At 41.0% G+C, this 72,089-nt stretch overlaps 1 protein-coding gene across 1 annotated transcript; it reads right to left on the bottom strand.

Annotated features, from left to right (window-relative positions):
- Window positions 1–12,509: 12,509 nt before the first annotated feature.
- Window positions 12,510–44,989, bottom strand: Fam241a (family with sequence similarity 241 member A). Its single transcript, XM_032897348.1, has 2 exons — window positions 44,708–44,989; window positions 12,510–13,876 (listed from the first exon to the last, which is right to left on the bottom strand). The coding sequence occupies exons 1-2, from the start codon at window positions 44,849–44,851 to the stop codon at window positions 13,631–13,633; spliced, it is 390 nt and encodes a 129-aa protein (XP_032753239.1). The 5' UTR covers window positions 44,852–44,989; the 3' UTR covers window positions 12,510–13,630.
- Between the last annotated feature and the right edge of the window lie 27,100 nt (window positions 44,990–72,089).

Raw genomic sequence — 72,089 nt, 5'->3', positions numbered from 1 at the left:
ACCCAGGACACAGCAAGGATCATCTGAGGAGGAGAGCCAAGCATTTTGAGTATTATAGAAGGAGGTATTAAATTAATAAATGAGTTTTGGCCAGATGTTTATCTAGTCAAATTAAGACAGGCACTATTAAGAACTTGAAGGAAAAACACAAGAGAGCTGAGCATACACCGCAAAGGGCTTCTCTTGGCCCCCACTTAGGTCTGTTTCCCATTTCCTGGCACTCTGCTATGGTGATGGAAGAGAAGCAAAGGCAGGGAACTTTCTGAATATATGTTCAGGGATTCCAGAATTACGCTTTCATTACTGACCTCCAGTTTTTTTCACTGACCCCTGATGGCAAACAGCTGTGTGAATAATTTTAAAAATTTAGTTAAGGGGATGGGAAGTGGTGAATTCCCACCTTCAAGAGCTTCAGCATCGTGCCTGATATTTCTATGCCTTTAAACTTGCCTTCCCCACAGACAGTGGTGACACAGCCTTTGAACCCCAACAGACCAAGAGCAAGAACCAGCTTGGCCTCTGAGCCTGTAATGCTCTGCCATCACCCAGGCATCACCGGCTTCCACTCTTTGATCAGGCTTGACCAAGCATGTAGTTGTTACTGTGGAGAATAAAAATACTTTGGAAATTTCCGTCTTGAAGGCCAGCCCTTTGCGGAAAACTTTGAGAAGAATTTTATTTACTAAAAGAAAACTCAGTGTATTTTTGTGGTACTTAAAAAGACAATATAGATTTTTTTTCTTTTTTTTTTTTTTTTTTTTTTTTGGTTTTTTTTTTCGGGGTTGGGGCCCGAACCCGGGGCCTTGCGCTTCCTAGGCAAGCGCCTACCACTGAGCTAAATCCCCAACCCTCTTTTTTTTTTTTTAAGAAAAGAGAAAGAAACCATTTGTTGGGCAGTAAACAAGAGACAAGAGGTAGAGTAGAACATCTATGTGCATAAATGATCACACATAAAAACATTTGAAACATATCCAGCAATATTTTGCCTCTTGGAGAGCTGTTTGTTGGTAGTTACAAGTAGGGAAACTAAGACACAAGCAACTTCTAGATGTGCTGTTCCTCTTGCTCTGTTCCTTCACATGTTTGTCGATCATCACTGGAGACCCAGGCAGCTGACCAACAACAAAGAGAGTGGAGATCCTCAGGCAGAACTGCTTTTAAGTTCTTGGGAGCTGGAGGATCTCCTAATGAGAGGAAACAGGTGGTGCTGTCAGAAGAGCTTGTCAGGCCATGGAAAACCTTATACTCCAGAGGGGACTCAGCACCTGCTATTTCCTCCAAGGAGGGACTCTGGGTGATATGCTGAAGTTCTGAAGATACTCTGTGGCTAAGAGGAATTAAAGGGAGATTGCCAGGCTGCTGCCATGCTCACAGCCTTCCTCCAGGACCCTTAAGGCTTTGCTGTTCAGATCATACAGCTAGTTGATTATTGAGAGGTCTTTCAATGGTCTCTTCAATCTACTCCCCCTCCAGTGTGTGTGGGGATGGGGTGCGATGGGGAGAGAGAGGGAGGGGAAAAGGAGAGGAAGAGGGGGAGAAGGATAAAGAGAATAGGGGAGAGGGAGAGGGAGAATAGGGAGTGTGGGAGAGAAGAGAGTTTCATGTGACTCAGCCCTTCTCTACATGGGCAGTGGAAGTTATTTCAGGCTCCTGTTGTATGCTCCCTGCCTAGCAATGAAATCAGCCATTTCTCCAGGGAATCTGGGCTCCTTTTATCGGAGAACAGTCTTAGAAACAAAGACTTCTTCTGGTATGTTGGTTGCTATTGTTATGGTGCTGCTTCCAAGCGCTCTAGTCCTGGAAAAGAAAGAGGATATGCTAACTTCTTGTCTTAGATTATTTCCTCTCGCTGTGATAAAATACAACTTATGGTAGAAAGGGTATATTTGTCTTACAATTCAGAAAGATATAGTCTACCATGGTGAGGAAGACAGGGCAGCAAGATAAGAAAGCGTGCTTGAGAGGAGCAGAAGGCTGGCTGCATCTAACACTCAGGAAGTAGAAAGTAAACAAATAACGGGCCCAATTATAAAACCTCATGGCCTGTGAGCCACTTTCTCTAGGAAGGCTCCACCTCCAAAAAGTTTCACAACCGTCCCTTAAAGTGTCACCAGCTGAGACCCTAATGTTCAGCCATGTGAAGAACTGATGGGGGTCGGGGGATGGTTTGAATGAGAGTGGCCCCCAGAGGCTCATATATTTGAATGCTTAGTCATCAGTTAGTGGAACTGTTTGGGAAGGATTAGGAGGTGTGACCTTGTTGAAGTAGGTGTGGTCTGGTTGGAAGAGGTGTGTCAGGGAGTGAGCCTGTGTCTGGTGCTGGAGATGCAGATGTAAAGCTCTTGCTCAGCTACCTCCAACACTATGCCTGTCTTTCCCACCGTGATAACCATGGACTAACATTCTAAAATGCCAGCAAGCACCCCTGCTTAAATGCTCTAGTTTATAAGAATTTCCTTGATCATGATGTTTCTTCACAGCAATTGGATAAGACCTAAGACAGAAGTCAATGGGAAACTACAACAATCCAATCCTGGCAGGATGACAAACAGCACAGATCCTTCAGGAATTAGGTATGGGTCCCTCCTCCAGGAAAAGAACCAAGATTGTCAAGGTGCTTGCTGAGGGTGGAGGAAATACAGAAATAGTAGTAGAAGATAGTTATAAATACCAGTTTGTCATATAACCTGTTGCAAAACACAAGGATTATAATTGACGGGAGTCTTTTGGTTATATTTTGCTAAGATGTGTTTGTGTAGATATTTCTGTTATTTTTTTGATTTATCATGCAATATAACATCAGTGAGAGAATACCAATGATTATTATATTTATGATTGAAATTCTAAAAGAATTTTCCTTAAGGAACAGTACCACTTATTCTAAAATATGACATGTGTTTGCTATAGTACAGGAGATAGTTATATCAATTTAGGCATAATTATGACTTGGTAATTGTTTTCATTTGGAAGCTAAGCATGACTTAAGGAGATATAATTATGCATCAAGTAGACAAGGGGTGGGGTTGTGATTGATATTCTTGGCTGTCAACTTGACTACACCTGGAATTAACTAAAATCCAAGCAGTTGTGTACACCCGTGAGGGTTTTTTCCTAATTAAATCATTTGAAGTGGGAAGACCTACCCCAATCCAGATCATTTGAGGTAGGTACATCCACTTTAAATATGTGTCACACCTTTTCGTGGCAGCCATAAAAAGGGCATTGAAGGAGGAAGCTTCTGTTCTTTGCCTGCTTGCCCTCCCTCTTACTGACAACTCTAATCCTTCACTGGCATTAGCGCCTACTTCTTCAGGATTCCTGTGTATATTGAAGACCAGCTGAGACGTCCAGCCTTGTAGATGGAACACTGCTAGATTTTTGGACTTTCCGTTAGAATATGGGCAATGTTAGACTAGCCTAAACCACATATATGTGAACCCTGAATTATATAGGTGGTATTTCACATTTAAGCTACAATACCCTTAGGATATTTACTCACTTCTGAACTTATTTCTATATTCATTTGTAACTACATTAAACTGTAGGTCAATTGATATCGATGTCCTTTGCTTGATTCAAAGGCAACAATGGCAGATGGTGTCTCACAGTAAATTCTATTTCGGTTTCGCTATGACTGAATGTTCAAATTACTCAAAAGGCAACTTCTTAAATTTTTTCTTTAGGCTACCTCTAAGAATTAGATTGTAGTAAAACCATAGTTCTGGGAGCAGGACCCTGCATAGATATTACGAGACAAGCAAGCTGGTCATGAAGTATATTCATGCTGCTCTCTGATTAGCAAAGGTGACAGGCCTAGGACAGGCCTATACCCTGAGGACTTAGCAGTCCTGCGTTTCTGGTTTGAGCATTCTGGCAGTCACAGACAGAGACATGACTCATTTGAAGGATAGTGGTTTCAGGAGTTGTTTTACTCAACTTCCAGAGATCATAGAACACTGTCACTATCAGGAAATGGTGCTAGGAAAGCCCCTGTAATTGTAAACAAGACTTAAAGTCTAGGTCTCTCCCTCCCTCCCTGCCCCCCTCTCTTCCTCCTCCTCCTCCTTCTCCTCTTCTTCCTCCTCTATTGCCTCCCCCCTCTAGGTATTTCGGTCGTTTTTAAAAGCTGTCTTTTGTAACCCAAAGGCTTTTGCAGGCCAGGTTGATGGGAGGAGAAAGCCTATGTCACAGACCCACTATGACATATTGCGTCAGCAATGTGGTATGGGAGGAAAAAAATGCAGTGTTTCCATTGCAGAAACAATTCCGACCAAATGGCGAGGCACAAAGCTCCCAAGAAATGACTTTTACAGCTTGAAAATGAAATGCCTGAGGAGCACTGAGAAGCTTGGCCAAGCCTAGCTCTATCTGAACATCTCATAAATGTCCCACAAGCATAGCCTGACAGCAAAGAAAATGTAGGAGAACCAGTTCTGCAATGCAGTGAGATGGAATAAAGTAAAGCTCAGGCTCGGCTGTTCACCAGAGTTCACAAGCCTGAGCATCCAATGCAAGAAACTACTGTTCTGGAGCACAGACGTGTGTGTGTGTGTGTGTGTGTGTGTGTGTGTGTGTGTGTGTGTGTGTGTGTGCGCGCGCGCACGCATGCGTGCAGGAAAAAAATAGGAAGGGTGGGCCAGATGGAAAATACTGATGGGTGGGTCCAGATAGAACACTTAATGGCAGAGTAGGCTCGATTGAACAGACAAGTCAAAGAAATATCACATTGCATACGTGACATGCTTTTGTAGAAAATTAATTAATAATTTTGTAAAAAATTAAGAAGTATGAAAATAAAACCAACGGTTTATCACATTGCTTGGCTTCTACTTGTCTACAGACTGTATCCATGGACATTGGTATGAGAGGGATTTTTTTTAAATGTGAGAATACTTTCTTGAGAGGGGAGGACACCCAGTGTAACGATGTTTAGCTGGTGGAGCATCTCATACACCGGTGGATTAGGTTTGTCACTTACTTTGATGACAAAGTGTTACAGGTTCTCTGTGGTCCTGTAACATACCATATTTTTGGCATATGTCACACAGTAGAAGCTAGAAGTGTTTTCAGGATCACTTTTATTTTGTAAATGTTCAAATTCACAGCAGAATTGTGGGTACATGTGGCTGTTAAGAAAGGGAGCAACAGGAACGGTGTGGGACTGTGGTTAAATGTTTCAAGCAAGCACAGCTAAAGAAGACACTGCGTTCTGCTCTGAATCAGCTCTGTGGGGCCCTCATTTTACTTTGTGAAGCAGTAATGGTTCACAAGGATTTAAATTATTTAGACCTGAAAATAAGTTTTCTTTTGTAGAATTATATTTACTTTTCCTCCAGCAACAGAATGAGCTTCAATGGCCATCTCTTCCACACTAACAGTTGTACTTAGTAATGGTAACATTGAACATTTGCTATATTAAATCGCTTAATTTATATTAATTTTGCCACCTCACAGGTAGGGATTTGAAGTTTAAAAAGATGTAGCTTTGTTGTTGTTGTAGCAGAGCCTACTCTTAAATTCAAATCTGCCATAAAGAAATCTTTTGATCTGAGAGTTTGTTTGAACATAGTTCTAATACTTTCCTGTAAGCAAAGGGAAAAGTTATGGCTAAACACTGTTACAGCTTTGGTATATAACTGGCTGTGGGTCACTGTCTTTACTTGGTCTTGGTCTATGACTGAGATTCCAGGGGTAAAAATAGAAGCTAAAAGTCCTTGTGAGTGCCCTACAATATTCTGGACTAGGACTGAAGAAAGCTGTTTTGTGCGTGCCTGCTGAACTACCAAATCTGGATGCAACGATCCCTTGTGCTAAAAATAAGTAGGAAAACCATGATTAAAGCCAAGTCCCAAATCAGTTGCTATTGCATGCTAGGGTGGCGGTGGTGCACGCGGCATGGGTTCCTCAGAGATGAGTTCTTCTCTGCCACTGACACATCGTATTTCAAACAAGCTCTGAAAATCTTTTTACTCAGACTTCTTTGAGAATTGGAACAGAGCCAGAAAGCTCAAACCAGAGTTTTAGAAACATCTATAACTACTCTGGAAACTTCCAGCTAGAAGAGAAGCTTTGAAGACAATCGGCCCCACCTGGAGGATTGGGTGACTGAGATATTGATCTAAGCAGTTTATGTGCACAAAATGGATTTCCTATTACCTTAAATAATGGCATTTACATTTTCACCCATTCCTAATACCGTTAGGAGGTCTTTGTTGAACATACTGTTTATAGTCCATGAAAGCTTTACTGCATTCAATATCTGACTTATTAGAGAAACTAGGTAACACAACCAAATCCCCGCTAGCCACCTGACGAATGAACGTACAATGTGATGGTTTGCACAGCACTGAGAACAGGTGGCCTCAAACGCAGACATCTGCCTGCTTTGGCCTCCTGAGTGCAGGGGTTAAAGAGGAGCACTGCTATACCCAGCCCAGAACAGAACTAGGAAGGACTCAGGTACTACGGGAGGTGAAGTAAGAAAAGAATGGGATCTGGAATAGCTGCTGTACTGTGTGGCTCTAATCTTCTGCTTGAGACTAAAGACGCTACATCTATCTGCTAGCTGACAACCTCCAGTCCTCAAACATGTCTGAAGATTTGGTTTTGGCCAAAAAGCACAGCCTTCTGCCAGTGTGTGGAGTGCTGAAGAGCCATGATGGTTTTGGAGCACTCTGTAGGACTACCTAGGCCTGTTCTGACTGTATGCTTGACTCCGTAGGACTACCTAGGCCTGTTCTGACTGTATGCTTGATTCTCTGCTTGCTTCCTTTACAGCTCTCAGGTGCTGATCCCAGATCCCAGGGGCCTCCCTGATGTTCCCGAGTGCTAATTGCTTCTGAGCCAACTTCCCAGGGAACTTGACCTAAAGTAAATACCATAGCAGCCTTACTCTTACTGTTTATTTGCACAGAGTATCCCTGACAAATATGGTTTGATTTACTAGTTTTTAACTTTATAATGGTGTGAAAACAACACCATTTAGTATAAGACTATACTTCAAATTTTGATTTTGATCAATTCCCAGGTTAGTGATGTGCAGGAAGGCAGTCTCATGAAATATGCCAATGAGCCACAGCTCTCAAATCATTCATAGGATCATAAGCATAAATAATTAACACTCTCCTGTACCAACTTGCTAAACTGTAATATTCCTACATATTAAGAGTACAAAATGTATTTCTGACGTGTGGAAGATAATCATATTCCAATAATGCATACTGGAATTATCAGAACATAACCACAGTTTAGAGGCCTCTTATATATGGAAAACTCATGTAGGATTTTATTGAAAGCAAATCAAACTGGTTTCACACTTAAATGCTTTACCCGGTAAGGAAAATTATCACTTTGGTTTTATATGCAAGACTAATTTATGGTTCATCTTTCAAACTAACATCAAGGGAGTGTTGTTCCTTTTTTCTTCTTAGCCTTCGTTTTTATGTTGCATTTATATGCAGACTCTTATGCCTTAGAGCAGAAAATATATTAGCTAATAGGATGTGTCATGACTATTTTTAATGTTACATACCTAACACCAAGAATGCTCATTAGTAAAAGTGACTAACAAGTCAGAGAAGGGCTTTCAGTAGATGATGTATAATCTCAAGTAAGGGTAGCATTTTTACATATTACTCTATAGAAGAATAATTTAGATTTTCTTAAGTCAACTTATGGTGTTAATAAATTCATTTATATAGACTTTTCATCTCTTCATCAAAAAATCACATCAAAATATAATAATATATATAATATGTAATAATAATTCCTGCATAATGTGGCAGGAAAGACTCACACTCACGTTAAGTCACTCTACTCTAATATTCTGGGAAATTTGAAAGACATTGTATAAGTAGTGATAGACAGCTCAGATTTGCTAAGCACATTAATGCCTGTTCTGGATCTGAGATCATTCTAGAATCTTCATTTATGCAACAGCCAAAGCAACAGAAACAATCCAGTCAACTTGGAGGTAAAGGGTTAGCTTCACCTTGGTTTTCCTACTTCTCAACTTAAAGGCCACACACATAGATGGTGGGCTCTGGTTTTCTGTTCCAGCTACAGGGAGGAGTAGACAAATTCTACTCTACCTCAGGGATGCTGTTGCTGGGGCAATTTCCAAACCGATGTGCATCAATTACCTAAGGAGAAGCACATGGGAGGCAGAAGAGACGCTGGGTCTGAAAAGGATGCTTGCTACTTAATATACAACATTTGGGCTACTGGGCTAAGTGGGAAAAACAACTTGTTCTAGAGTTTAAAATATCAAGAGCAGATATTTGAAAATTCTTGCTTTAAAGTTGTTTTTTTAAAAAAAATTAAAATTTAGCAGACAAAGCCCAATTGAAAAATGCTGGTAGAGTGAAAGTTTAGTACGGGAGAAAGTTACTCAACCACACATGGCATCAAAAATACATTGTCTCTAAAAAACGTGAACGGTGTGGTAGCAATGCCGTACGTGTACATTAACAGCAACAGGGGTCAAGTGACTAAATATTATTGTAATGTACACATGCAACCCCTCTCTTTACAAACAATTACTATTTTTGGAACCAAAGAATTCTGATGTGTGTTAGCATTCCTCCCAACAGTTAACCTGGCAACAAGCCAGGTAGGCTGGCTTCCTATAAAACGGGCTGCTTGGCCATTCCTCTCTCTCTTACTCTGTCTTTTCTCTCCCAGACCCCTTCCCCTCTCTCCCTCTCTTCCCTTCCTCCTCCTCCTCCATCTCTCTCCACCTGTTCCAGGCCTCCTCTCCTCCTCCTTTTCCTCCTCCCCCTCCTCCTCCTCTCTTGTCTTTCATCCTTTCTCAGTCTCTACTCCCTTCTCAACTCCTCTTCCCATGTCCTAAATAAACTCTATTCTACACTATACCCATCATATGGATGGTACCTCAGGGGAAAGGGATGCCTCAGCATGGGCCCACTGAGGCACCCCCCACACCTCACCATACCCAGGTCTACAAAACATATCCTGGTGTCTCTCTCTCTCTCTCTCTCTCTCTCTCTCTCTCTCTCTCTCTCTCTCTCTTATAAAACACAACAATATGCAACCATCTGTAGGTCTTTGTCCTTCTCTGTTTTCCTTCTCAATGCCCGGGAAGGAACCTGGGGCTTTGACCATGCATGGCAAACATTCTACCACAGAGACGCGAGCCACCATCCCTGTGCTGCTTTGCTAATGAGGATAAGGAGAATGAGAATTTGTGAAGTTGATGATCTCATTTGACAATTATTTTGAGAACCTATTACATGCCAGCTCTCCTGGTAGGCACTGGCAATGTAACTATAGACACAATAGAAATGTTCTCTGATCACGTGGCTGTAAGATTCAAACTTTAAGGACAAAGGCTGTCTTAGGGAAATACCCGGTGGCTGGGACCAACATGTTGTCCAAAGAATTTAGGATAACACCTTGTTCCAGGAAATGAGCTCACCACCCTTAGCAGTCCCCCATCCCTGTGAATGAGCTAACTGCGAAAAGGGAAGGGCCCTTAGCAGTCCTCATCCGCGTGCCAAAAATATCTCACCATTGATGAATGTAAGGGTCAAGGCTGTCCACCACAAGTGTATAAAAAAATGTGTGCTTTTGTCATTTGGGGTCACCTCTGTCTCGATTACAGAGCCACCCTAGTGCACTGGATCATTAAACCTCTTGCTTATTGCATTGAGCTTATTGCATCTGTATCTGTGTCTCTATGAGTGAGACATCCCGGACGTAGGGCTAGGGGTGGGGGTGGGGGCTTCTCGAGTCTTACATGGTGACCATGTGACCATCCACTGTTGATGGATGTCTACATTAAAAAGGGAACGAAGCACACTGTGCGCCCAAACTGAATTTAAAGGGAAGTTTGATGATGTTGAAGTTGAGTACCCCATGTAGTTGGCCAATCTGGTTGGGCCAGGCGCTGGGACTAAAGAAGGTAAGGCACATACAAAGTGCTTGAAGAAAGTGTGTCTCTTTCAAGACACTGATAGAAGCATTCCGTGTAGCTGAGTCTGGAGAGGGTAGTGGTACAGAAAGATTGGTCTGGAAGACTGGATCACGAAAGGAGACGTGACTATTATAAGATTGTAGGCTTTGCCAGAACAGCAACAAGAAGCCATTCAAAAGATTAAAGTCAAGGAGACCAAAGTCAAACTTTAGAGATTTTACTTAACTCCAGAGTGAGCAATGGAAGTAGGGAGGCTGATTGAGATTGTCACAGGGGAGAATCATACCAGGTGAGAAGACAGCTGCACAGACTGTGAGTGACGCTAGGAAAGAAGACAAGTAGAAAGATTAAAGACGTCATTAGAAACAAAACAGGTAGGACTCAGTAACTGGTTTTCATGGGAGAGACAGGCACTAAGGATTGTCCTTATGATTCCCACTCCTCAAACTGAAGGGAGTGGAATGCAAAGAGAAGGCTTTAGAGAAAGATAAGATCTTTGAGGAATTTTGTGAGCAAGCAGTTAAGCTGAGGGCTCGTTAGCCTGCCCAGTGCCCTCAACTGGAGATGCAGATGGAGCTGTTAGTATGCAAATAGCAACGTGTAGGGGTGTGGAGGGACCTGAAACCAGGATGCTGGTCTGATGCAGGTAACTTCAGACTAAATCCACCAATAATGCCTTAACTTGAGTATTCTTCTTTAATTTGTATATTCTTCCTGGCCAAGTATTTACTAGAGTTTTAACAGGTTTACAAGTATAATTTGATGTTTTTCTTTTGTTTTCTTTTTAAAGCCCAAAGCTGATAATGAAAGTAGTTTCCATGATCTGGAATGAACAGACATTTGTGAAACTTGAATAGAAGCTATAAGTCATAGACCTCTGGATTTCTCAATGCCTAGATTTGACTATTTTTAAGATTATAAATTTCAACTGGTCTTAAGCCAAAAGTTGTGGCTCTCTCTTCCTCATCTCCTGCCTCATCTTTTGTGGATTTGCAGCTCACTGGCAACCCAGAAAGATGGTCTCTCATGAAAACGTTCAGTCAGACACATACTTCAAAGACAACCGTGGTCCAGCCTCCACATGGGAAAGAGCTGGTTCTGGGTGGGAACGTGGGTGCATGCTGCACGCACGTGCCTCTCTTGTTTCATAACGTGTTGTCTTCTTTGCTTTGAAGACTGTGGTAGCCATGGAAATGTGGCCTCCAGGGTGGCTGATTGGGAATACGCTGAGGTCTTTTTCAAACTGGCTCTTCAGAAAAAATAGCCCTTCTTTGTAGTGCACGCCAGTTTTTATGACGTAAATATTCTCACCACAGCCAATTTAATCTACCAATTTGATGTCACCAAAGGCAGGAAAACATATAGTATAGGCTCTTGTGAGCCAGTTCATGTGGCTTCTGTGGACAAATGCACTCTGTTCTCACAAGAATGGCAGCTTAACAGGAAAATGAGCTGCACGAAATACTGTTCAGTTCAAAGAGAACGGATCACTTATGTGTGGTCAAGTTGGTTTTAGTTCCTGACTTTGTCTTTGAATACAAGGCTGACAGTACCGATCCTGTGCCCACCAGCAGTCTGATGACCTTAGCACTGTAACTGCTATTTTCTAGCTTGTAAGGAATCTTTTTACTTACATTTAAAACTAAAATAATTGAGAACTATTTTGAATCTATTTTTATACTGCGAACCAAAGAAACTATGCTGTACTTCAAGATAACAGTATAATCTGCATTTTAATGTGTTAAATAAAGAGAAAATATTTCATATTAAGTTTTTTCTATTTTAAGCATAATTTTTGATGGCATACTATATTAATCCATAATGTATGTGGAGGTAAAAAAAAATAAATCAAAGGCCTATTTTTTATTATATACCCATTGACACCAGTGTGCACATGCACAGTGTTGATGGGGTATTATATAATATATTCTAGGACTTCTTTTAAAGCACGTATGACAAGCAACACAGGTAGAACCAGAGCTGCTGTTATGTGCACTTGTCTTATTTTGCATTCCAAAAGGAAGCTGGCTGTCCTGGTAGCACTAGGGAAGAATGTCCTTATTAGCATTTTGTGCACATAGGCAAAACCTCATAGATTCTGTTGGAACCTTGCAATCCTACTGTATACAAAGGGGACTGTTTTCCAAACACCTGACACTGATATTCAGTTTGGAAAGGTAGGTGATCGCAAAAATATAATAAACACAATAAAAAAAACCCAATGATATAGTACAAACTTTGGTTTTTCAAAAGCCAAATTTAAAAGACTATGTTTACATACAATATAGAGATGCACAATATAGTCTGTGCTCCTGACTTCTTATTCTTTTGTGCACTATTACTGATTTCAGAAAGTCAAGTTAAATGTTCTCACAATTTTCTGCTTCAGAATTTCTTGCATAATAATATTTAAAACTTCAGGAGTGAGAACTTTACCAAGTGGCCCAGTAAACAGACTTTAACTAAATTAACTAAGCAGGGCTTTAGTTAATGCCCTGTCAAACAACAGAGCCTCACCACCACACTTTTGTATTTAAATTTCTTTGTTCAAATAGAAGACTCTTAGACAAAAGTATAAAGTTTTAGGTTCTTTTACAAAATGGAAAGTAGCAAGTCATTTTTCATTTTCAAACTGTATTTAAAGAGATGCTTGTTTAGTGTAATAAAACCCCATACTATACATTAGAAACATGGCTAGCCAATTGGCTTTAATCCTACAAAATTACAATTGGCTACTGAGTTCTAGATTTAAGCATGTGATTTTATTCTGTCCTTTCGTACTCTCCAATACAGATATCAAAAAAATTATTTGATTTTTTTCTTAAATAAGATAGAAATCACTTTTTTGGGAGGAAAACTCCATGCTGTGACAGAAAATGAATTGTTTTACATCTTGGAGTAATTGTTAGAAAAGAACTATAAAATTATGAACTTTTAGGAAAAAAATGCACTGAAAATGTCTCTAGAAAAGACATGCACGTGGCTAGGCTAGGGACCAGATGGCAGGCACTGCCAGGCACCCAGCTATAGAAATTCACAAAAAGAAGTTAGCACCGGAATCATCTCTAACTTTACAATCTCGTAGAGGCCTAAGTATAACATATAAAAACTTACATTTAACCCAAAAGCATTACCAACAACAAGTACATTATTCTCAGTGTGAAGGAAGTAGCATCATCGCTTGCACAGCACCGAAGCAGTGCGTGCGCTTATCACTCACTTTGTTTTAGACTACGCAGAGGTAACACAGACAAACATATCCCCCAAATGGGATTTCTCAACGGAGTTGCAAGTGGAACAGTTTCCCAATTAAAACTTATTCTTAGCCACATTTCCCCTTTTTCTCTCCACATGTTTTCACTGGAACTTCACAAGAACTCCAGCGTTTCAGTGAACTTCATGTCCTGCTAATCCCGCTGCTGTCTCCTGGCGTTCAGATGTGGCATGGGGCAGGGGTATCTAAAGGTAGGTACAGATCACAGGAGTGGAAAAGAGTTTGAGTACGTCACTATATAGTCAAAAATATATATTCATCCTTGTTATAACAAAGAGTTGAGTTTTAAAGAACACTCATTTATAATTTAAATTACAAATAGCCAGGACACAATATGAAATATGTCAAACTACTTTGGCTTTCAAAAAGCCCAAGTAGATAGCTCTATCGGTTACACACATGGCTACCAAATGTCCAGTGTTTTACTGCTGTACATAAATAATGACAAGGCAAAGAACAGCAACCAGTCCAAGGGCTTGCAGGCCCAGGAACCATAGCATAAGCCAAAAGAAAATGACCACGACTGGTTCCACAATCCGCTCTCCAAAATACATCCTCGTGAAGCCCATGTTGAGGAGGTTTTTGTTCAGTTCACCAAAAAGCGTTCCCATCTTTTTGTAGTCATCTCCAATGGGTTCGCCAGAGTGGTTTTGTGGTTCTTCAGCATCCTTAAAAAAAAAAAAAGACACCAAGATATGGACATAAGAAACATGTAAATACCTCCAATAACAATGATCTCACAACATCTTCTCCAAATAGCCGGGCACACACTTCTGGCAATCACTTAGTAAACACTAATGAAGACGTCCACAATCCATGAGTACATAACGTCCCATGGCAGAGGTAGTTTGCAGACAAGTAAGGCGGTGATTCTGAGAAGGGGCTACCCCGAACTACCCCATGGACTGATCTAACACAAGAACCTTTATAATAGACACTGGTAAGATGCTGTGTTCCTGGTTGGAAGATGGAGGGAGGAGCCATGAGCAGTGACTACAGGCAGTCTGTGACACAGGAGAAGGAAAAGAACAGATCTAGTATCTCTGAAAGGAGCATATCCTTGTGATCTAGAGTCCTGATCTCCAAGAATATAATAAATATGTGTCACAGAACAAATTCCCATTGTTCAGACAATGGGAATATTCCTTTGGATTGACACATTGTCTACCCCTCCTTTCAGGAACAGAAAAAGCACTCATCAGTTTCTTATAGACTTAGCTCTGACTAAATCCCCAACTAGATCATTGATTTGTAAGATGTAGGCACTCCTCCACCTCCATTCAGTCTCCAGATTCCTGGAGTTGCACCAAGGTACCTATGTGAATGAAGAATGTTTTCCTCTCTCTCCTCTGAGAGCCTGGTTGCAGAGTCCTCTTTCTGCTCCTCTCCTGTTTCACAAAGCAGGCTTCCTGGTCACTCTAACTTGGTGAACACATGTCTGTGACTCAAGCTGTAACAATTCAAGCTCAGCTGGCTGGGACTGACTAGTTACTGTTCTCAGCCATGGCTGTTCTGATCTCTCATTTGAAGCCTCTGCTAGCTATGCAGGCTTATGTGGGGCTCTTGCATAGCTTCCTGTCAAAACACTACTAAGACTGTAAATGCTTCCTGTTAATCTCATCAGGGGAAACAAAGTTTTGAATTAGGATTAATTTTATAAACAAGCAAAAGTCTAGAGAACTCAGAGCCCCAGAAAATTTCCACATATACCCAACTGTATATTCCAAGAGTATTGTTATTGCCCAATCTTTCTACAATTCAGAACATTATGCTAGTTCTTAATGTTTCCAACCCACTTCTGTGGTTTTAATATTTATCTCTTCAAAGGTTTATTTGTTGAGGGTGTGGTCTTTAGTATGATATCAGGAGGTTAAAGCTTTAATAGGTGGAACTTAGTGGGAGGTTATGCCAAATGAGAATTTGTTTTAAAAATCGATTATTACTTCTTGAAGAGAACTGTTAGGGAAGGCTTGGACCTTGTTTTGACCAAGCTTTGCATTCCTGTCCCACCATGTAGCTGTTGCTCCTAAGACTGCATTCTACCTTGAGGTAAGGCAGCCGCGGTGGAACGTTAACCTGCCTGTATCAGTTCATTAGGATTTGTAAGATCCAAAACCATTCGCTAAATAAAACACGTTTTCTTTTTAGCCTGTCTCTGGTATTTCATGACAGTAATGAAAAATTGACTAATAGTATAATCCTGTGGAATATTGTAAACATTTCTGGTTCCTACTAGGTTATAACAATAGAAAGACCAGAGAGACACCAAACAGATGAAAAGAGAAGGTAATTTGCTTGGATTAATCTTATGCTTATTAGTTCCTCATTCTTTATGTGTTCCATGATACTTAATACTACATTAAAACATACAAGTTTGTGCTTGTCTGATGGTAAGCCATTTCCTCCCACAGCAGCATCTGAAGAATCTTTGATTTAGTTTGCAATTGTTCTGTGTCAACGTCTTGATTTCTTTACTGTTTAATAATGTTGATAGTATTTTGGTTTATTTTTAAAGTTATTTTAAAAAAACCCTTTAGAATCTATTGTTGTCTACGTATTCATTGTACTTTGGGTTTTGGGAAGTTCTTGAAAGTTTCTAAGTTTTTTTTTCCCCTGTATTTTGAGGGTTTAATATGAACGAAGTGTCCAGATCAGATAGAACAGGTATTTATCTTAATGTCCTTGTAAAATGAACTAAGTCTATGCATGTGCCTGGGGTTTTCAGAGGGAGCTGTTGCAGCTCTTAACTCCAGCAGGGAGTGAGTTAACTGTAAGTCTGGGTGCAGTGACAGCAGACAGCAAGGATCCTGTAGGAGCTGCCTTGAGCTGCCACTGAGATAGCAAGGTAGTACAAGTAAATTTGGGCAAGCTGTAGTTATTGCAGCCTGAATCTATTTATATAGCATATATTACATTATATTATATTAGATATAAATATTACACATATACATAAATATATAAATAGAATATATTAAAATTCAATATTTTCAAACCAATATAAATGTATATATTTTTCAAATATATACACACTAGAGAAAATAAGTACAATGAACAAATACATACATATTGACAAAATTTAATGATTACTAAATTTTACCACCCCACTAGTGTGGCCAACTAAGAAGAGGTTACTAGGAAAATGCCCCCCAAAAATGTGTAGGCACAAGTACAGTTCTATGAAAACATCAGATTCCTACAACGAACTGAACAGAGGTTCAAACAACTCAAGGATGACACTTGCAAGCACGGGGAGGAAATGGGCCATGCTGCTAAACTAGCAAGGTCCAGTGGACCCCAGGGCGAGCTCTCTATCTACAGAGAAGTTTTGGGGTCCTCGTATATTTCTAAGGTTGTTACCTCCAGGGTAACCATGATGTCTGTAGCACTATTAATGATGTAGCAGAGTGGAGACACGGAGGACGTACCATGGACCAGTCACGGCACTACCTTGATTACTTCCATCACGATCTCTAGTCAGAGGTCAGGAAGCTGCCAGTGCTGACTTACACTCAGCACAGGTGTGTAGGGCCACACCCTCATCCCCATAAACAGCTGCTTTCTAATTAGTGATGAATGCCTCAGTTTTCAGATACCTTTTATATATTTCATCTCTGAAAAACAAAGGCTATGGTAATATTTTGTTTTACAGAAGAACATTTAACTCGTTAACCAAGCAAACTAAACATCAGTATGAGTCTTATATTTTTGGTTGTGAGCCTAGCCTTTAACGGCTGAGTCATCTCTCCAGCCGAATTCTCTCCAGGTGAATTTACTCCAGAATCAGTATGATTCTTTACATCTTTTCTCTCAGTTTTATTTTGTTCAAACTTATTTTTATCTTGTGCAAAAATTTAAATGAGGTAAAGCTATCTGTAGACTTGTACAGTTTCATAGCTTATAGTGATTGGAATCTACATTAAAATGTCAAAACATAGAGAGGAAAGAAAGGAAGAAAGAAAGAAAGAAAGAAAGAAAGAAAGAAAGAAAGAAAGGAAAGGAGGAAAGAAAGAAAGACAGACAGACAGACCCCAAGCCTTCCACCAAGCATGAAGAAAATCCACCTTGTCAGGACTGGAATAAGAAAATCTACTTCACACACAAACAGTAAACTGAAGCAGAAATCAGAAGGAGCTCTCCTTGCTCTGACATTCATCATCTGTGTTTCTGATGTGAGACTGTGTGAGACTCCAATGAAGACCATTTGTCAAACGGATGGCTCCTTTTAGTTACACAGGACTTTTAGAGAGTGTTCTCAGCGAGGCACTGACAGCCCTTGTTTGTTCATGATTGAAGACATACACAGAAAAAATATAAGAGTAACCCAACTGATTCAAAATCCTTTTAAAATTTTTCGTTTGTTACATGTGAGTGTGTGAGTGTGTGTGTGCGCAGAGGGTGTAGATGTGTGACTAATGTTTGTAAGGGCATACACAGCACCACATGTGTGGTGGTCAGAGAATGATTTTGTGTAGCTGGTCCTCTCCTTTCACCTTTTTCAGTTCTGGGGACTGAATTTATGCCACCAGGCTTGTGTAACAGGCAGGCAGATTTACTGGTTGAGCCATCTTGCTACCCTCAAAATCCCTAATGATAACAAATTAAGGGTAACCTTAATTACATCACTTTCATACTTTAGAAACCATGAATAAAAAGGTCAGGTTCCATAAGCCTACTAATAAAAAGAAGACACCGTTTTAAAATACTGCATACGAATATGCAGATAAACCATGGCTGTAATATCAGAGGACACAGATGGCTACAGCAGTAAACACTAAGACTGGATTTATCTTTGGTCACATGAACCCATGGAAGTCATAATGAAGAAGGTGAATTTACTCAAGTACACATGCCAGGATGTACACCAAATAAAAGAGAAATGCTTTTGAACAGTGCGGTAGCTTGTGAATTGAGCTTTACTAATTGAAGGTGAAGTGTTTCAGCTTCACTGGCTTGCTAGTCTCCTGGCCTCTGATCCCTCTCAGCCAGTCTCTTACTTACCTGATGACTCTTATCAATCAGCTATTACTTCCACTAAGCTAAGTGGTCAGTTGTTTTTCTCCAGTTGCTTTCAGGGATTTCTAACTTTCAACACATTTTATCTCCTCAAGTTTAAAGAGTACGCAGATTTGCCTAATAATGTATATACCTTAAATTTTTTCATTGAGTTGTAGAAGTTTTATTTTAAATATTTTGTCTTCTGAAGTGGAAATTTTTGGTCTCTAATTCTTTGGAGACTCAGCTGTGTCATGTGATGTTCTGTTCTGGAAACTGTCTCATGAGGGGATGTTTTTGCTGAGGCAGACACATGAGACGATGTTTTCCTGAGAACAGACACGTGGTGTTTTTCTGGAAGTAGCCTGGAAAAAGGGCATTCAATGTTTTGCTAGAGAAGATGCTTGAAAGAACAGGTGATGTTTGTAAAGGGTATAAGGATAACCCAGCAGACAGTGGCATTGGTTCACCTTATCCCTCTTTTGTTGGTCGTCGCTGGTCCTCACTGATGACACTAACCTTGCCGTTCTTTGATGGTCAATGTTTGCTGTGACTTCATGGAGTGAGAAATGCACCAAAAAAAAAAAAAAAAAAAAAAAAAACTTCTGGTGGTGTTCTGGCAGCTACTTGCTGCTTCCACAGACTCAGGGCAATTGGCAGAGACTGGTGGTTTCTTCTGGATTGGTCTGCCATTGCTGACTCATGAATGGTGTTTGCCAGTATATTGAGCTGCTGCTGCTGATTCACATGAACTGAACTGGTCATAGCCTGGTTACACGGATTGGGTTTTCTCCAAAGAACTATTTCTAAACAGGCCCACATCCTTCTTTGCTCTATTAACCTTTCCTTTCCACTACCTCTGGGAGGTGGGCTGAAAAATAGCCTAAAGGAACCTTTATTAAAGGTAGGTTTTGAGAAATCTACGCCTACATACTATCTTGTCTTTCTCAATATCCCCATTACCTATTTGTTGATGTGACTGAAGTTACCTGCGGCAGAACCTTCCCCTATTCAATAAAGATTTCAAGGAGCCAATCACTAGGCGAGTAGGCGGGACTTCCAGGTTGGAAAGGAGAAGAAGGGAAGCAGGAGAAAAGATAGTTTTTGGACAGGAGAGATGATGTAGGACAAAATGTGAGAATGTTTATTATTTTTAATATCAGAGGATGATCAAATTTTGGGGATAAATATTTGACTTTTGAGAACCCATGTAGTCAGATGGCTCTTAGTTCTTCTATTAGCACTTTAAATACGGTCCTCAAAGGTTCCTCTTCTCTCCTTGTTATTTCTCACATATGCTATTTTTCTTAATGTTTATTTTATGCATATGAGTACTCAGTCTTCATGCACATAGGGAGAGGGCATCAGATCCGATTACAAATGCTGATGAGTCACCAAGTGGTAGCTTGAATTGAACTCAGGACCTCTGGAGGAGCAGCCAGTGCTCTTCATCGCTGAGTCATCGCTCCAGCCCCTCACACATATACTATTAAATGGACGACATTACCATTTCTGCTCTGCAGTTTTACCACGTTCTTTAGCTTTCATTACGTTTAAGGAAAGTTAGTAGGAATCAAATCTCCAAACAATTTACTTTTTCTTAGTTGTGCTTAATAGTTTAAATTTTACACGAAGTTTGTTTCTTTAAAAATTCAGAGGTGTCAGAATTAAACTAAGAATGTTCTGTGTCAAAATGATCTCTTCTGTTTCTACATGACAAAAACAAACATATAAACAGACAAGTGAAAACAAGGCTACCTTCAGCACAACCTTTGTCATCTCATCGCTTTCAAAAAGGTGTTTGTCCAATAAAATCAATTCAACAAGATTTCCCTGGTGGCAATAATGTATTAATTAAATGACTATACTGTTAACTTCAAGAGACTAGCAATAGAAGTTAGTATTAAGTAAGAATATTTTTTGACCAAAATGTGATATTTTAAAAGTTACAAAGTGCTTTTGTATTTTGGCTTAAGTTGAATAAAAATCAATTTTGAGAGGAGCCGGCAAAATCTTAATATTAAAATATTTAGGTTTATATCTTTAAAGGGGAGGTGTTTAACTATCTTTACATTATATCATAAACTGTGGTTGAAAAAAAAGAAAAAACCACAAACAAACAAACAAACCCTAACTGAAAGGACTTTAGAACAACTTGCAATTTCAACTTGCCAGATGGTGTGGTACACGGGCTTCTTTTGAAAAGCCAATGTTGTCCTGTCAAAGAGAGACTATTATCCTATCTATCCCTTCTCCGGGGCTGATCAATTTATTTGTGGAACAGAAAACCTCCACCATGTAATCCTGTTTAAGAAAAATCAAATTCTCCAAGGTCATGCTCCTTTATTTAGTTGGACAACATATCTTTCTTTTGGAGAAGAAAATAAAGAAACAACCCTTGACAAACAGACAAAATAACAACAACCTTTCCTTCAATATGTAATTGCTTGTAAGGATTAATTTCTTCGATTTTATTTTTCTTTATCTCAAAAATGAAATACAGTGCTAATCTTGAAAACCAACAAATAGATGAAGTTTTAACTGATTTTATAATGGTCATTAATAAAATGACCATTAATTAATATGTATTAAATAGCGCATGCTAGCGGGCCAATGTTTTAATTATACTGATATTCAAAGAGTAAAGGAGCAGAGGGGAAGAGACTACATAACTTAGTGACAATCGCCTTATCGCTGGTGGAGGGACGCTGCATTTGGCAGCATGGGTGTAATAACCATTCCTAAGCCCTGTGCTAACTGGCATTTGCTTTATCACTATAAAACCAACTGTGTGGTTGTTCATATTCTACTGGCCTTAATATATTAGTTTTTATAGCAGTTTAAATAGTTATATGTATCTTCATCCATTTGATTTAATAAAAAAATTTAAATTTGTCTTATATGAGGTTGCCTATCATACTGTACCTACACTCAACTGTAATACTTATGACTTGTTGGGATTTAAATTTTCCTTAAAAAGCAAACAAACCAACAACAACAAAAAGCCAAAACAAAATCCAAACCATTCTCTAACCTTAATCCTATCCTTGTCTGTCAGAAGAAATCAGAAGCAAGAGAAGTTGGCAGAGTCCAAGCATGTATAGGAGTGAGGGCCCAGGTCTGAAATCCCGGCGACTCAGGAGGACCTCCAGTTCTAAGGTCTTTGAGGGCAACTGAATGAGACATGTCTCAAAATAATAAAGCAAGAAGCAAGTACCCTAAGCTCAACCCAACTGCCACCAAAATAAGAATCAACAGAAAAGACTAGAAACAGAAGAGACATCAGAAGCTGATAATATTCCACTTTCTAACTATATACAGTAAAGAGAGAAATGTATTTCAATCAACCAGAAATAACCACCATCTCTTCCCTACCAAACTTTTTTGACTTTGTAGTAATACACTGAATAATAGCTCAGAGCAAAGAACTTCTGCAGAGTGAGCTCCAGGGACCATGGTGAGGCTGCCTACAGACATCATAGGTTTGCTTTGTTTTGTTTTTAATCCATTAAATTACACAGAGATTAAAAAAAAAAAGAGCAAGAAAAATGAGGGAAAAAAAAACCAAACCCTGGGAGTTACTTGCTAAGGCCTTCTGTACTTAGGTCTTCTCTTTTTCCACTCAATCCACTCAATTATTCAACTCAACCTATCAAAAGAAAGGTTGCTTTGAAAAATGTCTTGTTTCGTTTTTTGGTTTTATAGATAAGGGGACACCTGACTATCTTACTAAGGAGTTATGAATTTTGAAAGCCTCTGAATTACTTGGATGTTTGGTTCTTTTGGCTTATATTTACTCCTTGCAATCTAGAACCATAGTCTACCATTACAATTATGAGTTTAGCCCCTGCTCTTCCTCATTCCTCTCCCAGGACTCCCAATCTCCCTGTTCTGTGTTGATGGTAAACACTGTGCCCAGGCGCCTTGTTATAAGATCATGTCTCATGGTTCCTAGTACTTTTCCCACATTCCTGAATCCTTTCAGTAACCTCTCATTAACTGCATCCAATTTCTCATGTGAAATGACCCATATCTTTCCACTCTTATATTCTCCTTCCTAAATATACTATTTCTGTTTAAGATTCAATTTACTATCCTGTCTTCCTATTATGTATTTATGCTTTGTTGTATGTCTGTCTATGTATTTGTATGTGTAAGTGTGCATGTGTTCACGGCATGAACATGGGGGTCAGAGGATAGCTTCAAGTTTCTCTCATGGCCTTGTTTAAGACAGGGTCTCTGTTGTTATTCACTGCTGCATACCCCAGGCTAACTGGTTCCCAGTCTGGCCATTCTTCTGTCTCAGCTGCCCATCTCCCAGGAGGGCCATGCTAAGATAACAGCTATATATGCTACTGTAGTTTTTTAGAATGCGAGTTCTAGGGTAGCCAAATACAGGTTATCAGACTTGTACACCAAGTGCTTTGGCCACTAAGCTATCTCTTTAAGTTAACTCATAGATTTTATACCATAACATATACTTTTTATTCCTATAGTAAAAAAAGAAAAATAGAAGATCTTGATTTGATGACTATTAGACAAGTTACACTTTCCTTTAGAGTATTGACAGAACATTTTACCTAGACAAAGACTAACTCTTAAAAGTACTGATGCTGCTGTCTGAACATAATATAGTGAAAAATGTTTTAAAATTTATGCTTTGTAAATAATTTTTTGTTGAGGTTTAGAATAGAGTTTTCCAGTTTGTACCTAGACCACAAAAATACAGTTTACAGGTATTTATAAGCTCTGTTTCTCACAGTTTAGAATATGCTGGGACATTTGTAAGAAACATTCAAGTATAAATGGTCGTTGCTAGAACTAAGTTCCTTTAAAATTCATCTCTTTTCTAAGGCCTATAATATTATTTGTTTAATCAAAGTCAATAGTACTTAAAAGTCTGATAATTTTTGAAAACTTACACAAATACTATTTATACAGTGATGTTTGGAACTGTTCATTACATCATTTATAATAAAGGTTTCTTGAACTGATCTTTCTGCCAAGTCTAGTGACTTGTTTGATTCTTTTCTTTGTTGTTCTGAAATAACCACTGTGCAATTCTTATTAAGAAAAATGTCTCAGTTATGAATCATTCGACTAAGTGGGAGAAACTGGTTTTAATAGCTTTCCATTCTTTATAGCTCTAAGGGATCTGCAGGGATCTACCCTTATAGATAAAGAAAAGTGTACAACGAATGTGTACACTTGTGCGTTGGATGTGATGGCAGGTTAGACTTGCCTCTGTGTGAGCCGATGAAGTAGTCAGAATATGAAAAAAATACACCATATCCCAAAGACAGGAATAAAGGAAGAGCTTGGGAAACCCACAGAGGGAATGAAAACATCAGAAAAGATCAGAAAAACAGGCTGGACAATTCATGTACTTGAACTCAGCTTCTGCCATGCTCCTTGATTGTGGGAAGGGAAACCTCCAAAGAGTAAACCGGATAAAAGCTGGGTATCCCCCTCAGGACAAGTCCATGGCTTTTACCATCCTCAAACCCACTTGTGGGTGTCAGTGAGACAGTGATTTCTCTGGCATATGGGTCAGAAGTGGAGAGAAATCCCATTTTGTTATGTTCTATGACTCATAGGGCCTGGAACTATCTTGAGAGAGGAAGTACTGTTAAAAACTGACTGCACAGCCGCTGACCAAATAAGGGAGACTTAAGTTGGCTTGATGCAACTCCTGGGTAAAAGAGAGTTAGAAGACTAGAGTCAGATGTTGACAAGCCAAAGGTATAGATGGGAGGAGGCTAGCTCCGGCAGGGAAGTACACAGGACAATAGAGCTTCACTGTCAGGTGGACCACAGATTTCATCAGCTGAGAATAACCCTGGTGTCTGAAAGCTTGAGTTCAAGGCCTGTGGGCCGATGAAACCCTGGAGCCAACTTATCTCTTATTCATTGCTGAAGAACTTAGGTGCTCAGAATTTCCTGGAGTGTACTTGATACCAAAGGCTGCATCACTCCAATGGAGTGCTGAACGCTCGAAAGGATGAAGATAGTCCCATGTCTGTGCCAACCTCACTGCTGTGATAGCCTTCCACATTCCTGATGCACTTGAAAGACACCCTCTAGCCAAAACATTAGCTGTAACAGTCCCTGGTATGGAAAGAAAGGGGTGAGATGTGAACGAACTACTTTAGGAAGAAAGCTCTGGTGGATATCCAACACTTGTCCAGTCACAGAAAGAATCCACAAGTTCAATTGCTGCCCCTGCCCCCAACGCTGGGCTTTAAACTCCACTACCTTGTGGCTCTCTTTTTCTGACTCCTATGATTGCTATCCCTATTTTTACTCAATGTTTAACAGGATTCTAACATTATATATTACAGTTTTGATTTTTTTGTTATTTCTCTTCATACATTTGTCTAACATTATTTACACTTTATAGGATTATCACTTTTCCTTAGCCCCCTTGCTGTTTTCAGCCTTTGTACCCATGATTCCCCTATATCTTCCTCAACAAGTAACAGTACTTTGGCACTTTTTACTCCTTTTTACATTTATGTAATGTGCAGTATTGGCATTTTCATCACTGAGATGCCTTGGTTTTGATTTTCCTCCTTTCTGCCCCAATCTCTTGTTCTTTTTTCTTCCCGCCAATGGCACCCTACTCTTTTCTTCCTCTCAGTTACTTAGCATTGCGTCTCTGTTTCTTCCTTTTCCATGTCATCCTCCTTTCTCTCATTCATTCGCTCCCAAGCATTGTACAGTCACGGGTGATGTATTTTAAGTGTTTCTTCCCCTTGAATGGGCAGGTGTAGCTGACACAGCAGTTTACTATCATCTCCTTGTGAGCAGTCCTGGGGACCAAGACTGCTCAGTCATCCACTCAGCAAGGTCCCACACCAAAACCCCAGAAGGGATAGCCAGACAAGGAAGTGTTCACATGGAAACACAGGAATTCAAGAAATATGAAAAAAAGACTCTCCCAGAAGATCATACACCTCAAGTACTAACTCAAAGGTACTGCAATAAGCAAACTGCTTGGTGAAAATCTCAGTAGTTTCCTGGTAAAATGCTCAATGATCTGAGGAGGGCACAAGAAGCAAACATATTTAGCTCAACACCTGGAGAGGAAAGCTAGCAACACCGAAGGAAAATGCAACAAAGGAAAAAATAAGCAGTATGGATGAAAAAGTTACCAAAATGAAAGAATTCAGCATAGAAATTGAGATCTTTGAAAGAAAACAACAACAAACCTATTCTCCCAGAAATAAAGCAAACCAAAACTACCAAATAGAAACAAGTGAATCAAATAAAAACACACGGAACACACTTGGCCAAGCACAGGAAGGAACAGATAGAGGAGAGACTCAGGAATGCAGGACAAGGTTGAAGGAATAGTGCATGAAAACATCAGTAGGGAAAAAAAATAAGCCTGACCTCAGTAATTAAAAATTCTGGGACATGATCAAACTTAAGCATACCTCAGAAGGAAGGAAGATAAACACTTAAGATACAGTTAATCCATTCAACAGAAAACCTCCAAAATTTAGAGAAAGATACAACATTCAAATACAAGAATCATGTAGAACCCCAAAGAGTTATGACCAAGTTAGAAGTTCTCCACACCATGTTATAGTTTAAGGTATCAAAAATAAAAGTCTAGGGCTGGAGAGATGGTTCAGTGGTTAAAAGTACTTGCTGTTTTTCCAGGGGATACCCGTTCAGTTCCCAGCACCCATATAAAGGTGGTACCCAATTGCTTGTTACCCAGTGGTGAGACAAGCAAAAGAGACTTATTTTAAATACTACTATTTAATTTTCAAACTCCATTTAATCTTAGGGAGAAACTAAGTTCAAGGTCCCAGGCCCTAGGAAAGCTGGGGACTTCCCAGTATCTGAACAGCTTCTACTACAAGGAAACAGTTGTTTGAGTCGAGACTTCTCAGGGACAACTTGTAAGGGAACAGATCTGAGTCTAAACATCTCAAGGACAACTTCTCCATCTTGCTGGCAAGGACAAGCGACATTCATTTTCCTAGGCCCAGGAACCTACTTTAATCTGATTGGTGAAAACTCCCTTGCTCAACTCCTTGTGGCAAAATAAGGTTAGACAATGCTTTAACTGCCCTCCCACTTTGTGGGCTCATCCTTTAAATCTGCTGTGCAATTTCTCTTCAGGGTCATAGCTTAGCTCCCAAGTCTAAGTCTGTTCTGCAGCCCTGATAAATCAGTATCAGCTTGATTGCAATAAAATTTTGTCAGCTGGATTGGCCTGGTGCTTGGGCTATGTTCATTTATGTTGGGTTTAAGTGCCCCCCCAACACCAGCTCTAAGGTATCTGATGCCCTTTTCTGGCTTCCACAGGACAATCTCCCCACTCCCTGACACTCACAAATACATATGTATATATATAAAATTTAAAAAGAATCTACTGGGGGTGGGGGTGGCACCTTTAAATCCCAGCACTCCCGAGGCAGAAGCAGGTAGATATCTGAGTTCCAGGACAGCCAGAGCTACATAGTGAAATCTTGTCTCAAACAACAACAACAACAACAACAACAACAAAATGAATCTTTAAAAAATCCAAGACACATTTTAAAACCTGTAATAGCAAAACAAGTCACACACAAAGGCAGAAAGATCTGAATAGTATCAGATGTCTTGGCAATTCTAAAAGCCAGAAAAGCCTGGAACTGTTATATTTCAAGCCCAGAAAGTAAATAACTACCAACCAAGATTGCTATTTCTAGCAAAGTTATCCTTGAAAATGGACAGACAAATAAAAACATATTAAGGTAAGCAAAGGGAAGACAACTCTTGATTAGAAGCCAGCACTGAAAAACATACTTAAAGAAGCAGCACACAAGGAAGATACTCTCTCATAAGAACGTTAAAGATTGAGAAACAAACTGTGAAGTGAATGGAAACCCTAAACATGCTGGCATTGATACGCCTTTTGATATTTGATTATTAACCCAAAAGTCCTAAGAAAAGCTAAAGGAAGCCTCCTCAGGAATATATAATAATTGTAAAAAATATACTCCTAATGTTGGGGTTTCCAATTTCATAAAACAAACAAGGGATAAAAAACAAAGTCAAATGGATCTAGATATAAAAGCACGGGTGAGTCCCATATGCCATTCTCACCTCCGTCAGGTCACTAAAACTAAAAAACAACAAGGAAGTATCAGGTGGATTACAGCAAGTCAAACAGAACTAACAGATATTTTTAGAATACTCCATCCAACAGATAGAGAATACACATTTTTCTCAGTAGCCACAGATTGACCCTTCAAAACAGAACGAAGTCTAGGTCAAAAACCAAGCTTTAACAAATGTAAGATAATTAAAATAATTTCTTGCACCTTATCAGGTCACAGTGGAACAAAAGTAGAAAGCTTTAGGAAGAGAGAGCACAGACAGCTGGGAAGCTGCCTATTCAGTAAAGGCTTGCAGTGCAAGCATGGAGACTCAGGTTTGGCCTCCTGCACCCATCCAGAAAGCCAAGTATGGTTGACAGACCTGTAACTCCAGCATTGGAGACTTGGAGACTTGGGGACTCTCTGGCCAGCCAGCCTAGCCTGATTGGCAAGCCAGGTCCAAAGGAGATACCTGGTCTCAAAACACAAGGTGGATCACTGTCCTAAGGTCCACTAACACCCAAAGTGGACCTCTGGTTTCCACACATGTGAGTGCATACCCCATATAAAATAAAAAAAAAAAAAAAAAAAAAAAAAACACATGCGTGCGCAGAGAACACAGAAACTATATAAAGCCAGAGACACAAACAAAGCACTCTTGAATGACCAAAGGGTCACTGAAGAAATGAAGAAGGCAATTTAAAATTTCATAGAATCAACTGAAAATAAAAGCACAACTTACCAGAACTTTAATAATGAAATAAAGACAATTCCAAGAGGAAGTTTAATAGCCAGTACCAGGCTGTTTCTGCTATGCTGACTCTAAATGAAATCTGATGAGGGGAAAGTCTTTGCTGATTACACACGAGATGGGATCAACAGCAATGACATATAAAGAGCTGCAATAGTTAAATACCTACCCCAACCATCAGTCAATACATGGGACAACACACTTAAATACCTACCCCAACCATCAGTCAGTACATGGGACAATACACTTAAATACCTACCCCAACCAGTCAGTACATGGGACAATACACTTAAATACCTACCCCAACCATCAGTCAGTACATGGGACAACACACTTAAATACCTACCCCAACCATCAGTCAATACATGGGACAATACACTTAAAAAAAAAAAAAAAGGAAAAGTATATGGCAAAACAAACATGAAAAAGTGTTTAGCATCCTTAGCAATTAGAAAAATGAAAAGTAAAACTGACATTTACAGGAAATAGCTGGAACTGGAAAAAAACATTATGTTAAGAGATATAAGTCAGACTTAAAAAAAAGACATTGTTCTGTCTTATATGTGGAACCTAGATTTAAAACTTTGTGTGTTCATGTATGCACATATGTAGGCCTCAAGAGTAGAAAACAGATCATGAGGGGAGAGGAAGAAATCTTCAAGGAGGTAGAAGATGCTAGCTGCAGGGGTAGAGGACAGTGGGAGTCAGAGAGGAACAAATAAGAACCAAGTGCAGCGATATGTGCGCGTGAGCAGGCCATAGGAAACTCTTTACGTATGTTAATCTTAGCGATTAATAGAATAATTAAAAAGAGTATAGATTTACCACATTTCTTATGGGAAAACATTTTGAAAAATAGCACATATACATAAAATCAGCTGGCTTTATCAGCATCTATTGACTGTTTTAGGTGAATGATGGTGCTGTGAAAAAGAAGTTTTCTGCTTAGAATCACAGTTTATAGTTATATTCCAAACTAAAACATTTCCCCATGGCAAGTTTTGCACCTGCATTTTTATGCATGTTGTGTTATGCCCTGCTGGTGGCAAACAAGCCTACATAAACTTGACAATTAGCCCACACTTGGCTCTTGGTGTACCTAAGTACCATGTGACTTTGATTAACCTCTAACTTTGAAGATTCATCATCCTTGATTTGATGATCATGAAAGTTTGCAAAATAAACAGACTTTTTAGTCAATTTGGCCCATCTTAACAAATGATTGACTGCATTTCGCAAGCAAGGCAAGTGCTGTGATGTCCCCACAGTAATTCCCTGCCACCAAGCTTAGCATATAAAGAAAAGAAAGGTAGGGAGAGACCCTCATATTTAAACACTGCTACTCTCTCTCTCCCTAATCATAAGAGTTGCAGCTCTGAGCACTGTTTCTGAGCTCATGCACCTCTTCAGATTTCCAGATTTCAACTGCAGTCCAACATCCCTGCAGATACCCTGAAATCCCAAATGCAACACGCACGGTGCCAAGCTCTGTCATTTGTTGTTTTCTACAGCACACCATGCCTTAGTGGCTGGCACTATCTGAAGTGTAACTGAAAACGCTGCTGGTCTTTCTAGACATCTTCCCCTTTCATCCTTCCCTCACATTTGCCTAGTCATTTCCTTCTGAGATCATCCGTTGCAACTCACGTAATTTACTGGCTTGTGATCTTACTTTATACTTTCTCTTGGTAGAGATTCCATTTACTTTAACAGTATTATTAATGCTTATACAGTTCACTCAATGAAGATGCACTTTGGAGACTGGGTCTTGTTTAGCCCAGGGGGCGTCGAGTTTGCTATATAGACGAGGACGATCTTGAACTCCTCCTAATCCTTCTGCTCCACCACCTCCCAGGTACTGAGATTACAGGCATACACCACCACACTCAGTCAGAATGCTTGAATTTTTAACTCAGATTATGGCAAAGAGAAAATTATTACTTAAAATTTTCATCTCTTCAGAAAAAAAGTTCTTATAATTTAAGTTTGATCCATGTCACTTGATTTTTACTGTCTTCCTTTGCTTATTATTTATTTGTTCAATAAACTTGTTCAGTGTTTTTATGTCAGACACTTGTTCTTCACAAAGATGCTATAATTAAGTGGTGTGCTATTAGTCTCTTGAAGTTTAAAGCACACACTGTAGGACTTCCCAAGAATCAGCCAGTCAGGATTGAAGGCAGAGATATTTTGACAACAAATTCTGAACTCATTCCAACAAAAAGTACCAAAGTATTTTTTAAAATGCTGTGTGTGTTAATGTGCTTTACTCAAAATAGCATATCTTCTTTCTCATCCGTATCCGTTCTCAACAAGGAATCAGACCTCTAAAACTTTTACTGCCAAAGTTATAACCAGGCATTAAAAACAGAACAATTTTTTAAAATTTTTATTAGATATATTTCTTTACTTACATTTCAAAGGTTATTCCCCTTCCCTGTTTCCTGTCCATAAGTCCCCATTCCCTCCCCTCCCCTTCCCTATACGGGTATTCCCCCTCTATATCCCCCTTATCGCCCACCCCCTATATTCCCCTGCACTGGGGGTCACAACCTTGGCAGGACCAAGGGCTTCCCCTTCCCCTCATGCCCCAACAAGGCTATTCTCTGCTACATATGCAGTTGGAGCCCTGGGTCAGTCCATGTATAGACTTTCGGTAGTGGTTTAGTCCCTGGAAGCTCTGGTTGGTTGGCATTGTCAAAACAAAATTTTAACAAATGCATTATGAGGTATGAGTATAATTCAAGAAATGTATTTAGGGTAGATTTATTCTTTTATGTGTACTTATTTACACCTAAATGTGTGTACATACACCACATGGTTGCAGGTGCCCACTGAGGCCACAGGTAGTTGTGAGTCACCCATGTTGTATGCTGGTGGGAACGAACCAAACCAAATTCAGCAGCAAACTCCCTTAACAACTCACTGAGCAATCTCCCCAGCTCCTCAAGAAATGCAGTAAGAAAGAAAGAAAGAGAGAAAGAAAGAAAGAAAGAAAGAAAGAAAGAAAGAAAGAAAGGAAGAAAGAAAAAGAAGGAAGGAAGGAAGGAAGGAAGGAAGGAAGGAAGGAAGAAAGGGGAGAAACTGATCAATACAAGTCCAGGGGCCAGGGAGATGACTCGAAATGTAAGTAAACATGCTTGCCACACAAACCAGCAATATGTGCCCAATCTCAGAACCTACACAAAGCTGGACAGATAATACTGACTCCACAGAGTTGTCTAATCTCCATTATCACGTGTACCCTGCAAATACACAGCAATGATCATAATAATTTAAAACATTCATGATTTACTTATCCTTTGTTCTTTTCAGAAGGATTTCAACTTGCTATGGTATAAATAAGTGAGTAAAACAGTAATGTAACACAGAGAGGCAAACGGATGGGTGAGAACCTGGACTGGCGAGCTGCGCTGGCTTTTACTAAGAGGTGACCTCATATTTGGCTCTCCCCTCCCACCGAATCAAAGCAAAGCACAGCTGAGTGGACCATCACCTCAGTGGACCCTTCTGTGTGTGCTCACCCATTCTAGACAGCAATCCCTCCCACACCCACCACTAGCCACCTTCTGTGCTTTTTCTCACAGCACCCCTAATCTACTGAGTGACTAGTTCCTTTATGCATGGTCTCCCCTCATCCCATGCATAGTACCAGGTTAATTAGAGGAGAAATTTGCACATATTTTTATTTGTATGCCTGTCTAGACCAGGGCCTGGAAAACAGTAGGTGACTCCACCCAACTCTTTGACAGAACGGATAAAAAGCTATCAAGGAAACAAATGCAAGCAAATACAGAAACAACAAGCAAAGCAGAAAACTTTCTATAATACAATCAGGTAATAACTTCCTAAACATTACATGTTCGGTATGACATAGGATAGGACAAGCCCGCTATAAGGTTATGGCCTGGTTGTTAGAGAGCAACCAAAGTGTTAACAACAGTAATCAAACATAGAGTGCCTAAAGACTTTGACCCTACGAGATTGCAGAAACATGCAGAAATATCACAATTACTGTGCCATATTCATTATGTTGTAAAATGCACTGTAATATAACTAATCGATACAATAAATAAAGGGGATGGAACTAAATATAAAATGTATTCATTTTATAATATACCTTATAAACTTTGCCTCAGAGTAAACAAATGCACGGTTTTCTGTGTTTTCTGTTGTGACTATAGATTTGAGTTTTGGAGGACTTGAGGTGTTCAGCTGAGAGACACTCAGCCTGGTATGCACATCAGCGTTTCCTGCAACCTTCCTGTGATGCACCAGTGTATCTCACTTCACAGCACTGTGAGAGTACTTTCTGGTATATAAACAGTTACCTCTGGAAACTATAGAATGAGAAATTCTGAATCAGGTCTGGCAATATGCAAGACCTCAGATTTAAATTCTCTACATCTGTAGATAAGTCTGTATATATTTAGGTAAAAATATGAACAAAGGTATTAAAAATAATTTTTACCAATTAGAAGAATGAATAATATTCCCTATTTTTCTCTACAGGGAATTCCTGAAATTCCTTCTGGTATTGCAGAGAAATAATATCAAAGGAAATATAACAAGAATTTAATTTTCTTACGAATGTTTCAATAGTAGATATTAATGATTTTGTTTTCCATTCTTCCTAAGTTCAAAATACTTGTGTTATGTTTTCCTTTTGATCAGAATTCTGATAAGCTGCAGTTGCTGCTGTAGGAAAACAGGCACAAACAAGGCAGGTCATTTCCTCTTCCTGTGCCAAGATTAAGCACAGATGCCAATAATGTTAAATGGAAAAAGGAAAGCCCTTTAGATACAAGAGAAAATTAGATTATAGAGTAGAAAATACATTTTCTATCAAGTTCATTGAAAATCCCATTTCTGTGTTCAAATTAGGCTAGTTTTCAAAGGTCTTCAATTCTCTTACGCGCACACCCATGGCTAATGGGCTTTCACAGATAAATGGTTGCTACTGAAGCCTGTGAGCCCAGAGTGGCCAAAAACTAAAGAGAGGCGGCTAAGGTGCAAGGACGGCGCAAACAAAGATAAAGTTTCTACTTAGGCTCCTGAGCCGGCCTGACAGTCGTGGTGTCTTAGTTGGTCCTTTAATCTTGCTTTATCATTTCTCCTAAGTAGGAAACTGAGAAAATGTCATATGGGATTATTTTTGCTCCTGTCAAAAATTAGTGACACACAAAGAGGGGAAAATCAACTTAAGATCCTCATTAAAAAGGAAAGCAAAACAAAACACCCACAAGCTGGGCAGTGGTGGTGAAGGCCTTTAGTCTCAGCACTCCAGAGGCAGAGGCAGGTGGATATATGAGTTTAAGGCCAGCCTGGTCTACAAAGTGAGTTCCAGGACAGCCAAGGCTCCTTAGAGAAACCTTGTCTCAAAGAACAACAACAAACCAACAAACCAAATTGAAGTTGGTAAGGTTTATTTCATTGGAGAATTACAAAACAATTTATCTTGCAGAATAATATTTACTAAAATGAAATTCTATGATGTGACTAATTGAGGTGAGTAAAATTGAGGGAAAGCATGAAGTAGAAATAGGGAGCTGATACGTACTGCAGGCCTACTGTGTGCTAGGCATTTTGTGTAAAGTATTAGGGGTATTAGGAAAAGTTGGCTTTGTCGAAGTAGAGCTAGCCGGGATTTGCCTGCCAGTCATTCTGTGCTGAGAAAGTTCATCGCTTAGCTGACATCTTGACTATGACAGTCTGAAGGGCTGGATAAGTAAGATGTCCATTCTGGGAAAGTTCTGAAAGCAGGCCTTTAAATCAAGCATCTTCAGTGTAATTAAGGGAGAATCAAACACGAAGTTGGACTGGAAAGTCCCGGAATCTCAGCATCCCAGAGTGTGTATCATTTCAGAGCTATCTTTCTCTTCCTTCATCCTGCAGCACACAAAACTTTACAAGCATTATATAGTTCTATAAGCATTTTCAAATGGGATAAGCAGGGTGCACAGTTTAGTAAATAAAGATCAGAAAAAAATGACTACCTTTTGTCAGGTTAGGTTAATCATATAATCAAACCGTAACATAATTTTGTAATACATACGTATTACAAGTTATGAGGAATTTGCACTCAAAATATCACTGGCTGTTTATAGACATTTCAGTCTCAGCCAGTTCATACACGGAGACCTAAACAACCTCATATATACATCACCTATTTGTTGATCGTCTTAGTCTCCTTTTTCTTCTGTGTTGCCAAGGACTTCAGGAGGTCTCCCCCTGTCATTTCTGATTTTTATCAGCTTGGAAGGAACCCACAGCTTTTCTTCTCCTGTAGAAACATAGGCATAACCCCTTCCCCAGCGTAACACATTTCCCATTTTCCATTCTGACGTCAGAATATCCTTAATATAAACAGGCTGGTTTAGTTCAGTAGTCTTTTCCACAATCCAATGTCTTTCAGCAGCTGTGCTGTTTTGTTCATCAACATTTAAAAATTTAAGGTTAATAAAGCACTATGTATCCTATCTCTGGGAGTTTTGTTGACCCCTTTTTGCCTGTTAAGCATCTCCTTTAGACTTCGATTAGATCTCTCCACAATCGCTTGTCCTGTAGGATTGTGTGGTATACCTGTAACATGTTTTATATTATAATAGTCAAAAAGCGCTTAATCTTGTTAGATATATGCTGGACCATTGTCTGTTTTAATTTGTATGGGTATTCCCATTATAGCCATAACTTCTAACAAATGTGTAATTACAGAATCGGCCTTTTCTGACGTTAAGGCAGTTGCCCATTGAAATCCTGAATATGTATCTATAGTATGATGTATGTATTTCAGCTTACCAAACTCTGTAAAATGGAGAACATCCATTTGCCAAATTTCATTTCTTTGGGTACCCTTAGGGTTAGTTCCTGTAGGCAATGGAGTTTGATTATATAACGAGCAAGTAGGACATTGCCTCACAATCTCTTTGGCTTGTTGCCAAGTGATAGAAAATTCTTTCTTTAAGCCTTTGCTGTTAACATGGTGTTTTTTATGAAATTCTGAAGCATCTAGTACACTTCCTATCAGTAGCTGGTCAATTTCATTATTACCTTTGTCAGAGGGCCCAGCAGACCTGTATGGGATCTTATGTGTGTTATATATAGTGGGTAACTCCTATTTCTGATTTTTTGTTGTAGCTGAATAAATAGTGATGTCAATTCGGAATCATCCTGAATAAGTTCAGCAGTCTCTATGTGCAAAACAACCCTTTCTGCATATTGAGAGTCAGTTACTATATTAAGAGGCTCTCGAAAATCTGACAACACCATGAGTATTGCATACAGTTCAGATTTTTGAACTGCCTTATAGGGACTCTCAGTCACCTTGTTTACATTTTTCGATTTATATCCTGCCTTCCCCTGACTTACTGGCATCAGTGTAAAATGTAGGGCTCCAGATATTGGAGTTCCCTTTACTATCTGAGGAGGATCCAGTTAGTTCGTTTTATGAACTGAAGTCTTTTTGCTTTTAGGGTATTTGTTGTTAATGTCTCCTAAGAAGTTACTGCATGCTCTTTGCCAATGTTCATTTTGTACCCACAAAGAGTTAATTTCTGCATTAGTAAAAGGTACCACAATTTCAGCGGATCCATTCAACTAATTGTAAAGTCTCAATTTTCCTTTAAGTATCAATTCAGAGACCTTCTCAATGTAGGTTTTCAGTTTCTTACTCTGTTTAGGTTCTAAAAATATCCGTTCTAAGAGATAATCTTCCCTTTGCATGAGAATTCCTGTGGGGGAATGAGTAGAGGGCAAGATGACTAATATGCAGGCCATCTTTGGATCAATACTGATCCAGATGTGCGTCCTGCAGTTTCCTTTCTACCAAAGCTAGCTCTTTCTCAGCCTCAGCTGATAGTTTCCTTGGGCTATTTAATTCTTTATCGCCTTGTAGTGTTTGAAATAAATTGCTCAACTCTTGAGTGGTCAAGCCAATCACAGGCCTCAACCAGTTAATGTCTCCAAGTAGTTTCTGAAAATCATTAAGTGTCCTTAATTTGCTTCTTTTGATTTGCACCTTTTGTGGCCTAATTCTTTGTACACTTATTTTATACCCCAGATAATTAATAGAATCCCCTCTTTTTGTATTTTCTCAGGGCGATTAATCCCCAGCATGGTAATGTTTTTTTACTTCATCAAACATTCTTTCCAGGATATTTATATCTGAATCAGACAATAAAATGTCATCCATGTAATGATAAATAATTTAGTGGGGAAATTTTTTGGTAATTATCTCTAATTGCTGCTGTACAAAAGATTGACACAAGGTAGTGCTATGTAACATTCCTTGTTTCAGGACTTTCCATTGATAGCTTTTTATGGGGCGACCTCTATTAAGGGTAGGCACCGAAAAAGGCAAACCTTTCCTTATCGCCTTCATGTAGAGGAATAGTGAAAAAGCAATCTTTTAAGTCAATCACTATAATAGGCCACTCCCTAGGCAACAAGGAAGGCAGTGGGATCCCAGGCTGCATGGAACCCATCGGCTGAATAATCTTATTAATTGCTCTGAGATCTGTCAATACCCTCCATTTGCCAGACTGTTTTTTAATGACAAATACTGGAGAATTCCAAGGGCTGGTGGACTCCTCTATATGCTGAGCCTCCAGCTGCTCCTGGACTAGCTGCTCTAATGCCTGTAGTTTTTCTTTTGTCATGGACCACTGATCAATCCAGATGGGTTGGTCAGTCAGCCACCTTAGTGGCAAGGCTGTTGTTGTTTAACAGCAGTGGCTCCTTGGGGTAGCACTAAATTGTCAGCCTCTGCTGTATCTTGCTTATGGACAGCTTGGACAGTCTCTAACTGTCCTTGATAACATTCCCTGACTAATTTAAAGTTTTTATTAGGAGTCTGATGAATTTTAGGGCCAGAACCTGAAACTGAGGGGATATTAATTTGAGTTTTCCACTGCTGTAGTAGATCTCTTCCCCATAAATTAATGGCTATATCAGCCACGTATGGCCTTAATTTTCCTACCTGACCTTCTGGTCCTATACATTTAAGCCACCTGATGCTTTGTTTTATTTGGGATAAAGTGCCAACACCTTGAAACTGCATATCCACTCCTTGAAGTGGCCAACTAATGGGCCAAGATTTTGGAGAGATGATGGTAACATCTGCTCCAGTGTCAACCATTCCTTCAATTTCGATATTATCTACAAGTATTTTTAGTTTTGGAATTTGGTACTCTATAGACGTTAGCCAAAATATTAGTTTTGAAGTCTTGTTGTTTAATCGTTCTGAGGAGGAGAACTCTCCTGCCTGGTATTGGGGCCTCTGAGAGGCCCCCTTGGGAGTTTTTTGTCAGGATGCGGTCCCATCTGTCTGTTGTTGCTGTACACTTCCTAGTCAAATGTCCATATCTGCCACATCTTTGACACATTCTAGGAGGCACAGTCCCCCTTTTTGTATCACTTTGGTTTTTATTACAGTAATATCTGAGATGGCCCTACTCACCACAATTAAAACATTTGAAATCTTGGGTCATCTCTAGCTGTCCAGTGGCAGCTTCTCCTATCAAAAGTAGTATCAGAGAACAAGATCCAACATCAGCTGTATATCTAATCCACTCATCTATTGGTGCTTGGACCTTGCCTTTAGTGGTCTAATTACTTCCCTGCATTTGGTATTTGCATTTTCAAAGGCTAAAGACTCAATTATCGCCTTTCTTGCCGCTGAATCTGATACACTCCTTTCCACAGCTGAGGTAAGCCTTTGTAAAAAGTCAGGGAAGGTTTCTTTAGGACCTTGTATGACTTGAGTGAATGTTTCAAGTCTTTTCCCTGATTCTGCGACTTTGTCCCAGGCCTTTAAGGCTGACAATCGACACCATGACAGAGTTTCTTCGTCATATATAGCCTGCACCTCTACTTCAGCAAAGCGGCCTTCACCAAGCAGTTGATCTGTGGAAATCTCTCTGCCCCTAGCTCTATTTTTTCTTGCTATCTCCCTCACTTCTTCTCTCCACCATGAAATCCATTGCAAATTTTCAGCAGGCTCTAGAATTGCTCTTACCATATCTTTCCAGTCTTGGGGGATTACTCTATTTTTAATAGCCCAAGAAATTAAGATTTGTTTTACAAATGGCGAATGCATTCCAAAATTAGTTACACTTTCCTTAAATTTCCTTAATTCTAATACATCCATGGGTTGCCATTCAAATTCTTCATAACCCTGTGGATGATCATCGTTTGGAGGCCTTTGTTGCACACTAACTGGATAGACTAAAGTTTGTTTCCTAAAAACCTTGGGTTGGCTTTCCTTAATTTTATCTTCTGTCTCTACCTGAGTTTTTTCTTTTTAGTTGTAATTTTAAATTCCTCTCTTAAAGTCTGTATCCGTGCTTCATATTTCTCTTTCTGTCTTTCCCCTGTTCTTTGAGTTCCTGAATTCTCTGTTCAAGGTTTTGCTTCCACACTTTGAATTTTTTCTTTATATTGTACTTCTAATAATTTGTTATCCATTATCTTTTGATTGATTAATTTTAAAAGTTATTCTCTAAGTCTTGCTTCCAAACCTCATTACTTTCTCTCTGCTGTTCAGTATGATCTGTGAGCTGTTGTATGTTCTGTTCTAACATCCTTTCTAGTTTCTGTCTATCACTTTCATTTTCATCTTTCTGTCTCTTATTCTGATCTATAATTTTCTGTGTCTTCAATTCTAGTGTTCCTTCTAGGCTACATTGCCAAGATTTAATTTTCTCTTTCTGTTGTTCATGTTGTTCCATAATTACCTGTATCTTCTGTTCTAAGGCTAGAAATTTTCTATTTAGGGCTGTGTGCTGTTGTATGTTCTGTTCTAACATCCTTTCTAGTTCCTGTCTATCACTTTCATTTTCATCTTTCTGTCTCTTATTCTGATCTATAATTTTCTGTGTCTTCAATTCTAGTGTTCCTTCTAGGCTATATTGCCAAGATTTAATTTTCTCTTTCTGTTGTTCATGTTGTTCCATAATTACCTGTATCTTCTGTTCTAAAGCTAGAAATTTGTTATTTAGGGCCCTGTCTTTTGAGAAGATATAGTAAATCAGAAGAATGAATATTGCAATACTGGTAAATGATAAAGTGTCTTTTTCCTCAAAATTCTCAACTGTCAGACCATTCAAAATATCATTCCATAAGGCCCAAAAGATATTCATTATGTTTCTCATCTTTAAGTATCATAAAGTTATATATCTCTCTTACATCAAAGTAGTATCTGATCTGAAGCCCCTTGTGCCTTTTTTTTCTCCCTCTGCTTCAGAATACGTGCAGTCCTCTCGATTCTTGAGACCCTCCAGACCCAGTCAATTCCCAATCCACTAGTACTCCCTGCCTATTCTGGGGTTGAGAGGGAAGTAAACTTTTATCTCAGGTTAGTTGAGTTCTAATGGTTTAGTTAAGCCATATGTTGTAGTAAATAAATAAAAATAAAGTAAAAGTAAAAATGTATAAACGAAAACCGGGGGTGGAATGTTTTTCCCTCAGGGTGTTTTTCCTGCTAGGGTTCCACCTCGCTTCCCCAGATATCTTCTGGATATCTTGGCAGAAACACAACCCAGCCACACACTTTCTTATACTGAGACTCTTACACAAAAGAGCATACAACTGGTGTTTTTACCCTGCTAGGGTTCCACACCTCAGTGCCCCAGATATCTGCTGGATATCTTGGCATAAACTCAGCCCAGCCACACTTACTTAAATTGAGACTCTTTCTTAAAAAAAAAACACACTCATTTAGCATTAAAGCAATCCAGCGTCTAGATTTGGCAGATCCACATTACACTGTCCTAATCCCAGTTCCCAAATTACTCATCCCTGCACCTTTTATTTACCAAGCCTCCAGCTTCTTCTCCCCCCTGGTACCTCTAACTCCTCTCAGTTCCCCATCGTCTCTCCAACTCCTCCTCTTCCTCCTCCTGGCTTCCTCCTCTCCCCTCCTCCCTCAACTGTCAATCCTCACCCCCCCTCCTCAGGTTCCACTCGCTCAACTGTCTCCAACTGTCAACTGTCAACCTAACCTCTGAATCTAATCCCCCTCTCACTCCCAACTCCTACCTCTGCCCAAATCTCACGCTCTTGCCTTTATTTAACAAATTCAGAGAAAACCCCAAGGCAAACCACAACAGTAGAGCGCTTACCTAGGAAGCGCAAGGCCCTGGGTTCGGTCCCCAGCTCCGAAAAAAAGAACCAAAAAAAAAAAAAATACCATAAATAGAGAGAAAAAGAGTATTACCTTGAATGAAACTGTTGCCAATCATAACTAAGCATCCCAAGGGGACTGTGTTCTACATCACAGACTGTTTAGCAGTCGTCCTGGACACTTGCACTGGATACCCGAGAACGCCAACTGCCCCACGTATCAACAACCAAAAGTGTCAACACAGTGTCACATGGATCCTAACACGAGTGTCTTCAGCTGAGAAGACTTACTGATCATCTAACCTCAGCATTGACACAGCCTTGTCTGCAAGCTGCTTTTAAAAGATGTGAAGCAAGGTGGGCACAGACAGAGACCTAGTCTTGATCTAAGGGAAAGCAGCAGAGCTATCAGAGACTGGTCGCCAAGATGCTGACTCTGTATGTAAGATAAGAGGACTAGCTTTAGAGTTTAGATACCTGGGTTCTCCTCTGCTCTAGTATTCCTTACCTTGTCTGCTTGTGCTGCCTTTGAACTCTTCCTTACCAAGAATTCAAATATACACTCCAGGGAAAAAGCCGAGAAATGACTTCCTTATAAACATCTATTACTGCTACTACCCCGAAGGCAATCACAGTGAGTATTATGGGTCAGGGCGCTTATATTTCCTCTACTTCCTTTCCAAACTGTGGTCTGTGGTCATGGCACTGTACCACCTGAGGTTCTGTTACGAGATGCCAAGTGTCAGACTCTTACTGAAAATTTGCATCAAAATCTTTGTTGGCAAAAGATTCGACTTAGCTGAGAGTGCTGCCACAGGGTGCCCTCTGCCTGGTCTCTCTTAACTGTGGGTATGAAATAACCTTAAAATCTACTTGTCACATTTCTTTTCAGTTCTGGTTTGACAGGTGGCTCCCACAGTTAACACTTGCATAGCCCTAGCTAATGCACTAGGGACCTCTCTAAGAATACTTTCCATACATTATTAATTCGTGTGACCCACCCTCCTATGAAGCTGACATAATTACCATTCTCATTATACAAATGAAGAAACTGAAGCCCACGGAGGAGGGTTAATTAACTCACCTAAAGCTTCAGTTATAAGTATAAGCCCATGGCAGCACAAATCCTATTTCTAATGATTGCTCAGAAAGGACATATAGGTTACCCCATTTTTTTCTGAGTCACCTTTGAAAAGCTTTGCTACACACTGTCAAGGAAGTCCATCTTCTTCTTTACTTACATTTCTAAGCCAGTATCATTCTTTGTAAAATTCTAGGCATTGCTACAGGTGAAAACCAGAAATGAAGCATCGTTATTTTAAAGGGAGCAGGGGGATCTCTGTGAATTCCAGGATAGCCTGTTTCACATACTGAGTTCCATGCCAGCCAGAGCTGCACAGTGAGACTGTCTGAAAAAGCAAAACAACAAAAAGTGGGACACTTGTTGAATGCACCCTTTGAGATGCTTCAAGTCACTTCCAGGAGCTTGGCTCTACTTTTCCTACTTCTAGGAATCTATTTCACACAGAAGTGTGATGATTACTACACACATTTTTATATGGTATTACTTACGAAAGAAAGCTTGAAGCCACTGAAGTGTGTGCACTGTTAGGAGAACGGACTATTAGGAAGCTCTGAAAGTCATTCTTTCATGGGATTTTTCTAATATGGGGAAATAACACTAACTTTCTTTTTCTTTTTTATTTATTCTCCTCTCATCTATTACATCCTGCAGCTTCCTCTCCCTCCTCTCTTCCCAGTTCCTCCCACCCTGCTCCCTGCTCCCCAGATCCACTCCTCCTCCTTTCCCTTCAAAAAAGAGTAAGGATAAGTCAGACAGAAAATGCTGCTGAAGCGTATCCATGATATATGCATGGATACTGAAGCCAAAACAGAGATACAGTAAACCCAAGTGCTGACTTCAAGGAATAATTCCTTACAACTATTCATTTTCTTCACTTGTATTTTCTGAAGTACATACTATTTACATAATTATAAAGACCTTAAATTAATATTAATAATTCTAAAGTCAGTTTGGGGGTCATGGGATTACCCCATGCTTTCTGTAAACACATCTCATGTTATGGTGAATTGTAATCTAGGTTGTATAAGCAAATGCCACTGACATTACAGACATGGAATAAACCAGAGGTGTAGCCTTCCAGCTATCCAGCAGGGCATTATCTTCCATAAAACCACCAGGCAGTCACTGTCAACCAAGTACTTGGACTATCTCTCCTGAACAAAATTATCAATACCTACGTCTAGACTCCCTAGCTCCCTGGACAGCAGCACACATTACTCCCTCTCTTGCTCAGCTCTCTTAGAGGCCCGCCTTGTACTTCTAATCGGACAGTTTCTTTTTCTCAAGGCTTCCTTTTTAAGGATTCTTGATTTCAACAAGACTGCTTTTGTCAATCCTCCTGCCTGGAAAAAGATTCAGGCTGAAATGCTAACTTAGCTTTTCCTCCACTGGAGTCTCAGCTAAGGACAAACTGTACAGTATGGTGCTGAAAATATATTAGTTATTAATACACCGCCTGTATCCACAGCAGTGTTTCAAAGGAGGAAGTAAAACGAAGGTGCGTTCTGATCAGGTGTGTTAGCAACAACAAGCCAAAGAGAAGCTTTATAGAGATGCTTATACAAGTCTTCCAGGTTGAGGGAATGGGCCTTCCACACAGAATAAAGGCAGTGGCGGAGAGATGTATGAGGAGAGTGTAGGCTGGGATGTAACCCAGTCTGCTTCTTATCAGGAAAGGAAACAGAAACAGAACAGGATAGAACACGTAAGATTAGGAACTGACAAAAAGCTGATACTGGAACATACCACACTGGCCCCACCCAAGAGAAGAAGGCATTTCAAAGGGCTGTGGCCTTCAGTTCCCTCCCAGTGTCTAGAAGGCTGAGGCTCTGGAAAAGCAACTAAGCAACACACTAAGCAGAAAGACGGCAGGAGAATGGCCACTGCCTCATATCAACCTAACTAGTTTTGCTTCCATTCTGGTTTCTATCATTGATTTTTATGGGGAAATTCTGTATACATTTTAAATAGCTTAGAAAGCAATTTTCCAGAATTGTTGCATTTCTAATTTTGGACTCCTGGTATCCTTAAATCCAACCCAAAAACGATGAACAAGAGAATAGCTCCGTGATGAAAAATTAAAATGACTGCTTAGAATGTTTCATAGTTAACTCTAATTCTCTTTCAGATACTGTATGTATGGAAACAGCTCTATCTGTGTGGCATTGCATGGATTTTTAAATTTCATTGGCAGGTTCCTGATAAGAAGTTCCCACATGAATACGATCTCAGTAGTGTTTTTTCCAGGATTGTGAGAACTTAAAGAGTATACAGGTAAATTATGTAGCAAAAATACGATGACACAAACAACGTGTCTAAGGAGTACAGGAAAATGAGATTTCATAGTACAGTGGAGGAAACAGGTATGTGATAGGGTATCTACTCTCTAGGATGTATATTTAATTTTTGTTTCATCCCTTTTCTTAGTTCTGTTAACAATGTCAGTAAGACTAGAGTTCCTGGTGCTTGTCCATTGTCAACTGTATGTTGGTAAGGTCCAAAGATGCTTAGAGGAAGGATTTCACATATGCCATTACAACCACTTATACACTTACTTTTGGAAAGGGAGTTTTAGTTGATGGCTGTGTTTTCCAGTTGAGAAAGAGTAAGAGGAAATCAAGACATTATCTATTGAGTCATGCATGGTACAGTTAAGAACTCTACCCGGAAAGGAACTAGCAAGATCTACTAGCTACCAATTATTTGCTCCAGTCACTAGCTCCTATATTGTCACATAGACGAACAATTACGGTCCACATGGTGATCAAGCCCCAAGGCCACATTAGCATTATTTTTGTTTCTTAAGTAATGTGTTGAGATGTTTTATTAATGTACTTAGTGATATTAGAGGACAAGTTACGGGTATTATTACTAACTGATTATTCCAGAAGTCTAGGTTTACTTATGTGATTTCTAAAGGTCTGCTTATCTGGGGGATTTTTGAGTAGCTAAATTACTGCCTGTAAAAAAAAAAAATCGTCCCACGTAGAATTCAATTTTAACATTCAACTGCTAGTCTAATCTTGCAGGTATCTGATGCTATAATTTTCCCTTAGTATTCTCGATGATATTAAATTCAGAGAACTTTAAACCCAGTTTCTGTTACTGAAGTTTCCTTCGCTTTGGTGCCCACAGAAAGCAATTTTCTTTTTCTTTTTCTTTTTTTTTCACTTCTAAAATGAAGTTCAGGTCTGCTCAGTGGTGCTGTGAAACTTGCTCTGGGAGAGTCCCGGTGTTACCCAGACACCGACCCATGCTTCCCGACACTCAGTGCCGGCCGGCCGCCCACACCGTTCTGGGCGCGTGCAGCGCTCAGAATCCGAGAGCAGGGCCCACGTAGCATAAGTTGCCGGGTGTTTTGAGGTGAGGCTCCGGAGGGCATTTCCACAGAGCCCGGCCCCGCCCGTCAACCGCTCGCCGCGTGCCCAGCCGCCACCCTGTGGCCCGTGCTCACCTGCTCGCCCTCGTCCTGCGGCCGCCCGCGCAGCGGGCTCGCCCCGGGCTCCCGCTCCTCAGCCCGCCCTGCCGGCGCCGCCCCGTCCTCGTCGCACTCCCCGCCGCCGGTGCCGCCCCGCAGCAGCTTCCTGGCCGAGCACATCCCACCGCCGACTCTGGCCGTCCGCACGGCTGCCGCTGGCCACACCGGGACTCCCGACGCAGACGGGAACCCTAGAAGTGCGCCCGCCGGCCTGGGCGCCAGAAGTGCAGGAGCCGCCCGCCCCTCCTGTCAGCCGCTCGCCCCACCCCCAGCTCGGGGGCGGACCCGGGGGCGGGGTCTACGAGGAGGGGCGGGTCAGGGCGGGGCCAGGCGGACCGCGGCCCAATGGAGGCGGGATCTGGTGGGAGGGGCGGGGCCAGGGAGGGGCGGAACCAATGGAAGGTGTAGCTTTATCGCAGTAAGTGCCCGAGACTATGAATGAGACTATAGGTTCCTAAGGGAGGTTGTATGTGTCTGACAGCTATTAAAGTATATGGCATCTTCTGTGAAATTGCGTATCTGTAACTATCTGTACACAACACACAGGTATCCTGTGATGTGCGTGTGTGTGTGTGTAAAAGAGAGAGAAGAGAGTGTGTGTCAGAGGTGAGGAACATTGTAACAGACTGCTTGAGGGAAATTATATGTGAAAGCAACCATAGGTGCATGAGGGAGATTGTATCTGACAGGTTATTTATGTATGTGAGAACTTGTTTGTGATTGTGTGTCTGTAACTGTACACAACACACTTAGATATTGTGGTGTGTGTGTGTGTGCGCGCGTGTGCGTGAGAGAGAGAGACAGAGAGACAGAGAGACAGAGAGAGGCAGAGAGACAGAGAGAGACAGAGAGACAGAGAGACAGAGAGGAGAGGTATGTGTTGTGAGAAAGTGTGTGTGAGAAACATTGCAACAGACTGTAACCAAGTGCATGCAGGAGATTATGTGAAGGAGACTATTAGATGCATGAGACTGTGTCTGACAGACTAGTATAAAAGCCTGCGTCTAATTGTGTGCCCTGTGAGAGACTCTCAACTGGACACAACAGATTGTGGAAGACTGTGTATCCCAGAGTCTATTGTGACAGGATAGTATGGGAGATCATAGGTGCTGAAAGTCTGTGTGAGGCTATCGGTATAAAGAGGACAACTGAGAATGAGAAACTCCATGTGAGAGAGAGCTGTGCGCGTGAAGGTGTGAGCACGTCTATGAAGTTTTAGGAGTGTGAGAGACAACCGAAACGCACAGTATACCCCCACGCAGGTTGCAGCAGTCACTCATCGGTGCCTGGCTGTGTTGTTGGTTGCTCGAGCTGAGCTGGGAATGCAGGATCTCTGTCACTTGCTTCTCTCCTTTTACCTCTTCTCCCTAAGCATCTCAGAGTGACTGTGCCTACTTCTCTCTCCTTACTAGTGTGTCTTGCTTGTTGGAGCCCTGGGGTCATTTAGTGGTCTATCAGCCATAGTGTATATTTCTAGAAATGGCTTTAAAAAACTCTCAGTGACTGATAACAAAGACAAATCCAGTTTTTCTTTTTCTTGCTAGCCCATCCGTAGAAGAGTAAACCGAGGCGCATAAAGTAAAATACCAAATTTTCGTGCTTTCCTTTTATCTGTGCATTGAGAAAAAGATTATGGTGTAGGCAGTATATCAGACTCTGAATGGAAGTTATTTCATATTTAACATATAGATCCAGAGACGAGTATGTCATTTGGGAAATCCTCTCCTAAAATATCTTCAGGGGCTGGAGAGATGGCTCAGCAGTTAAGAGCATTGTCTGTTCTTCCAGAGGTCCTGAGTTCAAATCCCAGTAATCAGATGGGTGACTCACAATCAGATGGTGGCATCTGATGCCCTCTCCTGGTTATGCAGGTGTACATCAGAGTACTCATTTATGTAAAATAAATACATAAACCTTTTTAAAAAAGAAAAGACTGGTACCTAAAATTTCTTCAGGCCTAGCTAAAGACTTAATTGGCAGGAATTCACAGGCTTATTTTAAACAGCGGTTTTGTTTGAGGTTGTCAGGAGCTTGTCTATACTTTGCTCACACCTCACACACTCTCTCTTGTGTACTCGGTATTTCATGCAAACATCGTTTCTTACACCCGGTCTATCTGTTACAGTTTGTGGTGTAACCCAGTTTCTATCTTACCCAGAGTCTCACAAATCCTCTTTAATGGTTTCTGCCAAACATGTGCTCTCCCTGGGGACTAGAAAGATATGCTTTTGGACATCACAGATTAGAAAAAAAGAATCTGGCTTAATGTCTGTCTTTAAAATCTTAGATGACAGTAATAAATGTTCTATGTTTATAAAGCATCTTGTGGGAAGGCTGAGAGGACAAAAGTAATGGTGTGTGTGTGTGTGTGTGTGTGTGTGTGTGTGTGTGTGTGTGTGTGTGTGTGTGTGCTTGTATCTGTATATGTTTGTATGTGTGTGTCTGTGTGTATGTGTCTATGTGTATGTGTCTGTGTGTCTCTGTGTGTGCTTGTATCTGTATATGTTTGTGTGTGTCTATGTGTATGTGTCTGTGTGTGTGCTTGTATCTGTATATGTTTGTGTGTGTGTGTGTGTGTGTGTGTGTGTGTGTGTGTGTGTGTGTGTGTGTGTGTGTGTGAATATGACAATTACTCTCTCTTGTTCTCCAGCTTTTCTCACTAGACCGTTCCTCTTTCAAACAGGGTGAGGTTGGCTTCTGATTATATACATTCTCATTCTTCTTGTCTAATGGCAACATTTCATTTCAGTTTTGAAATTTCCTTTTGACTATTGTTCCCTATAAACGATCTTTAAGAAAAACCAACTCTAGGAGCAGGGAACATTAGCCTTTCCTGCCAGTTCTTTGAACTTAAGACATTTGTGTCCCTCCTTAGAATGCTTGCATTCGTGCAGAGAGTCCAACAGCTACGCATTGGTCCACTAGGCAGAGTGAAGGGAAGCTGCTTGCATCTGTGAGAGCTCAAACGGCATCCAGAGCTTAGCCCGTTCAGCACCCGAGTCCTTTAGAACTTGCTGTCTGGTTTCTCTTAATGGTCATTCCTTCTCTTCCTCCTCCTTTTCCAAGGCAAGGTCTTGCTTCAGAAACACCAGCTGGCCTGCACTCAAGTCTCTTCTGCATCTACCTCCAGAGGCCTGAGACTGCCGGTATATGCTACAGAGGCTGACAGAGGCTCCTTAATTCTTTGAGAAGTGTTGTCATTTAGTGTTTCAGTAGATCATTACCGAAGACGAGGAGGTATTGAGCTAAGACAGATAGCCCTACTCTCAGGAAACTTCGACTTTTAATACCACATTCTCACATCCTTCTCTTGGGCAAAGTAAAATAAAATTAAAACTTTTACCAAGGCCTGGTCAGAGTTCTATGTCAGTAGTCTTTTTCTATGATTCACACTTGTTTACTTTGTTTTTGGGGTTTTTTGTTTTGTTTTGCTTTGTAAATGATATGCTTTTGTTCCCAAGAATTTGTTTTTCCTAGAGACCCAGAGAATTTGTAGAATTGCTACAAATCTAATAATAGTATCTACACAAGACATTAAAGACATTATTCAGATTAAATCCAAGATCATACACTTTCAAGTGCATTTTATGGGAAGAGTGGGCTATTTTTACTCTCTGAGCCATATGAGTAACATCTAAAGAAAGCTATCAGCCATTTGCCTGTGGGAAATCTAAGATTGTTATTACCTAGGCAACTACAACATGTCAAACTGCAATTTTTTTTTCTAGTATACTTGCCTGTTTCCCCAGGAATTAAGTGGTACAGTGCACTTGTCTACAGAGTGTCCTGGGTAGCACAGCATGGCCTGTGCAGTTGCTCTAACAATGACTTTATATCACACTGTCACCCCTTTATACCTTTCTCTTAATGCTCCTCCACCAGATTCATTCGCCCATCTTTCCAGCTGTTGTCAACTTGACATAACCTACACATTCTTGAGAAGAGAAAATTACCATTGAATTCCTTGCATCCGATTGGTCTGTGTGCGTGGCAACTCTATGAGGCATTTCTCAATTTCTGCTTGACGGAGGATCCAGTCCACTGTGTGTGGTGGGGGTCATCTCTGGGCAGGTGGGTCTGGGCTGTGTAAGAAAATGGCTGCAAGCCAGCATAAGAAAACCAAAAAGTGGCAATCCACAGGTCTCTGCTTTAGTTCCTGCATCGAACTCCTGCCTGGATTTCCCTCAAAGGTCAAATAAACCCTTTCCTCCACAAGTTGCCCTTAGTCATACAGTCTACCATAGCAACAGCAAGCAAATCAGAAGAGCAGCACACGGTTGCAGATTCACCGTCCCAGTCAGTCATTTGCTGCAGAAGACAATTTGTCCTGCTCTTGGAATTCATTCACACCCTCTCTTCTCTTTCTTTCCTCTGGTGTGTTTGCTCAGCAGCCTGTGGATTTGTTTCCTTGAAGTAGAAATGTTGTCATGGGGGGTGGGGTGGGGTGGAGGAGGGGCAAGCATGAGAAAGCTATCAAACTCATGAAGGGGGCAGGAGGGAGAGGGAGAAAAGGGGGAGGAAGAGAGAGAAAAAAGAGAGAAGGAAAAGGAAAAAGGAAAGGAACCAATTACAAACTACCACTCAGCATCTGTCTGTGTCCTTAAAACATAGATAATGCTTTAGGGAGATAGCTCCACAAACTAAGAGCATTCTAGGAGGGTACACACTCAGCTATAAAGGTATCTGTATCGCTAAGGCCGGATAGGAACCAATTCAAAAGGGTGTGCCCTGGACAAAGGGGAAGCTATTCAAAGGGAACAAAGTTGCCATTAGATAGGGAGAATAAACTTTCCACTTGTGCCCTGTGGTGACCATAGTCCCATAGTCAATAACACTCCGTTATGTACTTCAAAGTTGCTGAATGCAGACATTGAAAATGTTCTAGTTCTAAAAAGCAGTAAGCCTTTGAGGCTCTGGATATGTCGATTAACTTGATATAATATTATGTTACCACATCTGTGATATATCATTGCCTCTTGAGTTACATGTAAGTATTGTTTGTTAAAAATAAAAGTTGGATAATATTTTAAATGTTGTTTGTTTAAAGATGTCCAAGTAGAACTACATGTAGTCTAAGATGAAATTTTATGGTGAACATTTTAAAGTATAGCGTAAGGCAGGAAGGTGGAGAGTTCAAGGCCAGCTGAGCCTAGACAGTGAGTTTGAGGCCCATCTCAGCTACCATAGATATTGAGAACATTTTCTTTTACTTATTTATTTATTTATTTATTTATTTATTTATTTATTTTCAGAGCTGGGGACCGAACCCAGGGCCTTGCGCTTGCTAGGCAAGCGCTCTACCACTGAGCTAAATCCCCAACCCCGAGAACATTTTCAAAGCCAACAAAGGGAACCCAAAGCAAATAACAAGAGAAGTCACTTTGGACTGAGAGTAGCAGAGCGACTCTGGTGTCTTGCACCCCAGGATTGAGGCAGAAAACAGCAGTATAGGACTTTCAGCTCTGCTCAGTTTAGATATTAAAAATTTCAGATGTGACAAATAGATCAAGTTCCAAACAGAAGCTTAAAGTGTGCTTTGTTTTTTTTTCCCTTCAGAGAATGTGACTATGGATGGTGCTTTCTTATAAAATTAATTTTAATGTTTTGAGTTGAGCGTTGTCAAAGATCCTTATCTGCTTTCCTTGTAAAGCAGAATTGCTGTCACCAAAGTCAAGTAGACTCAATGTCGCTGCTGAAAGCTCTATGGCCGTTTGTTGAATAATTTAGTTCATGAGTGGGCTTGGATCTTTTATTCATGCTAGTTCAATAATTTAGAATCAGAGCTGGAAAGGAATTCAAGAGGCAGCTTTGAACACATCTCCACACACAATGTTGGAGTCCTTCTGTGACACTCCTAACAGGTGGTCACCCTTACTCTACTTGAAGACTTCTGTGCTGGTTAGATTTTTTTTTTGTCATCCTAACATAAACTAGATTGACTGGGAAGAGGGAACCTTACTTGAAAAACTGGCATCATCACATTGATCTGTGTGTATTTTTCTGGGGCATTTTTTTTACTTAGGGATTGATGTGGGCAGGCCACGCCCACTGTGGGCAGTGCCATCCCTGGACAGGTGGTCCTGATCTGTATAAGAATGTCAGTTGAGGGGCTGGAGAGATGGCTCAGTGGTTAAGAGCACTGACTGCTCTTCCAGAGGTCCTGAGTTCAAGTCCCAGCAACCACATGGTGGCTCACAACCATCTGTAATGGGATCTGTGTGTGTAATTGTATACAAAAAATAAATAAATCTTTAAAAAAAAAAAAAGAATGTCAGTTGAGGAAGCCATAGAGAGCAAGACAGTAAGCGGTGTTCCTCCATGGACTCTGCTTCATTTCCTGCCTCCAGGTTCGTACCTTAAACTCCTGCCCTGAATTCCCTCCGTGATGGGTTGTGATCTAGGAATTGTAAGGCGAAATAAACTCTTTCTTCCTCTATGTTGATTTTGGTCTGTGTCTTATCACAGCAATAGATAGCAAGGTAGGACAGCGGCCTGCTATGGCGAACCCACTATTACCTCACGCCCTCTGCTTAATTACTGGATAACTGCTAGCAGGTTGTTTCCACCCATTGACTTTAAAACTTTAATTTACATTTATTTATTTGCTTGTTTATGGGGGCGGGTTCCTAAATCCAGTCGCAGGGGTCAGAGAACAGTTTGTGGGAGTTGCTTCTCTCCTTCCACCACGTGGGTTCTCGGGGATAAACGCAGGCCTTCAGGTGTGAGGACATGCTTCACGGCTTGCTCAGACACTTGCCAGCAGCGCCTACCTTCTGACTCTGATCTGTGTCCGCATCTCCTCTGCCCACTGAGCCAAGTTAATTCCTGATGTACAAGAGATCAAACGAAACTTTTTTTCTCCCCTCAAGACAGTAGTTTGAAATTTCTTTTTTCTTTTTTTTTTTTTTTTTTTTCGGAGCTGGGGGCCGAACCCAGGGCCTTGCGCTTGCTAGGCAAGCGCTCTACCACTGAGCTAAATCCCCAACCCCAGTAGTTTGAAATTTTAAAAACACTTAGTTATTAATTTTTTAGCACACGTGCACGTGTGTGCATGCGTGCATGTGTGTATGTGAGAGCATGCATTCTGCATGCACGTGTGTGCGAGTCTAAGTGAAATTTGTGGAGGTTTTTTTTTCCTTAATATAGGTTCCAAGGATTGAACTTGGGCTATCAGGCTTGCTGGAACCATCTTGCTGCCCCTTTGGGGGGTTCTTTCAAAAGTAGTTTTGTCACGGTACGCTGCGTGAAATTGTGTCTCCGTCCTTCCTTCCCTACCTAAGGCATTCTCTGATTAGCTCTAATAAAAAATCTAATGGCCAATTAGCTAGGCAGGAAGTGGAAGATGGGACTTCCTGGGAGGAAGATAGGAACTCTTGGAAGAAGAAGGAGGAGGAGGCCATGGAGGCAGAGGTGGAGGGGGAGGGGAAGGAGGAAGAAAAGAAAGAGAAAGCTTTTTCTCCAGGAGACACGAGAGAAGACAGACAGAACTGTGGCCCTGAAAGGTGTAGCTAGTCGTGTGGCTGGATGGGGCTAGGTGGTCAGGTTAACCTAGATGAGCTGGTTCAGAGTCTGCCCAGCTAAGGCCTAAGGCTTCGAAATATTAAAACATCTCTGTGCTGTTATTTGGGGAAAAGCTGGCTAAGGAATAATTGCCACCATATTAATTGCCAGCATTAATTAATTATACACAACATAATCATTTTAATTTACATAGCTTTTATTTTCTCTTAATCTCTAGTCTCCCAGTTGCTGCTCAAAGGTAGATACTGGTATTTTGCCATCGCTATCTACCTCTTATTTTGCTTTCTTTTAGGGCAAAACATATTTATCACGACCAGGAAGCAGCAGGATGCACATGCTTTATTAAGAATGTTCCAACTGTTAAAATTTTATTTGCCAATACTTGATCTATGATTTTAGTGTCAGGGAACTAACTCCTGGGCCCAGCAGGGAAGAATATGATATCGACTAAATATTCAAATATATTTCACTGTTCCTCATCTTCAGTGGCTGTGCTGTGGCTGGGTTGAAAATTGGCACATAACCCAACCCAGGCCAGTTAGGACCAGTGAAATTCAACTCTGGGCCTTTGGTTTGTGTAACCAGAAGGACGATTTCTTGTGCAGGTGACTGATGAGCAATAGGACGGCAGGAGAACCATTATATAGCATCCAAGACTGGAGTCAACCCAACGAAACTGACAGCTGACCAGTGTGCTTTGTAAGCCAAGCTAGCTGCTCTATAAGTTAGAGCTATCGCTGTGTACTTCCTATCAGTGACGTTAGCTGGCAAATCTGTCGGCATAGTGTCACCTCCTCCCAGGATCCCTCATGAGCCAAGTTGGGTTGATTGGCTTTTCGTCAAGTATTGAAAGAGTCAGAATGAGAAACTCTGGGGTATAGGAGAAAGAATAGCTCTTTGATGATTGGCCTGTGGGGAAGTTTGGATAGCTCATTTAGAATGTCTGCTTCTGGCTTTCATCATCAGAAAGAAACGAGCAATAAATGTTTCAAAAAGCATCTTCTTGCTCTCATACTTTCTTGACTTTTGTACTTTCTGTGCTTCTAGATCCAGGCCTGTTTTGGCTACTGTTCACCACGCTTATTATAATTAGAATTAAATTGTTCTCATTAGAGAGCTTAGTTCTTAAAAAGTCAGAGGATAGAAGCAATTTCCTCATGATCCTTCTTCCTTTGTCGCTAGTAATTAAGCCATCTAAAGTTGCGTTTTTCCATCCTCCTCCACTGCAAAAAAAAAAAAAAGCCTTTAAAATATCTCAGTGCATATATAATTTGTCCTATTATAATTAGAAGACACTTATAATTTTAAGGCTGTCATTTTTGTCCAGCCAATAGTAGGCCTCATGCTCTTTTACTCCTATATTAAAACAAACCAACTCTGCCTTCAGGAGAGTTGTAAGAGTAACTGAATAACCGTAGCGCTAAACCACATGGTCTAGTTAATGTTTTTATGTGCTTGCTTTCCTGGGTGTGAGCTTCCTGAGTAAGTCTGCTGCTCTAAGTGTACACATGAAAAAAAACGTAGACTTCTAAGAAGAGTGCTGCCTTTTCCAGGGAACACTGTCGAAGGATCTAGGAGAGTGGAGGTAGTATAGTATAAGGGGCTAGAAATTTTAAGTCTTGGCTGTGTGAATTTTTGACCCACTAGGCTTCTATCTTCTTATTTGCAATGCTTAGAGCATTATTCACATCTAAGTTTATACCCAAACCACATCAGTCAGCATTAGTATTATAGCAGTGGAACCAAAAGCATGAAGGAAAATTTGGGTTTTTTTTTTTTAATAGTGTAAAAGGGAAATCTTAAGTTATATAAAATGGGGTTGGACTTCGGTTGAGTTATAAAGGAACTTGAGACACTGAAAAGGGATTTATGGGGTTGGGGATTTAGCTCAGTGGTAGAGTGCTTGCCTAGCAAGCGCAAGGCCCTGGGTTCGGTCCTCAGCTCCAGAAAAAGAAAAGAAAAGGGATTTATGGAAGTTGTATTCTAACTGGGCAAGAAAGCAGACTGTAAATGGCATGTGACAATGTGGTTCTGTGGAGGTTAAGTCTGGATCCAGGGAGACGAATGGATTTCATATTGGGTACTGATTATTGATAGCACATGGCATGCTGCATAAGACGTCTGTGAGAACTGGGGAAGGAAGACTTGAGGGCAGGAGACACATGGGCAGTGGTCCATTGCTGCTATGGTCTCAGATGCTCCCCACAACTGACCTGTTGAAACGTGATGGGCGATGCAGTGCCATCACAAGATATGGCCTGTAAGGGATGAGGACAGCGCCCCCATGGATGGCCTTGAAATGTGTAGATGAGCTATAGCCCTCAAATATTGACAGCTAAGCAAGGTCAACATCACTCAGGATGCCCCAGATGGCACAATCTGTCACCTACAATATACTATTTAGCTTTAACTTGTTTCTTTGTGTGATATAAACATCAGGGAAGGCAATATAATTGAAGAGCAGACATATTTCTCAACATTATTCCTATAACTGGAGAAATGTAGGACCTGAGGTAAGATCCCAGCCCCACAAGGTGGCTTCCATACATCTGCAACCCTAGTTCCAGAGGACCTGACACTCCATTCTGACCTCCACGGGCACCAAGCACAGCACACACTCATACACATAGAATAAAACACTCATACACAGAGAATAAAAGAAAAAAATCTAAAAAGAATAAAAACATTCCTATAGGATTATCTGCAGAATCTTACAGGTTTTAAGTCCTCTGAGAAGAGGCACATCCGATGTGTATTTTCTTGTATAGCTGCCTCTTTTATTAAATTATACTTGAGGTATCTTCTGTTCTTCCTTCTCATCTTGCTCTTCTATAACTCCAAATCTTAATAACCTAGAACACAGTTAAGAACAAGGGACTACACTAAGGCCTTCTAAGTGACTCTAGAACCTCCTGAGTATTAATTAGTTCAACCACTTAGAAATAAGTGCTTCCTAGGTTCTCAGAGGGAGTCTACTTATACACTGTAAGTGCAGTCTCTTAGGATGCACAAAGATGGCAGCTGATGTTTGGACTGTATGGCACTATAGGCGGTGATTTATGTGAAGGGACACGAAGACTATTAAGGAGCTGTTGTTCTCATTTTTAAAATTCTAATGGAGCTCATAAAGCATTTGGACCTCGGAGGGTAAATCCCAACTCGAGTCTCACTGGGTCTTGCAAATGGACTGCTATGCAGTTCAAAAGCAGGGGGATTACTCACCCCTACAGCCCAGGGCTGAAATGGCAAGGTTGGAAGGGGCTGGGGGTGGGCGGTGTTGGTGTAGGCAGGATATTGTCCTGTCCACAGCTGCAGTTGTGTTTCTCAAGTCAGCACAAAGTGGAAATTTAAAGGTGCTTTAGGATAGTAGGTGAATTGCCATTGTCTAGGAGCCACTTACAATAGGGACAAACTTCGAAAGACTTTCAGGCCATCACTGAATAATACAACAATAACGGCAACAGCAACTGGTGCTCTAATGTTTCATAGCTTTTACAGTTAGAAGTTCCCTTGGAAGCCACCTGGGCTTTAAATTGCATAAAGGACACTTGGAAAGGATAAACGACTAACTCCAGATGAGAGGGAGTGTGCCATCCCTGACACACCTATTTTCCTTACCTAACCCACGCTTCTTGCTTCTCATTGTAACTACTCTCCCTGGCCTTGCCTAGAGTCCTTCCATGAACTAACTCCCTCTCTCTCTCTCTCTCTCTCTCTCTCTCTCTCTCTCTCTCTCTCTCTCTCGAATATTTTTAAAAATCTATCTATCTATCTATCTATCTATCTATCTATCTATCTATCTATCTATCTATCTATCTATCTATTTTCACACTCAAGATTTTATTCCCCTCCCAGTCCACCCTCCTACTGTTCCACATCCCATACCTCCTCCCGCCCCCCCTGTCTCCACGAGGATGTCCCCACCCCACCCACCCCGCCAGACCCCTAAAGTCCCCGGGGCCTCCAGTCCCTTGAGGGTTAGGTGCATCTGCTCTGTCTGAACCCAGACCCGAGAGTCCTCTGCTGTATATGTGTTGGGGGCCTCATCTCAGCTCTTCCATGGATTCGTAGCTCATACTTTTCCATCTATTTCTTAAATCTCCATTCCAGGATGGGTGTGGTCTTGTATGTCTGCAATCTCAGCATTTGGGAGAGCATGGTGTGTATTTCAAATTCAGGCAAGCTTGGGGTCTATAGTGAGAGCCTGCCTTAAAGAAGAAACAAAGAAAACCACCATCAGCAACAACAACAACACCGATGCCACTGCTGCCGCCACCAAACCACATGCCACTTACCAGAGAATCATTTTGCAAATATGACAGTGATAACCGTGTATGCCCACACTTTCCCCCCGGCTGAACGATAAACCTTGAAATATGATTATCTTTTCCTCACCTCTACCATCGGGTCCTAATTCCCTGCCCATCATTCTCCCTCCAACTTCGCTTGACCAATAGGTCATCGAGAACCCCAGGTTAAGTAAGACGCTCTTTCCCTGCTGCTCCTGTTAAGGTGACCTCTTCATATTCTAATTGTGTACTTATATCTCCCCTCTTGTTCAACGGGAATTCTGTGGTGATTATGTTTTCTCCATCTTCGTTTGTTACAGCATGCATATTAGGTGTTACTTCACATGTTCACATGTCGGTACCCCAAATTCCTATGTTGAAATGTATGTATCTATAATACGTAATTACATATAAATGTACTGTAATATGTAATGTGTCTTTTACTGCAGAAACATCAAAGAATTATCCTTACAAGAGAGACAGCAGAGAATTCCTTTGCTCCTTCTGCCATATTGAAGGGACAGAAAGATGTCCGTCTTGAGTTAAAACATGGGGTTGTAGAAGAATTTTAGTCCAGCACCATAGCCACTTTGACTGGAAAACAGATACACCTTTAATCCTAGTAGAGAGGGCCAAGTAGATCTCTGAGTTCAAAGCCAGCCTAGTACAGAGCAGTTTGTTGGTACAGAAAAGCTCAGATCCGGGAGTGGTGGTATACACTGTAATTCAGGAGTCAGTCAGTTGGTCGGTCGGTCAGTCAGTCAGTCAGTCAGCCAGTCAGTCAGCCAGTCAGTCAGTCAGTCAGTCAGCCAGCCAGCCAGCCAGCCAGCCAGCCAGCCAGCCAGCCAGCCAGCCAGCCAGCCAGCCAGTCAGTCAGCCAGCCATCCAGCCAGCCATCCAGCCATCCAGTCAGTCAGTCAGTCAGTCAGTCAGTCAGTCAGTCAGTCAGTCAGCCAGCTAGACAGACAGACAGTCAGTCAGCCAGCCAGCCAGCCAATCAGCCAGCCAGCCAGCCAGCCAGCCAACCAGCCATCCAGTCAGTCAGTCAGCCAGCCAGTCAGTCAGTCAGTCAGTCAGTCAGCCAGCCAGCCAGCCAGCCAGCCAGCCCGCCCAGGAGACACTGGAGTTGAGTTCAGCTCTGTGCAGTTGGTGCAGCAGAGGCTGTTGAAGTCAGGGAATAAAAAGGAATCAGAAGATCAGAACAAATTGCCAGAGTTAGTTTGAGGCCAAGCAGAGAAATTCAGGGAGAAGCCGAGAGAAGCCAGATTAAATCAGTCATCTTGGAGAGGAGTTTGAGCCAGAGCGAGCTGAGTTGATCCAGCCAGCCAGAGTTCAGAAAGAACTAGAAAGGGCGAGCTTATTCAGCAGCAAGTCTCAGAGGATGAACACATTCTAGGCCTGGATTAGATTGTGCAGAGGCTGGATGCTGCCAGGATTGGGTCTAGGTTAGCAGTTGGAAGCAGTAAGCCTCCCAGACGGCAATTACATCCGTTTTTATTTTGTATGAATGGGTTTTGCCTACATGTCCGTGGACCGTATGCATGTGTGCATGTGGTACCCACAGAGTCCAGAACGCCGACTTTAACTGGAGTCACAGATGGTTGTAAGCTACCCTGTGGGTGCTGGGAACTGAATCCAGGTCCTCTGGAAGAGCAGCCATTGCTCCTAAACCTCTGAGCTGCTTCTCCAAGCCCAAATTTCTATTGTGTCAAGCTACTTAGTGTACGACATTTGGTTAAGACAGCCCGAATGGACTAAGACCGCATGCTCGAGTTAGGACATGCTAGATTCTCAGTAAGCAAGCACTGAATGCATGCGTAGGTGTCTGAAAAGACAGAAGCTGAGCATAGCTGACCAGGCAGTCTTCTGCTATACCCTTGCTTCCTGGAATGAACTGTGGATCAATCACCTGAGAAGGCTTTTTTGGTTTTTGTTTTTGTTTTGTTTTGTTTTGCTTAAAATTGTAGGCCTTACCTTTTTTTTTTTTTTTACAAATATCGGATTTCTTCTCTGCATTGATGTTTCTCACTTGATTCTAATGAGTGAATTGAACATGAGTTCTCAATTGGCATTTGTAAATCAGTGTCCAGTGTGTCCAGTGTCCAGAGTGTCTGTCTGTCTGTCTGTCTGTCTCTCTATCTGTGTTGTTATTGTTGTTGTTGTTATCATTTGTTTGGTTTTTCAATACGAGGTTTCTCTGTGTAGCCCAGGCTGACCTGGAACTTACTCTGTAGACCAGGTTGGCCTCGAATTCAGAGATCTCTCTGCCTCTGCCTCCTCAGTGCTGGGAGTAAAGTTCAGTGCCAGCATAGCCCGGCTAGCGCTTTCTTTCACATGCTTCTAAGGTTCACGTTGAAGAGGTCAAAGCAATGTGCAATAGACTTTAGAAAGATTTGCATTCAAGATGGTTAAACTCTCTCTCTGGAGAATAGTACATTATAATAACATTCATTAATGATCACAGGAAGATAAGGTTCAATTTTAGTTGGTAACTGCTCAATTATTTACGTTTTACTTCTCCACTTGCTCTGAAATAGGTTTTATTTGTCACATTATTTCTTCTCTTTGCAATCGTTTCTTAACATGCTATGCTCGTCTTCCCATGTATACTTAAGGAGCGCTCAGTGTTTTCGACCTCATGTCTCCTTTCCAGATGAAATGGCTCTTCGCCGCGCTGACTCTCTTCCACCCGTGATTCTCCTAGACTGCCTGGTCGCATCTCTGCAAAGTAGCTGAAGGTTGCCCTTTACAAGCAAGATGGTCAGCGTTTCTTCTGCCATCACAGGCGACTCTGTTGCTTTCTGTGGCTTGTTAGGGTTCTGAGGACAGAGGCTGCTGTGGGTGGGAATTTGGCTGGCTTCACAGTTTTCCGTGGACATCACGTGCTGCTGCTCGGGCTTGGCCAGGAAGCCCGTTTCCACAGGCCGTCCTGGAGCAGGAAGACAGTCCCTGTGTAGGTGGTTTTGAAGAAATCTCCTTCTGGCTTTCCTGTTCCCAGCTGGTTTTAAGTTTCCAGGTCCCAGTGCCCAGACAGCCTCCGAGTTTTGTCACATACACCCGCCCCCCGGATCCCCCAATTGAGCAGGATTAAACTTCATATGTTTGCAAAACAATTCATGGGCCGCTTTGGTTTCAGTTAGATACGTTTTATGTGACAGTTGATTTTTAGTTTTGAGTTTGCTATTTGATTCAGCTCTAATGATGTCCCAATGGATGTTTATGCTATTTTCATCCTGCTTGTAGGGAGAATATGAATATGTAATTCATGTTAGTGCTTTCGTTAGATTCTAGATAAACAAAAAAAGACATGGTTTTTTTCTAAGTTTTTTTCATGAGATTTGTTGTTTTCAAGTCACCAAAAATAGGCTAATTAGCTACCATGAACTATTTAGTGCTTATATCTTCTGCACATCATCATCATCATCATCATCGTCGTCGTCGTCGTCATCATCATCATCATCATCATCACCATCATCACCAACACCACCATCACCACTACCACCACAGTCACCACCACCATAGTCATATTATTGTTAAATTATTTGTTTGTTTTGGTAGCTAGCAATACATATTGATTTCAGATTAATTTGTTATTTCTAAGTGCTCAAGATCTAGCAAAAAAAATCTGCCCAATTCAGAACACATGTTTTGGAGTTGAGACAATTTCAAGATGAGTTAAGGAAACATGATCCCTATTCTGAAAGAGAATTTTCATTCTATCTTGACCCAGGCTTATATTTGCTGATTCATATTAGAATAGAGGACAATACAAATGGATGCCCTATGATTTATCTATATTTGTTAACTAAGTACTCTATGGTCTTGAGAATGCACATTGACATAGGCTCCAACCAATTTTATAATGGTCATTGAAGTGGTGCACAATGGCTATTTAATGAAATATCTTATATCACATTTGTCTGACGTTCCCGAATATACATCTTCAGAAAAATCTGTGCTAGAATCTTGGATGCTGGCTTACAATGTTAGGTTTCAAAGTTAAAACCTTTATAAGTTTTTAAAGTTATAAAACATACAAACTTTTTATTATTTAGGTTTAAAGGCTTTAGCCATGAAGGCTTCTGTGTCATCCTCCAGGTAGTATTTAGTTAGGGCTGAGCGTGTAGCTCAGAGTTAGAGAACTGCCTAGCAAGTCCCTGGGTTCAAGTCCCAGCACCAAGAAAAAGTAGCGTTTTGTTAATAAAAGGTGGTGGAAATCCAGTATGCTGCTACCATTGTGCCACAGAGCCAAAGTGGTGTCTTTTAAAGTATTAAAATTAGTAGCCATTTCTCAATGCTGAAACAGTTGATGATTTAATATTGTACTTTTTGTCTACATTGTTAGATTTATTTTAAGGGCTAGGGAGACGGCTCAGTTGGTAATGTGCCTGCCATAGAAACCCAAGGACCTACGTTTAATTCCTAGCATCCATCCACCCCAGAAGCATGACCCAGTAGTCCCAGGGCTGAGATACAGATGGGATGATCCCTGGGGCTGCCTGACTGTCTTAGTCATATTGTCCCATTTCCAGATCAGTGAGAGACCATGTCTCAAAAAACATGGGGTGAAAAGAGAATGGAAAAGAACTTGACATCAACCTCTGGCCTCTTGTGCATCTAACCACACATGCACACACACCTACACACACACATGCACAGCAATACATACACACACATACAAATTGTTTGAAGTTTTATTTTAAAAACCTCAGTAGCAATGGGTTTTGAAAATGCACAGCATAGTTTTTAGGTTATGAAAAAATTCTCCTAGCTGCCTTTCTACCTTCACATTTATGACTATTTCATACTCATAGACATGGTCCTTTGTGAACCATTTCTTTTTAAAAAATGGTCTTGGAAGACTCGAGGTTTTTAATTTTATTAATAAGGACTAAAAATACCGTTTGCTTGTCTAAATCATATTGGTTACTATCATCCAGTGTGTTATGATGGAACTAATTGATTTGCCAGAGATATTTGCTGTGCTGTCTAGGGAATATGGTGTTTGGGGCTATGCCAGCATTACAGGTGGAGGGAGAGCAAAGTTCAAAGTAGGAAAATTATGTGGTAAACGCACAGGCTTTGGGGAAGAAGAGCTCAACCTCTGCAGACAGAGGGGGTTTTAGCTCCAGGTCTGTCACTCGCTGCACTGTAACCTCTGTTAAACTCTAGTTCCTCATCTGGATAATGGGACTCAGGTCCCTGCTTCACGGAGGTAATTGTGGGAGATGATAAGATGAGCACGTCATCATTAAACCTATGCCTTAAAGTCACAGACGAACAGTTTATACTGCAGATCCTGAGTTTGGTTATACGGTATAAGAAATTTTGATCGATTAAGTTTATTTACTTTGACAAAAATACTGTAATTATTAGTCTTCCTGCCTCTCCATAGTAGAGACACTTGTGCTAAAATCTTTATCTTTCAGGTCAGACTTACAGGATTCTGGAGCTTGAAATATACCTTAAGAAAGCATCTCTTCCCCAGTGGGATGCTGAGCCCTGCAGAATAGACCTTATTATAAATTGAAGTCTATACAAGAGACAAATATTCAAATGTCATTTCTACAGTGGCAGGCGTCAGACCTGTTTGAAGAGCAGGGAGAAATGGGATAGTTTTGGACTAAAAAGACTCGATGTCTTTTAAAAATTAACAAAGTGGGGTTTGGGGTTAGGGGTGGGGCGGGGTGTGGGGTGAGGGGCTCCTAAGATGGCCCAATGGGTAAAGCTGCTTGATTGCAAGGGATACACATGATAGGAGAGAACTGACTCCTTCAAGTAGTCTGCTGGGCTACACACACACACACACACACACACACACACACACACACACACAGAGAGAGAGAGAGAGAGAGAGAGAGAGAGAGAGAGAGAGAGAGAGAGAGAGAGAGAGAATGGGGCATGGCACATGCATGTAAGCACATGTACAAAATAAGTAAAATCTTTAAAAATTTAATGAGCTCTCAGAATAGTATTTTCTTTCTGTGCTGTTGCTACCATGCCTTTCCCTTTCAAAATCATCTTGGGATGATATACTGCATGCCTCTCTTGCTTAATTGTGTTCATGAGGGCCAAGAGTAGCAACTGTCTGGTGAATTGTGAACTTTTCCTGTAGTAAAACAAAACAAAACAAAACAAAACAAAACTCTGTGGCTAGCAAGACTTATTGGATGCCTATCTTTTGGTGTAATAGGCTGTAAATGGGAAGACTTGCTAACTTGCTAAAATAACAGGCATGTTATCTGGTAAATATATTCATATCTTCCTTTCTTTCTGTTTGTTTTTGTTTGTTTCTGGTGATTTGTTTGTTTGTTTTGAGAAAAGGTCCGTTTCTTTTTCCGGTGCTAAGGATTGAACCCAGGGCCCTGTGCATGCTAGGCAAACACTCTACTGCTCCATAAATCCATATTTTTGTACAGACTCCCTAGGTCTTAATGACATCATAAAATACAAGAAGTGATTGACAGCTCATGGCCCCTGTTGCCCCATGATGCTTAGTAAATCTGTGATAGAATAAAAACTCTTGTAATCAAGAAATTGCCTTAATAGAAGCGTGTTAAGAGAAAATGACTTTGTTGAACAATAAGAAATATTTACAAAATCTCTCGAAGTCAAGGTGCTTGAGAGGAGACGCCCCTTACAGGACAGGAAGGAAGCTCTAAGAGCTGAGCTTCCCCAACTCCTTGAAACCGGGAAATTAGAAATCTTGCCAGTGTTTCTCTCACCTGAGGAAACCACCACTTCAGGGAGTTATGGAAACTACCACTTTGGTGAGTTTTGGAAATCACTGTATAAAGGGCCGTTCAAATAAAAAACTTTGCTCTAAGTTCTGGAAAAATTAGAGAGCAGGAGACAGATATTTAAGTAGCCAATCAATACACAACAGGTTTGGGGGAGCTTGTACCCACAGAAGAAAGGCACAACAGGTTTTGCCCTTGTGGGGAGCGCCTCGGGGAACACAGGGACTTGATTTACTTAGAATTTTTCTTACTCATGATCTTTCCTTCCTGCTTTTAATCAACAACTTATTTCTCCTCTGTGATCCCTCGGGTTTCCCCCCTAAGTGGCAAGGAGAAAAAGATTTCTTAAAATGACTAACAGAGGAACACATGGTTCGCCTACTGTCCGCAGGCTCCCTGAGATAGTCTAAATATAGATTACAATCTAAATACAGACCACAGAGTTCCCACTGTGTTTAAAGGCAGCACACTGACCAGCCAAGGGAAGCGTTTGCGTTATTCTGTGCTGTTTCTTTAAAGAGAAATGGCGTGAGTTTTTTTTTTTGAAATAATAACCAGTAGGAGAAAAGACACCGCAATTGCTCAATTTTAAGTAATTGCCTAACTAGGGAGCAGAGTCCCAGGAGAGGGCTGACAGAAATAGCTTATGCTTTTTTTTTAGCTGCCAGTATTTTAACTATGTACAGGGAAAAATGAAATCTATGTAAAATACAAGTAGACACAGCGTTAGACTTTTCGAGGGGTTAAGTAGGTAAAGAGTTCATTCTAACAATGTCAGACACCCAAATGGAAGGCTAATTTATACCTGCAAGATTGGAATTGTGTTCTTTAACTTAGTGAAAAGGAGGTACACGCTTCCTCAGAAGGGAGAGAAACGCACATGGTATGGTTTCCCCCTCATTTAATATAGATAATTTATTAGATAATTAAGATAACCACTCGAATTATTCTTTCTTTAATCCTGATTGGCCTTTGGGAACTTTGTTTGGAAGCTAATTTGGGAATGGACAAATAATTAAAGCATGGCGGTGTTGATCTTCCTTACCAACCCTCCTGTCTCATACATCGAAATCTCTAGTAGAGGCAGACTAAGCATTCTCTGCCCCACTGGCATTTATTTCACCCTTGAGCTTCTCCATTATTTCACTGTTTTCATGATCTGTCAAGGTTCATGACAACCAATAACTATAATTAGAAATTTTAATAAGAACATGTCAGACTTGAGGTCAGAGATTATTACATTCATTTTTCTGATTTTTTTTTGTATGTTATGCCCTGGAAAGGAAGTGGGAAGTGGCAGTAAATGTCAAAATCTTGGATCAAATTTCCCACCAACAGTTTTATACGGCCATCCTTTAGCTGCTATCATGGCCTCCTTGAACGCATGCAGCTTGATGACTTTTAGTATGTGGTCTGTGCACTATTTCTTACCTCCGATGGCAGCTTCATTTCTCCTCTCCTCACACCCACACCCATCATTTCTACTTCCCCTCCTAAGACCCTGACAACCAGTCATTTCTTTGGACTTTATGGATTTGCCTGTTTGGGGAATTTATAGGAATGGAACCATACAATAGTCAGGCTTCGTTGTATACCTCATTTCACTTACGGTAAAGTTTATTCATGGTTTAGCATGTATCAGTACTCTTAGTTCAAGGCTTTCCTTCCAGTCAAACTGCCACCGTCTTCAAGCGCTCTGCTTGTCCTGCTCACAAAGATCACCACAGCTGGGCTTGTTGGCTAGTTCCCTTCCCTCCTATAGGACAAGGGAAGATGAGGAGAGTCATAGGACCCTCGCCTGAATACTCACTTATCCCTACCAGTTGTGGAGAATTTTTTCCTGATTGTACATGGTCTCCTGGGATGTACAGGTGTGGAAGGCGGAGGGGGAGGGGCTTCATCCATACAACCATCATCCCTGCTGGCCTTCCAGTGTGGGTGCTTCAGCCCGTAGCTCCTTACCCATTGCTCTGTACATAGGTTTAATAAACTCCCTGCTTCTCCTGGGTGAACGTTTGTGAAACCATACTACAGTTTGCTGTTGGACCTTAGGAGGAGGGATCGAGGTTGTTTCTGTTGGCACGGGGAAGGGATTTTTAGCAACAGTACTTTAGTTTTTAGTAGTCTTATATGTCTAGTTGTTCCTTGTTAAGTATGAGTGATTGGTTTCAGGGGACCCCTTGGATGCCCAAATCCTCAAATACTTAAGTTTCTTGTATCAAACACATGGAGAGAGCTGGGTGTGGTGGTGAGCTCCTATAATCCTAACTCTCAGGAGGCTAAGGCAGGGAGGTGGCAAGTTTGGGACCAGCCTGGACTACATAGTAAGACTGTCTCAAAAAACCAAAACATTGAGCAAAAACCTAACCAAATGAATACATAAGTAGAAATGCCTCAACATTTGCTTATGTATGAACTAGGCACCTACTCTTTAAATGATCCCTATGTTCCTTGAAATATCCAATACAATGTAAGTAATATGTTAATAGCTGTACTGTTTGGGGAATAGTGACAAGAAAATAAAAGCTGTTATGCGTAGAATAAATTTTTTCTTTCAAATATTTTTGATCTCCAGTTGCTTGAGGCCATGAATGCAGAGCCATATTTCACAGCATGAACATATAATGTTTGGTCTAGTTTCTTAGATTAGTGGACATTTGAGTCAATTTTGCTTTTCGGCTGTAGTGAATAATGTCCCTAATGAAACTGCATTTAAGTAGTTTCTTTGCATACATATATTTTTAATTTTCTCGTTGCATAAACTTAGGAATGGGATAGATGGGTTATATGTTAAGGTTTGGGAAAGTTGCCAGGTTCTTTTCCAAAGTAACTTACCATTTTACGTTTTCTCCAGTCTCCCGTAAGGAGGCACAACACTTCAAAAGTGTTCTGTCTCTGAGCCACACCCAAGCCCTGCCAAGTCTTAAGACTGGAGTTTTGATTGGTCACTTGAGAAAGTTCCATGTATTTTCTGGATACACAAACTTTATCAGACCTAAGTATTTTCTCTTATTTGTTGGCTGTCTTTTACATTCTTTTTCTGTTTAATTTACATGTTCTTTATTTAGCTTATATAGTATAGCATTTTAAAGAGTTTTTGAAAGCCAGATACAAAAGCATTTAAAGCACAGTTTTGAATTTACCTATTTTTGTCACGTACTTTTTAATGTGATATCTAAGAAGCCCCTTCCTAATCCAAAGCCACAAAGATTTATATATATCCCTTCTTCTAAGAATTTTGTAGTTTTTTTTTATTCTTATGCTACAATTTATTATCCATTAGAGAGTTCTTTGTGTATGGTGTGAGGTGTGAGTCTAGAGTCATTCTTTTGCATGTGAGCCTTGTATTGTCTCAGCTACGGAGAAGAGATGCCCCTTTCCCCACTGAACAAACTTGGCACATATGCTAGAAATCAATTTGTCATAAATTTAATAATTTTTGTAGTCTTCTAGTTATCTGTATTTAGTTCTTTATGCCGGTATCATTATATTAGGCATGTGCTGTACCACTGGCCCACTGTGATGGTTTAAATAAGAACTATCCTTCAGAGCCGTGGGTATTTGAACACTTGGTTCCCAGTTAGTAGTACTACTTCAAGAGGTTTAAGAGGCATGACCGTTTGGGAGGAAGTGCGTCACTAGTTCAGGAGGAAGTGCGTCACCAGTTCAGGAGGAAGTGCGTCACTAGTTCAGGAGGAAGTGCATCAGAAGGGGTGGATTTTAAGTGTTTAAAGTCTTGTCCCACTTCCAGTTGCCTCCTCTGCTTTGTGGGTGAGGATTAAGGTCTTAGCTTCCTGCTCTGGATGTCATCCCTCTGCCTACTACCATGCCTGTCCACCGAGATGGACTCTTATCCCTCTGGAATAAATCTTTCTTCCATAAATCAGTTCTAGTGACAGTGTTTTATCACAGAAACAGGAAATTAACCAACACGTTTGCATACCTAACCTGCGTCACTGAATCTGATTATTATAGAGTGGCATTCATAGTAAGTTTTAAAATCAGGAGATGTCGGCCTTTAAAGTGTCATTTTAAAACATTGGCTTGGCTACTCTGAACCATTTTTCATATGAATTTTAGGACAGCTTGTTGATTTCTTAAATAATATGTAAAAAAAAATAGCTTGAGAATTCTCAGTGTTCACAGAGGAATAGTTTATTCCAATAACTAAGAACTGCAGAGACTTAAAAGGAAACTCCATTTTTTTTTTTTTTTTGAGACAGGGTTTTGCTAGGTAGCCCTGGCTGTCTTGATACTCTCTATGTGGATCACACAAACCTTCGAACTCACAGAGATCTCCCAAGCACTGAGATTAAAGGCACATGACAATACATTTTGCCCCACCATCTTTAATCTTAAGAAAAAAATTCTACAAATATGTCAGTTATCAATTTATTGCTTCTCAACTCCAGATTCACTGTTGAGTTTGCTCTTGGGCGATGAATAGGGTTCTTATAACCATCTCCTTTTGCAGTGATCTCAATGTGAAGTTTTCCCAGGCAAATCTGTTAAAGAGTGTCTACTGCTGCTTCTGACAGCTGCTGCATGGTAAGTTAAAACCACGGGTTGGAGGACATCTTGGGAAACTGCTTCAGCCACCTACCTAGAATATGTGGCCACTAGGTGATCTTCCAGTCCAAACCCAGCCTGGTAAAAAGCTTTCATAGACTTCCTATCATAGAGATTGAGATTCAAAGGCTTCTTGCCCACATACATTTGCGTTTGCATGAGGTTTGCCAGTGCAGGGCTCCCTTGAAACATTAATGTCTTTCCAGGCTCTGTGGCTTGCCTGTTCCCCAGGCTTCCACAGGCAGTGCTTGCCTGCCTGCCTGCCTGGTAGTTGATCAGCTGGCACTGTGACAGGGTCCTTAGACTTTAGTACAACTGACTCATGATGGATGTACCCTTCAGGCCATAAAACTCAGCAGCATGAGACAGTACCGCCTGCCAAAATGAGACAAAGACGTAATCCATCAAAGTCCATGGCTCTGGAGATGTCTCTAAATGGACTAACTTTCCTTTATGACTTCTGTCATTCAGCTTCTGGGCAACTGTTCTTGCTAACTGAAGTATGTCAGCCCAGAACGTGGTTTCTGTGCTTAAAAGTTCACTTGGTATTCCAAGAAAAGCTAGATGCTCTACTGGGATCCCAAACACCCAGGATAGTCACTGGCTGGCTAACCAAGACTTTCTATTGCTTAAACCCATGCCTGAGCAGTCTTCTCTGGTGGATACTGCACAACAGCGTCCCTTGCCCTCTGTAGAGAAGCCCTCTGCTTGCCCAATGACCCCAGATCAGTCCTAACCAGGACAAACTTCTGAGCATTTCCATTTACATAATGAAACTACACTATACCCTCTCCATTCCCGTCTGAGGGACTGCCACTGTTCTTCCAGCCTTGTTTGTCCTTGGCCATCTCTCTCAGGTCTAGCTGTCTCATAGTCGTTAGTGGTTACTTTCTGTAAGAGTTTACTGATTCTTTATACACTTCTCTTGTTTCACCTACTTTGCAATTGGAACTAAGATAACCCAAGAAATAGTATTTATAAGGCACAGGACAGTAGTAGGTAATGTGTTAAGAAAGCCGAGAGTAAGGTGAAGACGTGGGGCTCACAATCTATTTATTGACAGGGTGAGGAATAATTCAGTGAGCAATTTGATATGAACGTTAGAACATTGGAGGACTGGAAAGGACTGCCTGTGAAGTGTCACACAGACAGTGGCCTTTGCTGCACTTTCAGGGTAAAGACATTTACAAACCACACTGACCTCTTGGTGCCAAACAGATGTCGCTTTACGTGTAATGGAAAATAAAATAATCTTGCCTCGTGTTCTGTTACTAAGCTTGTTGGAGTTGACGAAGAAGGCACTGAAGATAGAAGGAGAGATATTCAAATATGAGTAGGTCCCTGATCCCCCCCCAGACCTAAGATTTTAAAATTCTGTTATCTCCTCAGAATTCCATAACCCAACTGCCTAAAGGAACAGCTTAGAGGCTAGAAATGAACACCTGTGTCTATGAGGGTGCTCCCCCACCCATTAACCCACTCCTGCCTCACTGCTCTGTCATCCCCCTAATCTAGGCATTGAATCACCACAAGACCAAGGGCCTTTCATCCCATTGATGCCCAAAAAAGTCATCCTCTGCTACGTAGGCGGCTGGAGCCATGGGTCACTCCATGTGTACTCTTTGGTTGGTGGTTTAGTCCCTGGGAGCTCTGGGCAGTCTGATTAGGTGGTATTGTTGTTCTTCCTATGGGGTTGCAAACCCCTTCAGCTCCTCCAGTCAGAAGCTCCTTCTGCCACCAAGCTGGTTGTGGTGACTCACACCGGTAGGATTTGCTGAGGGCTGCAGAGGCAGGAGGGTTATGAGTTTGAGGCCCTCCAAATGTTTTCAGCCTGCTGAGTAGAATAGATGTGGGCTGCTCCAGAAGGATTCCTTTTCTTTGAGGTAGCAACCACACTGGTTTATTTATTTTCCTATAAGAATACCAAGTACACATTACTTTTTATTTTCCACTTTCCTTGCCAAAGCCTGTTAACTTTCCACCATCTTTTCACAGATAACCTAATAAATAATTCTGATTTATGGAGCTATTCAAAGCAAGGCCTGTGGAGTAGCAGGCATCACTTGGGACCTTATTAGAAAAGCAAATGCTTAGCCCTTGCCTTGAACTGGCTGTTTCTGAATCCCTGGAGTGTGCCGCCCTGAGATTGCCACTCCCTAGGCCAAGCATATACAAACCATAACATTCCACTCCCTGGCCCCCATAGGCTTGTTCAAACACATGACTTTATGAGGGCCATACCTAAACATAGCATAATAACAAAAAGTACATTTAGTCCAACTTCCAAAGTCCCCATCGTTTATAGCAGTATCAAAAATGTCTAACAATTTTCTTTACAAAGTCCTTTGACTTTCTCCACCTGAAAGTGCCCTTTAGATCCACCGGTCTATCAGGTATTTTGTCATTAAGGTTCTGTTTAAAATGTGACCTCTACAGTCAGTGGTGAAGTGACCCATGGATGGTCCCGTGGGTACTGTCATGGGACTGCTCAATTTGGTCTTCAAAATAACCAGACATGCTTAGACTTCGTGGCATTTGTCTCCTAGCTTGGTTTTGCCACTCTGGATTTGGGAAGAAAACCCAGTTTCTCTGCTCTTAACAGTGGGGTTCTGTGTGGCTCTTAAACCGGAGGAATTGCTAGTGTTTATGGAGCAAGCACAGCCACTATCAGTTTTGAAAAAAAAAAAAAAAAGTGGTGGAGGGACTGGAATTGTCAGAGAACACGACAAAAGAAGCAGTAGAAAGCACTTCCTTTGCTATCCGATACCCCTTCTTGTCAGATGAGTCCTCAGGCAGCTCGCTCTAGCCTGGGCTGGACTCCAAGGCAGGTGTCTCCTACCCCAGGTGTCAGAGCTTCCCCTAGGGAGTCAGTGTGCAAGCGTCAGGGGCAGTGTTCTGCAAGCCAGCCCAGCTGAGCGCAAGGTTAGAGTGAGGACAAGCAGTCCAAATCTGGGTCACACAGCTCTGCGAGGACACTTGCTAGTGAAAAGGGAGAGGGAGCTTGGATTTACAGCAACTGGCTATTGTTCCACAGATACACTCGGTACCTTTCAAAGGGTGGAAGAAGAATGAGTGGGTTAAAGCCCAGGAACACAAAAGTTCGACGGTGTCAAATAACAAGGAAAAATTAAATCAAGGGGTTGGAAACATTAAATCTGGGTATTTGCACACCTGTCCTGCGCTTAAACTCACTCAGGCTCATACATGTCAACCAATCAATCTTTAAAAGAGAAAGGAAGTTAAAACAAAGGCCACACCCACCAAAAGTACAATTATACATTAAACACAGTATGATGCCCTGGAGTAAAATGCTAAACTTAAGTTGGTTCAAGGAAAGGTGTTTTCTTATATTTTTAAAAAGTAAAGAAGTAGGACTTACTTCAAGAGTGGCTTCCTCAGAGTTCTGGATCTTTCCCAGGATACTCAGGCTTTGCTATTCTCTTCATGCTAGATTTAGCCTCAGGCTGACTTTTGGTCACCCAGGAACTAATGGGTCCCCTCATTGGGAAGTGAGTGTTTACTTCTGCAGCTGCCCATTGAAAGCCTTGAGCATCCTGTTGACTGGAGTACTTCACTGCAGCTAGGGAGGGCATCTTCATGGTCAAAGCAGACAGGACGATCAAGATAGTTGATATTTTAAACCCTTCTCAAATGCCTTAGATGGAAGTAGAGTGAGATTTGCCGAGCGTTGAGAAAACTGTGATTTCCAGCTCACTTCCTCTTCAGGCGTGAGAAACGCTCTTGCCTTGTTCCTGCCAGCGCACGACCTGAGATGTTTCTGAAAAGAGAGGTGCATTTACTCTTTCCAAACTGAGAGGAACAAAGAAGTAAGCTGTACAGTTAACAGGCTGTGGAGACCACAGTTCTGTTGCTTCTGGGGGTGGGAAGAGCCATGCCACTTGGTCCACATGGACGGGACTTCCCATCTTCATCATAGTGCACTTGCCTGGCCTACTGGGGTCTGGGAAGGGGTGGCTGCTGCCTTCTGCTCTCAGATGATGTCCTTTTAGCATTATCCCTCCTTTGACGGGCTTTTTACTTAACGCAGTTTTGTAATCCATTGGGTTAGGTTTTTAAAACTGTCTCTCTCTCTCTTACTTTTATGTGAAGGATCAGCAACCCCCTTATTGCTAATTTGCAAATTCCTCCTAAGTAGTTTTTTATTTTATTTTTTTAATTTTTACAATAAACTTCTGTTGAAAACTTACGACCAGTTCACACATGGGTGCTTAGGACATT

Source organism: Rattus rattus, chromosome 3, assembly GCF_011064425.1.
Source record: "Rattus rattus isolate New Zealand chromosome 3, Rrattus_CSIRO_v1, whole genome shotgun sequence".
In the NCBI taxonomy this organism is placed as follows: Eukaryota; Metazoa; Chordata; class Mammalia; order Rodentia; family Muridae; genus Rattus; species Rattus rattus.
The sequence above is the reverse complement of the archived record's forward strand: the minus strand, read 5'-3'. Positions and strand labels throughout refer to the sequence as shown.

What these genes read in the sequence shown, in the direction of transcription:
- Fam241a (XM_032897348.1), bottom strand. Translation starts at nt 44,851, where the DNA reads ATGTGCTCGGCCAGGAAGCTGCTGCGGGGCGGCACCGGCGGCGGGGAG. An exon ending in CGCAGGACGAGGGCGAGCAG is followed by an intron (nt 13,877 to 44,707) that starts GTGAGCACGGGC and finishes TTTTTTTTTAAG; the next exon opens with GATGCTGAAGAACCACAAAA.